At 40.2% G+C, this 60,948-nt stretch overlaps 2 protein-coding genes across 4 annotated transcripts; one reads left to right on the top strand and one right to left on the bottom strand.

Moving 5' to 3' along the window:
* Positions 1 to 653: 653 nt before the first annotated feature.
* MTRFR (mitochondrial translation release factor in rescue) lies at positions 654 to 9,890 on the top strand. Of its 2 annotated transcripts, none has more exons than XM_073676195.1 (3): positions 654 to 784; positions 5,470 to 5,752; positions 8,845 to 9,890. In XM_073676195.1, exons 1-3 carry the CDS (start codon positions 756 to 758, stop codon positions 9,058 to 9,060), a joined length of 528 nt encoding a protein of 175 aa, XP_073532296.1. In that variant the 5' UTR covers positions 654 to 755; the 3' UTR covers positions 9,061 to 9,890. The 2 variants fall into 2 exon arrangements, with proteins under 2 accessions (XP_073532296.1, XP_073532297.1); XM_073676196.1 differs by having other exon boundaries at positions 658 to 780.
* Positions 9,891 to 15,092: 5,202 nt separating this feature from the next.
* Positions 15,093 to 31,392, bottom strand: CDK2AP1 (cyclin dependent kinase 2 associated protein 1). 2 transcript variants are annotated; one of them, XM_073676193.1, is made up of 5 exons: positions 30,967 to 31,392; positions 22,798 to 22,898; positions 20,837 to 20,872; positions 20,037 to 20,163; positions 15,093 to 16,671 (listed from the first exon to the last, which is right to left on the bottom strand). In XM_073676193.1, the coding sequence occupies exons 1-5, from the start codon at positions 31,031 to 31,033 to the stop codon at positions 16,604 to 16,606; spliced, it is 399 nt and encodes a 132-aa protein (XP_073532294.1). In that variant the 5' UTR covers positions 31,034 to 31,392; the 3' UTR covers positions 15,093 to 16,603. The 2 variants fall into 2 exon arrangements, with proteins under 2 accessions (XP_073532294.1, XP_073532295.1); XM_073676194.1 differs by lacking the exon at positions 20,837 to 20,872 and having other exon boundaries at positions 30,967 to 31,377.
* Positions 31,393 to 60,948: the final 29,556 nt, after the last annotated feature.

Here is a 60,948-nt window from a genome sequence, read left to right as displayed (position 1 = left end):
GGAGGGCTATGGGGAGTGCATTATACTATATGGAGGACTATATGGAGTGCATTATACTATATGGAGGGCTATGGGGAGTGCATTATACTATATGGGGGAGGGCATTATACTATATGGAGGACTATGGGGATCCCCCCCCCCCCCCATTTCACCCCACATAGAAATTTTCTTTCATTTTTCAGTATATTATATGACAAACTGAATGGTGTTATTCAAAACAACTCAACCCGCAAGAACAAGCCCTGATACAGCTGTGTCAATGGAAACATGAGAAAGGCTACTCTTAAAACAGAGAAGGCAAAACTAAAAACGTGAAAACGAAAATTGGCTGCGGTATTATTTTACAAGTTCGCACTTCATCGCTTATGATAGAACAGAGCACTGGAAAAAGTCACTGAACCTCTCACAATAAAATGTTATTCTTTTGGTTTACAGTTTCTCTCAAGTGATTTATGTACTTAGGAGAAGACATAGCTGCACTCGGTCAGTCACTGGGTTTTTAATAATAAAGAGAAGTTACATTTTTATTTAATAATTCCGCAATAATTTATAACGCTTTGTTATAAGGGAAGCGTAACTGTGAGCACATGTATGTCGCCGCCGCAGGAGCCATTTTATGTAGTTACATTGCTTGGAACTCGTTGACGTTTGGTCTCCGGGAAAATGGCCGCCAGTAGTTGCGCCTACCCCTCTGATAGACACTCTGGTGTTTTTATTCCCGGAGACACAAAGAAGAGGATGACGGATCTTAGCGCATGCGCAGTGACGGTCACCTGAGTGGTATGTACGTGCACTATTTCTTGACAAATGTGTACTAGTCTGAAAGGTGACTTAGCTTGGTCGCTAATTGTCTCCGGTACTTTCTACACTTGCTATACTTCTCAGTTAAGCTGCATTCTTACGGCGGAGTAGAGGGGGGCGGAGACCCCAGAGTCCTCTATTACCAGCTCGTAGATAGAGAAGCTATATGTATAAAATGGGGTATATGTGCCAGCCAATCAGATTACAGCTTTCATTGTTTAAACTGAAACTTGTATTTCACAGTTCTGGCAGTTCTCCCTGCTGATCGTTACATGTGCTGGCTGCTGGGAAGGATATTCCTATTACAGGGGATTGCCTGAGCATAATAAATAAATATATATATAATTTTTTTTCCTTTTGTTAAAGACATCCACTTTAAACATGACTGCATATCATTACCATGTGAGGGCAATGTAGTGATACAGCAGAGAAGTCAGCGGACAGCTCCACTACATAACTGTCTCCCATTGATATCAATGGGAAATCTAATAAATAAAAGATTTTTATTTTTTTTAAATGAATTCTACGTGGCAACCTCTGCGGCTATCCACCCACAGATTACAGGAGGTGTCTGGTGAAGACAACTTATCAGCTATCTGCATTATAGGTGGGAACTTACTGATCGGAGAGGGGCGGGCGGTCCGACCGCTGGGACTTACTGGAAGAACGGAATTTTTATCCCTGTGACAAAAAAGGAGCGTCAGGTCAAATTCCGAACTTCTGATCTATTCATTCTCTATGGGGCTGCTGGAAAAAGCCAAGCAAAGCGTTCAGCAGCCCCATAGAGAATGAATGGAGCAGCTGTCTAGCATGTGCACTGCCGCTCCATTATAATTGGGATGACAGTGCCCTGTTTTGCCGATTGGTGCAGGTCTCAATGCTCAGACTCCCACCGATCAACAAATTGCCAGCTGATCACTTGTTTTCATGGGACAACACCTTTAGGCCTCCTTCACATGTTCGTGTTTCCAGTACGTTTTTGCACGGATGCCACATGTACCGATTAAAATATTCATATGTCCTTCTTTTCCCAGCAGCACGGATGACAAGGGCCCAGACTAGTCTATGGGACCGTGAAAAACACGCACAGCACACGGATGACATCCATGTGCGTGGGCTGTCCGTGTTTATCATTACAAAGTATAGGAGAAGCTTTGCAATTTAATTCTTTAACCATACCGGAAAAACACAAATGACACACTGATGGCACCAGTATCGGTTTTTCACGTACGTGTTTAAACACAGACGTGCGAAGGGGGCCTTCACATCTCCAAGATCCTATCCCAATATGTAGTAGGTGTAATAATAATTATATTAGCAAATGCCTCCAATTAGAAATGTGGTATAGTTCTTCTGATTCACTCTCTCTTACCCCATGTGCAGGGCATTGCAGTAGCCCAGATATTCATAGTTATGACCACTCATTTAGTGACACTTAGTTATCTTTTAGTCATCGTAACCATGGATACCTAAACTACTGCAATGCTCTACACATGGGGTAAGCAACATAGCGAATCAGAAGAACTACACTACATTTCTAATTGGAGGTATTTGCTAATATTATTATACCTACTACGTATTGGGATAGGATCTTGGAGATGGGTATAAACCTTTAAGAGCTAATCTCTATGCTATATGTTAGAATGCAAATCTGTGATGGATTTTTTTTCTATATAAAAATCTGTCATGAACACGCCCTTATGCAATGCAACTTTGACTAGAAAATAAATGGTTAAAAAGTTAAACTTGAATTAAAATAGGTCATGTGTACTGAATTGTGACATCATCTGGCTTTAACCTAAGCGTGCTTTCACATACACTACCACTGCATCTTTTTGTTATGAAGTCTTTAAATCCAATGTCAGAAGTTGATTGTAAAGCCCTGTTCACACTGCGTTTATGCCGTGTGTCTGGCGTTCATATTTTCAGATGTAGTAGACTACGCTCTTTTGCCCGTCAAGATATGACTGAAAGGGCATCACAGCAACAAAATATAGTACATTAGTAAACAGTAATATATATATATATATATATATATATATATATATATATATATATATATATATATATATATATATATATATATATATATATATATATATATATTATTGCTGCTCAAAAGAGAGGACTGATAATACAGCAGTCGTCATACATATTATATAGGGGGAAGTGGCCAAAGCCAAAATGGACGACAGAGATGGTGATGTCACTTTAAAAATGCTTTATTACACATGTATCGTATAAACAGGACATAATACAAAAATAGGATACATATTGTAAAAACAAATCTCAACAGCCATCAAGAGTGGTGGCACATAGTATTTCAGTTATTGTGCTCTATATATACTGTATATATTGGGAATAGATGCAAAATACTGAGTCTGAGTATAGTTCATATATAAACATGTATCACCATGCATCAAATAAGCCTGTTACATACCTCCCAGAGCGTCATATACCAGACCACCTTTTGCCCATCAGTAGAGACTGGCACTGTTGAAAAAGACCCCACTGAGTCCATTTGAACTGCAGTCTATGGCTCTATCATAGGTTTCATTTCACTCTTGCTTTTTACGGACCCATGGACAAACTGTATAAGGGTCTCGGGCAGTGATTCCCAAACTCCAGTCCTCACGGCCCCCAACAAATCACGTTTTAAGGATTCCTTAGTTATTGCACAGGTGGTGGAAGTATCATCAAGGCATCAGGAATTCTCTCACCTGTGCAAAACATCCTGAAAACATGACCTGTGGGGGGCCGTGAGGATGGGGTTTGGGAAACACTGGGCTAGGCATATATAAAAGTCTACTTGCCTATTCCTGAATCCACTTGTAATTTTAGTTGTTAAAAAAAAACCTGCATTAAAATGGTTCATGTGAAAGTAATCTTAGGCCATCTGTTCACATTGAGTATTTGGTGAGTTTTTTACATCAGTATTTGTAAGCCAAAACCAGGAGTGGGTGATAAATACCGAAGTGGTGACGTGTTTCTCTTATACTTTTCCTCCGATTGTTGCACTCCTGGTTGTGGCTTACAAATACTGAGGTAAGAAAAACTGACCGAATACTGAAAGTGTGAACGTGGCCTTAGATGTTACTGCTACCAATGGTATGGTACAGAATATGGGGTATTTCACAACACCCTGCATTAGCCCTTCTTCCTCATATGTATTATCACAAGTCACAGTGCAACTAGGGGTCTTTTGACCCAAAGTAACCGCACCATATATGCTTATGAAGCTGATAGATCCCACAGGCAACCCATGGCCAATATATCTACGAGTGTAAGGGCTCCTGCAGACGGACTGTATTTTCTGCCCGAGTGCGATCGGATTGCACTTAGACCAATGATATTCTATGGGGCTGTGAACATGTCTGACTGTTACCTCAGACCGAGTCTATCTGAGGTAAAAATCGCAGCATGCAGTATTTTTATCCGTAAATTGGTCTATGAGTCCGTGATAAACATCGGACTGCACTCGGTGTGGTCTGATTTTCACAGACTGACAGAATGGAGAAGACGGAGAATTTTTTTTTTCCCCTCAGCCGAGAAAAATTGGATCACACTGTGATCACTGATCAAATTCTAGTCAGTGTGATCAGCATAATGGACCCTATTCTCTTGCATGAGAGAAAATACGGTGGTGTGACCCCGGCCTAATACATCATTATTTTTGCATCCACTCTACAGCGAGACGTTTCAGCCTGACGGCACATACTTCCCAAATGACTTTCTTTCTTGATGATGGTTTTACACACAGAATTTATGGGAAAACTACACCTGCACTGCAGTTCTGGATGCAGCCAAAAACAAAGTATATTAAAATAATGGGAAATATGAATAAACCTTAAGCCTCATTCAGACATCTGTGTTTGTTCATGTGTGCAAAAAAAAAAAAATGAAATGTAATCAGTGTTCGGTCAGAAAGCTGAAGCAATGCGATTTTCACTTGTGTTGTTTTTTTTACCAGCATCACGTGATTTCTCCATGAATTTTGCAGCCCCATAGGCTATAAAGGGTACATGTTCTATCCGTGAAAATCAAAGCTAGAAATAAAACGGACATTAAAAACAAAAATACATCAATAAATGCTTTTTTTCATGTTCAAAAACACACCATGTGTATATTTTCACTTTAAAATCAATAAAAAGCTTATTCAAAACAATGTTGCTGTGGATTTGGTAGCAGACCTTGCATGCACAGCCACCGCTTCATTCTGACAATGCATTTCAGGAGCACCGCCATCAGGATAAGTGTTACAATTTAGGCAATGCTTGCTCTATCCCTAGTAATGTACCCCACTGTATGAGCCTTGCTGTATATGGCCAGGGTGCATTGAGTTATTTTTACAGTCTAAACGAAAGGGGCAAAACAGATCTTGGGATTTACCCCATTACAAAAGTCAGTGTGGTTTATCGGGTGCCCGTCTGCGACGGATCCAGCTGAGCATTGAGTAAAACAATTCTACCTTATTTTCTATTTTTTTTACATCTGCCTAAATCCCCCCTCCCCAAAAAATAGTAAATCAGAATGCAGGAAAAAATGTTGTGGTCTGGTGCTTAGGGCGTTAATAATGTACGCATGCTGATACTATAATTGGGCCAGTGAGCGATGTATAGCGTCAAAGAACATATCTATTATTAATAGTATTTGTCTTTTATTGTACAGATGTTCCCAATCCATGTCGTCTTCCGTCATCTTTTGTTTGTCTAAACTGCTGTCTTGGAAACCATGGATTCCTGCAAGGCAGCTCCATTTCTTAAAACCATGGACTGTGGGGATATTAACCCAAAGAGTGCTGACAAAAGATTCATTCTCTGGTTTACTAGAACTTGATGAAAAAGACTTGGAAGAACAGTTTGTCCGTGGACATGGCCCTGGAGGACAGGCTACGAACAAAACCAATAACTGTGTTGTATTAAAGCATATTCCTTCTGGTATTGTAGTTAAGGTATAACAACAGTAAATGGGAAAATGCAAGTTTACAGGACATTTTCTAGATGTCTAGATGTATACCGTACTTTGTTTTTTTTCTTTTTGTTTTTGCTTTTTAGAAACTGTAGCATCTTCTGAGTGTGATATATTATTTTTTTAATTGATTTCAGTGGACAAAAAGGTATTTATCCAATAAGAAGAACACGTTTAATTAAGGCTATGTTTACATTTCGTGTTCGGCCATTGTTTAGCATGTTTCAGACTGTTCATAGACATGAAACTTCAAGGCAGTCTGCACTTTACTCTGCACTGATGATCTAAAATGTCAATGCAAAGTAAGCTGCTTGCAGAAGTTTGTGCAGCTTCAGGAGCAAGTGGGAGCTGGCTGTCAGACACAGCCGGGACTCCCCAGAGAGAAGGCAGAGATGGTTCATTGCCATCTCTGCTTTTCTGATTGTGGTGTACACAGCTCTGAACAACCGTTGTATATACCGTAAATGAAGTGTTGTCAGCACTGTCTCCTCTAGAGATCATGTGATCGCTTGGTGTAGGGAGAGGGCAAGAGCTGCTGGATCCAAGAGACCCAAGTCATCTTTACCATACAGGCAGGTGGTTGAATTTCCCCTGTAACCTCTCTACCAGCCTCAGTTACAGGGAAAATCAGCAATAGAATGTATTAATATGTAAGATCTTTTAAGATCTTATGGGTAGGTGGGGGTCACAGTGTGTGAAATAAGTACAAAAAAAAAAAAGTAAATAAAAAGAAAAGGAAAAAAAAATGTAACAGCTAGTCTGATTTGCTAATCTTGCACCACCCCTGAAAAAAAAAAAAGTTCAATATATAAAAGTAATTTTTACGGAAAGCCAATCACAATTTAAATTTTTTTAAGCAGTCCCATTTCTCCCTGATATCTGCAAAAATATATATATAAAAATATTAAACCATGTGTATCGCAAAAAAAAAAGGCAAAAATTATTTGAATATACGAATGAGAATTTTTTTTTTAGAGCCGTTAAAAGCGTATGTACGAAGAAATACGAAAATGTGCCTGATCAGGAAAGAGGTAAATGCCTCGGTCCTGAATTGGTTAATATACTGTATAAGCTCTTGACATAAATGTGAAATCACGGCTGTGATGATGCCGAACATCTGCAGAAAGTTCAGTAAAGAACCGAGTTTATGGGTGAACTCTGTAGTGCTTGACAACGCAGCAGTCACCCATGAACCATATTCTTTTCTGAACTTCACTATGGACCCAGAGGGGAGGACGGCAGCAAAAGGCACAATATTTAGGCATTACTAGGTGGTTTTCTCTTAGCATAAGTTATGAAGGTGAGCACATTACAGACAGGGAGAAGACTTCTCCCTACCGCACCTTTATCTATTTTTCTATTTAATATACGTAGTTGCATCATGCAACACATTCCTACTTTTCTCTCAGTCAAGATACCATACAGTATAACGGTGGCATCCGTCACGCATAGGATATAGTGACTTCCGTTTATTAAAGGGAACCTGTCAAGTCCCCCATGCCCTCCAACCCAGCAGCATTATATATATATATATATATATATATATATTTATTACTAAATTCCCTGCCTGACCAGCCCTTTATAATGTTATTCACTTAAATCCATGTTTAAAAAAAGTATTTAGAAGCTCAGTTTTTCTTATGCTAATTAGTCCTTTGACTAGTTGATGGGACAGTTTCCCCAGACTAAGTCATGCCCCTATGGGCGTAATAACATGATTTGCAAGAGTCGGCGTCATCATCTCCCTGCAAACCTTGCGCATGCGCACTGCTTTCTTCAGGCATATCATTGCGCCTCTGTAGCCAGGTGTACGCTTCCCAGCTTCAGAGGCGCACTGTGCATGAGCGGAAGTGCTTAAGACAGCTCATGTACATCTGCATTTCTGGACATGCGCAGTGCTCCTCTGAAGCTAGGAAGCATACACCTGGCTTCAGAGGCACAACGATGCTGCCGAATAGAGCTACGCGCATGCGCGAAGTTTATAGAGAGCTGGCCCCAACTCTCGCTCTTGTAAATCATGTGGAGAGAGACTAGTCTGGGGAAAGAAACGCCCCATCTACTAGTCAAAGAACTAATTAGCATAAGAAAAACGAAGCTTATATATACTTTTTTTTAAACATAGATTTAAAGGGGTTTTCCCCACGAACAAAAGTTAATTTTAATCAATAGATCTGGGAATAATAATAACTTCCACAATTGGATGTGTTTAAATAAAATGATCCTGTGCTGAGATAATCTTATAAATGTGCCCCTGCTGTGTACTGTGTAATGGCTGTGTCTGACCGTACAGGGACATGGTCTGATCATACCACATCTCCTGGGCAGGGGAGGATATAAGACTATACAGAAATTACAGCCGGGGATCACATATGATTCTTTCTTTGAAATAAAACATGTAAAAACAGGGAAATGTTTTACCTCACAAAAAGCAGCAGCTGTGATCCAATACTGTAATGTCTGTATTGTCATTTGCTTCCTCCCCTGCCCAGGAGATGTGGTATGATCAGACACAGCCATTACACAGTACACAGCAGGGGCACATTTATTAGATTATCTCAGCACAGGAACATTTTTTTTTTTTTTTTAAAACATCCAATTGTGGAAGTTATAGTTATTACAAGATTTATTGATTAAAATGTACTTTTGTTCGTGGGAAAACCCCTTTAAGTCACTAACAGGATAAAGGGCTGGTTAGGCAGGGAATTTAGTAATGCATATACGAATGCTGCTGGGCTGGAGGGCGTGGGGACATGATAGGTTCCCTTTAAATACATCCTAAGCTTTTTAACATGACGTTCGTTAAATAGTTGCCACTGTTAGGCATCTATCATTTAAAAGCTATAAAGACAATCCTTTACTGGATGGCATTTGTTACCCATAGGGTCCTTGTAAAAAAGGATACCTTTTAATATAGGGCTCCACCAAATACAGTAGCATAGTACAATACACTATTCCATACCTTTTGTCCATGTGTTGATGGATTTACGGCCTTACCCACAGGCTTTCTAAATTTCTGTATGTAAGATCTTCACTGCAGAGAACTTTCAATGGATTCCTGTGTTTTGTTTTTTTTAGTGTCACCAAACCAGGTCCACGGAGGTTAATAGAATAAGAGCTCGAAGAATACTTCAAGAAAAAGTTGACTTTTTCTATAAACGAGAAAGCAGCGATATCTTCAAGCAAAAAGAAGAAGCCGAAAAGAAAAAACAAGAGAAAAGGAAAAAAGCCAAGGACAATTTAGAAAAGAAAAAAAATTTCAAAGAGCTGCAGAACTTAGAAATAAAGGAGTAGATTGTTGAACCGTAATAGCCATCGCCAGAGATAACTGATACTTTTTGTTGGGTGGGTATACGGTTACAAAGGAAAGTTTCTCAAGTTTCTTCTTCAGATTTTGTGGTTACAATTCTTGATGCAGAGACAAAAATCAATGAATAATAATAATGATAATGCCAGACTGATGGACTGGTTAGGGCTAAGTTCACATTTACACAATGTGTTCTGCTGGTTTATACACCTGAATTACAAAATACTGTGTTCAGACGCATACTAAAAGGAGTATGACAAAGTAAAAAAAAATGTCTTTTGACTACATTCTTTCAGGTTTATGTTATATTGTTGTTTTTTTTTACGTGCAAAAAAAACCTAAGTTGCCCACCACTCTTTTTGGTTCCAAAAAATGCATGGAAGACGTATGCGTTTTTTTATCCATTCTTCTCAATGAGACATATTGAAACATATAGTAGTATGTTTCAATATGTCTAAAATGTATATGTTTTCCTCCTATCTGTGCCATTACAAGCTAATTGAGAAAAGAATAAAAAAAAAAAGGTATACATTTAAAAAAATAAAAGGATATAGACGTAGATGACGAATACACCGAAATTCAGACATTTTTCACGTATATATCTGGCATATAAATTGTGAGCCTGGCCTAAAATGTAGATCTGTGGCAGAACAACATGTTGAGTTTGAAAAGCAATCAATATGTATGGATTCATCGATAATCTGGAAGCCATTAGTGCTGAAGTATTCTAATGACCGTCATATCGTCAACTTCACGAGCTTTTCTAAAATACAATTGGAGTTTTCATTAAATATTTAATAAAAATAAAAAAAATCAATGTGTTCTATTTCCTTTTCATGAGCTAAGTATGCATATGACTAAACAATATTGCTTTTTCATCCGGTGTTTGTCCTTTTACCCATTGCTGGGTGTGACTTAGATATACATAATGTCTAGTGAAGAATATCCAGTCAGCAATTGAAAATCTTGTGACACTCATATATAGGAATGTCGTCCCATGAACATGTAGAGAAAAGATGTCCGGCACCTACTTTTCACAAAGCTATGGTTTAAGTTTTATAAAGAAAGCATCATAGAACGTGACAAGTTTCAGCTCTACCTGAGCCCTACTCAAACATGTACTTGATTTCTAGTATTTCTATTTTTATGATTTGTCATATGGATTCTCAGGGTAAGGGCTCATACACATTTGACGGGTAGCACTCATACCCATGTTATTCCATGGGGCTGTGCACTGAGTGGTCCAAGGAGAAAAACTGCAGCCTGCATGATTAGCCTCTGATAATCAGGACGCACTCGGCCATTCAAGTCCACAGGTCCGTGAAAAAAATCGTACTGCACTCGGATGACATCCAAGTGCGGTTCGATTTTCACAGACTAAATGGAGAAACTTTTTTTTATTATTCTCCACATCCGAGAAAATTGGATCACTCTCTGATCAGAGTGTGATTTGCGTGACTGGATCAATTTTCTTGGATGAGAGACAAACAGTTGTGTGTTCCTAGCCGTAATGTAACATCGGCTTAAATCAGTTGTGCAAACTGTTTTGTACAAAGCCAAAACAGGGCTCCCAATCTAGGTCACTGATCACTTTTCTGTGCCTTCAAGGCACCGATTCATCATTGCCTTTGCTCCTGTTTTGTGCCTTTTTTTGTTTGCACCCAAGTCATTATTTTATTTGTACCTTTTTTAAGTCTATTTTACATGTGCTTGTCTGTTTTTGTTTTTTCATTCTGCTTTGTAGGTGGAGATTAGCGATTGTAGATATTTTCACCTGATTCATCAATTGCGACCTACATTTTCATATTTAGGACTGCAGATGTTTTTAAGGGAATAAAAAAATAGCATGCTCCATCAGTTGCTGTGCATTATTTCAGAGGGCATGTGTAGTCATCTCCATACACACTAAAATGGGTGTTGGGCTAGACATCAAGGCTTTTTAAAGCACACAAAAAAGGGGTCCGTGTGTTATCAGTGTTTTTCATCTGATTTTCAGCAGTGTTTGGTCAGTTTTTACCATCAGTGATTTTCACGTATGGAAAAATAAAAAGATTCTCTTATCCATTGAAATATTCATTTCGGACCGCAGACTGACTGCTCACTGATGTCATCCATCTGCTGCCTGTGATTTTCATGGACGCATAGACTTGTACTGGTAATTTTGATCTGTGATGGAGATCAAACATTGATGTTTCTGCAATTTTTTTCCCTGCATACATATATTCCATAAAAAAAAGACAGACATGTGAACATCTCCATAGATTATAATGGTTTCATGTTCTATCCGTAAAATCCTGTATGTGAAAAATGAACGTTGGAATGAGGCTTTCACATGTTCCTGCTAGTTAATGGGCTCTGTCCCTATACTCTTAACATTTTTAATTCAGTGCTGACACTGTCAGATTGTGATGGTACACCAGACTGAGGGCGCAGTCAGACGGCCGTATTACTCGCGAGATGATCACATCTCAATCCTCGGACTGGCCATCGGCTCTCCTGACCTGAGTGTGACAGCTGCATAGAAATACATGCTGCAACGCTCAGGTCAGGAGAGCCGACCGTCAGTCCGAGGATTGCGATGTGATCATCTCGCAAGTAATAAGACAGTCTGGCTGCACCCAGATGCTTTTTACTACTTCAAGTTGTGCAACGCTTTTGAGACGTTTCAAGCAGCTTTACTAAAGAAAACTGCTTGATGACCGTCTTGGAATTTCTAATTAATCTGATGTAATCTAATTTCAGCAATTTGCCATGTTGAAAGAAGTGCGCAGAATGCTTACTATGGGGGTATATTTTCATAGATGCTCTGGACGTAAAACACAGAAAATCCAGTGGGTATTACAGTAGCAGCATTGTGGGTGAGATTTTACTAAATCTCATTCACACACTGCAAAAAAAAATATGCAGCAGAAATGTATGCTGCGGATTTCACCTCTTGCAATGCAAAGATCGAAATGCACAGCAAAACTGGTGCATTTTCACAAATTTCAGTGTTTTGTTGTTTTTTTTTTACACTTTTCCACAGCAAAAGATTTGTGAACGGACCTTTACACTGTTCCCGTATGCATCTTATGGCCACGTTCAGTACATTACCTCAGTATTTGTAAGCCAAAACCAGGAGTGGAAAAATCAGAGGAAAAGTATAATAGAAACATGTCACCACTTCTGTATTTATCACCCACTCCTGGTTTTGGCTTACACATACTGATGTAAAATACTGACCAAATACTGAACGTGTGAACGTGGCCTATTGGTGTAAATGGAGCATGCAGAAAGTCATTAAATAAAGTAGCAATTTGCAATAGAATTTAACTTTTTTTTTTTTTAATTCCAGCTATCTATTGAGCATGTTTAATTTTTTGATGATTATTGTGTTCTTATGGATATACAGTATGTTAGTTAGTTGTAAAATAAGGGTACACCATACAGGTCCTTAGTGAAAATAAGCTTTATTACATCAAGTAATAAATACATACAAAGATGCAAATTATTAGACCTCATTGTTTTTTTTTCCTTTCATGGACACAGCCTAGTGTGAATATGTAGCAATAACTATAGACAGATTTTTAAATCTACCTATAGAAAAGTTTTTGTGCCCTCTTTCAGGTTAAAGCCGCATTCACATGTCCATGTGTCATAGTCCGAGTATGGACAAATGATTCTCTACACCTGAACTGGACAGCCTCACAGACGTATATATGGCTGATAAGTTGGGGTCAGGAGACTCGCAAACGCTCTATAAATTATGGTCTGACACGGCTGTGTGAATGTGGCCTAAGGAACACATGCATGTTGAATGGTTAGCAAAGCGTTTACATGCAGGTGCATAGGTCATTGGTAGAAACCTATTAAGAAAAAATAGAATCAACTGTATGTAATGCCATTAATAATTATAGACTAAGGAAAAAAATACAATGTATCAAATGAAAAGCAACATACTTATCCTCAGATTTATCTTGTAAAGGTTTAAAGCAGGGGTGGGGAACCTCAGGCCCGATGACCTTTTCTCCGACCCCCGGGCAGATTCCCGGGGACAGCCAAGCTGGGGCCGGTAGCTGTATTTTGCCTGCCGCTGGCCCTTTAATTTCTTCTTGCTCTGTGATCACGTGCACGCAGTGTTCACTATTGAATGATTAGGCATGTGCAATGAAAAATTATGTCCTGACACCAGTGCCAGCGTCATGATGTACTTTGTGGGCGGAATTAGTGCACAATTTGTACAGCCCCCGAAGTATAAATATTCAAAAGGCCCTTGGCAGAAAAAAGGTTCCCCACCTCTGGTTTAAAGGAAAGCCATAATCAGAAAATGAGCTATAGATTAAATAAGTGTTTGTGTCAAATGCATTTATTTTTTTGGGCAATTATTTTTTCTTTTCCATATCACAATCTCTATTATAAATAAAAAGAGAAATCTTGCAATTTTCACACTGGTAACTGGGAATATTGTAGGAAATAATACATGTACATTAGCTGCAATGAACAGACTCTGACCCTTTCTTTTGTATTGATGCATCCAATGAGTGTGTGCAAAGGTGATTGTGAAGGGAAGGAAGCAGGGTCAACTGTGACATTGCCTATTGTGAATGATGGATCCGGTGTGATCAGCTGTGTATAGGTGTTATCTGTCACTATAATCCTGCCTCTGATGATAAGGAAACCGCTGTAAACTATTCCTGAAAGGACAGGAAATACGAGTCTGAAAAAAGCCTTAGTGGCCAGTGTGAATGATTACCAATTTTGTTTTTTTAATAAAGATTGTGATTTGAGAAAAAAAAAACATTGCCAGAATTTGTTTAAAACACATGTAACAACACAAAAAAACTGATTTAAGCAATAGGGCATTTTCTGATTATAGCTTGCTTTTAAAGAAGCTCTATCACTATATTTTACTATGTAAACTTTATACACTAATAAATTGATCTCTTATACCTAATGAGGCTGGTATACTTCCTTTGAAAATTCATTTAAAAATGTCTGTATTTTCCTGCTATTAAATTAAGCATTTTTTATAATATTCACATCTTCATGTCAGAAGGTACAACTTTGAATAAAAATTATAGAATCATTCCAACCTTAATTTTATAAGGCAAGCACACCAGCCTCATCAAGTCTAAGAGGTCTATTTAATAATATATGCAGCTTGTATTGTGAAATGTGGTGACAGACCTGCTCTTACAGGAACCTATCAGGTGATTTATGCTGCCTAAACTAGGACAACATGAATCAAATACTGGCTCCATCATTCCAGATGTCTACGTGTCACTCATTGTTCATGTGGTATTATTAAGTGTAGATACTTCTACAGTAGTATACAAACATTTGACACCCCTTTGGAAATTTATTGGTCCGTTGATTTGCTCTTAATGTAAAAAAGCATTATTATAGTTAATTAACTGAATTTATCATGGTTGACTTGTTGATTGATTAAAGAGCTTATCCTCTTAACTTTTATTTCTCCAAAGGCTCAGAAGTATACAATAACAAACTGAGCTTGTCTGGGTCCAATGCTGTCTATCCAACACGGCTCTGGTCTTTGTTGATTGGCCGCAGCACTGTAAATAAGATGTCACTGCTGTATTCACTGAACCCATTGATTGGCTGCAGCAGTTACAAGCATGTCATTGCTGCAGCTGATCAATAAAGGCTAAAGTAATGGAAAAGAGGCAGTGTTGGACCTAGGGAGAGTGAGTAGTAGCTAGGGAGGGTGAGTAGTAGTTTATTAACAGATATCCTGTCCCTATATACATGCTGGGATGTGTACATGATCTGCAGGTATCGTTTACCTTTTCTATTCATTAGAATATGACATATGTATGACTGCATTTATTTTATTGTGTGGATCCCATGTCTGCTCCAAATCTCTCCCTGCCTGCATATGTTAACAAAATAATATCACTTTCAATCCGTGGTCATACGCTGTACTGGTAATGGGAGTAGTATAGCACATGACCACCAGAAGGTCAGAGCTGGATCTGCGAGGAAACCAAGACAGGGGAGTAGAGTTTTTTGCTTTCCAACATTTTCATCTGTTTTAAAAAATTTTAAAGTTGGATAACCCCTTCAGGGTTAGCCTCTAGAAAATACAAAGCTGGATAGATGGCTACAAGAAATGTTTAGAGTCAAGAATTTTGGTCTTACGTTGTTGACTGAGTGGATGGCATATTTTGTGTTTTCATTTTTCCCATTAAATTGAGCCAATAAACGATAATATTCCATTAAATTTTGAAGATGTGTTAAATTTGTTTCCTGCAAAGTCTGCCAACTTATTTTCAGTAGAAAATAAAAGAAAACAAGTAATTTGTCCAGGATGATGAAGAAAGTTTACTATTGCATACAACTCTATGTATCACTGTTAGGCTTTGTTTATGTGGTTGGGCTCAGTAGAGAAGTGCTAACGACTTATGCCCTAATGTGTCTACACACTAAGACCAGATTCACACATGCTTGTTTCACTATCCAAGTGCGGACCATGATGCACGGAGAGGCCACGGGTTTCCTGAACCTAACTTGACGGCCTGATAATATGCCTATGTGGCAGTTGAGTTTGGATCAGGAGATTCGCGATCGGTCCTTGCATTGTGATCTGTATTCGGACCACGAAACACGGTTGTGTGAACCCAGCCTAATAGTCAAACATACAGCTAAAGAATACTCTTAGAAAATACCTAAAGAAATTTGACTATGTTTTCTGACCATTTTGAAACCCAGTTTGTATCATCTTAATAAAGTTGCTTTGTCTTCAAAAAGTTGCCCCACAATCTCATATCTGAATTCTGATATGAAAATGATAGGTAATAAATGTCCTAACGCAGGGACCATTTAGTCCTATGTCCCTCATTTGAATGAAGTGGCAGCCACACTCACGTGCTGACTCTCCATTCACGGATTATGGGATTGAGGAAGATATTGGAGAGAAGTACTGAGCTATCTCAATCAGACCCATAGAGCGCGAATTGTGCTGCTGGGTATATGCGTGATCACCACTCCATTCAATAGGATGTTGGACACCCCTTCCCATGAACGGTGGGGGTCCTAGTGATGGGACTGCCACACATTTATCACATATCCTGAGCATAGGTGATAAGTTGTGAATGTGGAGTAACTTTTCTAACATGGTGATCAATACTGCAAACAAAAAAAAGTATCAACAGAGAAAAACATGCGTTGTTCTTGTACGACCAGCACAATGTAATAAGCATCAAATTAGAATGCAGAAAAACTTGTTAGAACCTGAATATTAATGTACAAGAAAGATAAACAAAATATATTGTAGCTTATGATGCAAGAAATCATGAATTTCCTTGGACTCTCAGAAAAAGAATCAGAGAGCCTTCAATACTTTACTACACGTGGAAATTCTATTTGCTAGTAAAAATTGCATCTTGTGTTTAGCAGCTTTACAGTACATTAGAGGGATACCAAGAGTTAGTGAATCCCACTGGTTAAATATTCAGAAAGACTGCCCTGAAGTTTAAAAAAAAAAATCCGGATTTAGCTTTGTATGCCTCAGAGAGGGTTCACTTGGCATGGCTAGGATCTGGCATTTCGCTCTGTCTCAGCCAAACATTCTCGTACTAAACCCCTTGCATGAATAATTCCTGAAGAAGAAGAAGAAAAGTGTACCATTATTATACAATGTATAGAGAAATCAGATTAGTGTTACACTACACATATCTGTATAACATCTACAAACTAGGTACAGGTTTTGCATTGTAAGTATTCCTTTCATATTTTCAATCTATGAATGCAAATACTAAATGCACCAAAAATGTATTTGAACAAGTCTTGATATAAGCATCTTATAAATGTCTTCAGTGAATTGCCAACAATGTAATGATTATTGGGCAGCCAAACTGAGGTGTCTAGCAGCTCCCATAACAATGAACCTGTTCAGCAGACAGCCCATATATATTGCCAGCACTACAAATAGCGGCTTTTGCTCTGGTGGAAACAGGATGTCCATGTATTACCTTTATCTTATAGATTGATGAGAAATAGTAGATAGATGCTATGGTGGACCGCGCTGCTGTGAAAAAGGAGTAGTTCCAGTTGTGGTAAAGCTTTTATTAACGCGTTTCATGTTCATAGCCATGTAGTTCAGATTTGAGAAAAGGAAACGTGTTAAAAAAAAGCTACTTGGAGTATTCCCACACGTCTACCAGAAAGTCTATCTCCTATTTCTCCTCAATCTACACGCAGAAGATCCTCTTATGTGCAGATGTGACTGCAGCAGCTGAATAATCTACGGGCATTTATTGGAGTTACAACACAACCCAATCAGGTGACCAAACCCCTCACTCATTTCAATTTTAAAATACATTATTACCCTATGTGCGCTTGTCTCCCTTTTTCTTTTTTACATTTATCTTGTAGTGGCTTTAACAGCTTTTTTTTTTGTTTTGTTTTTTTTTTACAGGGAAGGCAGTAATTAGCCATTTGCTGTCCAGGTTAAGGCCAATTTGACACATCTGTCATTCACTGTTTCCAAAAATGGACAGCAATGCCAGGACCAGTTGCTTGCCTTATGCCTCATAAGCATAAATGTGACTGACCTCAGGTCTGGAGACCCACATCCAGTCTAGACATCGTGGTCTGAACTTGGACCATCAAAGTCAGATTTGTTAATCCGGCCTTAGAATAAAAAGGGGTTGTCATATTGAGACAACACCCCTATTCAAGCTATGCCTGCAGACTCACATTGTGCATCTCCTTCTGGGGACAATGAGCTTGTACAAAAACAGCAGTTTGCTGAAGAAATGTTACTATTATCCTATTTTTGTTTGTTTTATTATACAATACTTTTTATTGTGGTTTAGTATTTGTATAATTTGTGTAATAAAAATGTATTTTTTAATAATAAACTACTGTATCTAGAAACAAAATAAATCATCACAAGGCTAGCCCAAGATTGCGAAGCAACACAGGGTGCTAGGAGAGTATGCTTTACTTATTTTTGGGAAAGAGAATCAGGATGCTCTATGTCATACATGTCAAACTTGGGCCCATGGGCCAAATCTGTCCCGCAGGGTGGTTATATTTGGCCCGCGACACCAGAACCACCACCCCTATGTGGGGCCATTATTCTGTATGGAGGACCATGTGAGGCCTATTATAATGTATGGAGGACTATGTGGGGCCCATTATACTGTATGGAGGACTATGTGGGGCCCATTATACTGTATAGAGGATTATGTGGGGCACATTATACTGTATGGAGCACTATGTGGGGCCCATTATATTGCATACTTGTCGGCCTGCAACTTTGTCCAAGATTTTCATTTGGGCCCTTTGTGTTTTGAGTTTGACATCCCTGCTCTATGTGAAGAAGGCAAGCCATAGGAGGCAGGGTAATACTCTTCTTGGCTTGTTCTAGAAACCTAGGCTTCTGGCATTGTTGAGGACCTAGTAGACCCTTCATAGCGATGGTATTCCCTATTGACAGTGAGCTTTTCAGCAAGATAATGCAAAAATGATTTAAAGATGGTTTGAGGAGTATATAATCTGATCAAGTATTAGTAAGATGTGTGGAAAATACAAGTCCCATTAAATGAAACCGCCCCTCAGAACAGAGAACTTCCATAAAGAAAATCGCCATTATATCTTGTGACCCTCACTCAGACTTGCTGAATCATCTGATGTGTGGTACAGAAAGTCTATGCATTCCTATGAGAGCCTAAATTTAAGACTCAGAATTGTCCAGGAACACAAGACCTGTGTGTTGGTGTGTATGAGGTGTGAAGAGCAGAGAGACGCAGAGTCACAAGAGGAATATCTGGAAACCTGCCCAATCTGGTGCGTTGACCAAAACAGTTATGTACTCAGAAATTATACTAATTGGATGTCTTTTTTTGGGTAGAGGGCAGATGATCTGAGAATGGAAATTCTGCAGGAGATTTTGAAGGTGAAGACGAGTGATGGAAGTGTAAGATGTCAAAGCAGTGTATGTCATTATTTCTCTAGAAAGCCTACTAGTGATGTCTTTCAAGACCTTAGTCAATTCTTTTAGCAGTGGTCTAGCATGTGAGAGAGGAGTGTGTCCGAATATGAGGACAAGATAACCTCAGGGGAGAGATGATTCACTGGAATTGAGGCTGAAGGTGTCTCTAGATCCTACAAGGAGAAGTGTGAGCAGGCTTTGCAAAGGCTTTGGAAGTGGCCTGGTGCTCATGGCCCTGATTCCTTGACTTATTTTGTTAGGAGCTCATTGCTGAAGTGTGTTGGCAGACTGGGAGATACTTTACAGTTTGCTACTGCACTAACAAAAGGTTTTTTTGGCCATTATTTTGCTGAAAAAAAATCACAGTGTGAGCGGAGTTGAACCAGTGTTGAGCCAATTTCAAAGGATCACATCTTGCAGCTTATTGTTATTTATACATTGTACATATTTGTTTGCCACTGCCAATAACTGTGTGAGAATATAAGACAGGTAGTAGAGTTATGGGCTAAAAATTGTATTAAAGGGAATCTGTCACCAGGTTTTTTCTACCCCATCTGAAGACAGCATAATGTAGGGGCAGATACCTTGGTTCCAGTGATGTGTCACTTAGTGGGCTTTTTGCTGCAGTTTTGATAAAATTGCTGTTTTATCTGCTGCAGATCTCTCAGTTGTCTAAACACTGAGCTGTGTATAATCTCGCCCAAGCCACTGATTGGCAGCTTTCTGCCTATGCACAGTGTAGACTGAAAGCTGCCAATCAGTGGTGGTGGGTGTGGTTGGACTTTATGGCAGCAGGTTTACTAGTTCTCTAATGATAATCTCCTGCGTGATTTTATAAAAACTACAGCAAGCATCTCAGTAAGTGGCACACCGCTGCAATCAGGGTCTCTGTCTCTACAGATTAAGCTGCTCTTAGATTAGGTAGCAAAAACCTTTTGACAGATTCCCTTTAACATTTTCTTCCAGTAATACAACAAGCAGACAAGTAACTGCTTACACCCACTATAAGGTGAAACACATTCTTACCTCGTTTTAGTCTCTCCATTGCACTTTTACTGCCAGCATAGGTTGGTCTAATTTCTTTACCTAGTTCTTCTATGATGATGAGGAGTTCTGCATACTTGCTTTGAGGTACCTGATTACTAGAAGTGCCCTGCAATAATATAGGAAAGGTGAACAAAATTCAGAATGATTTGAACACAAAAACAGGTTATTGCATCAAACAAAGTTACAATAAAACAGTTTGTATGTTATTTTTTACAGCAGACATATACATTTTGAATAATGGATTACATGCAAATATGTTGGATCAATCATTATTAACAGAGGATGCAGTAAATGGGAGACACCAATGGATCCACATTTTGCATAGTGGCTGCTGTTTTTTTTTAAGTCTACCATAATGTATTAACACTATTAGGCCCCAGTTCATAAAAATATTTTTGCCAAAATTCTAGGGTAAAACAATTTGAAATGTTGCAATTTTTTTTTGCACATCTCATAGTTGCACAAAATGTTTGCAACATTTGGGAACTATACAGGAAATATGTTAAAATGTGAATTGATCAGTTGATTGGACCTATATTACAACTACAGGAATAGTGAGAACAGGGGCGGACATATCATTGGTGCAAATAGTGCAGCCGCACAGGAGCCCAAGAGGTAAGAAAGGGCACACTTTCATCTCCAATGCAGCTGGAACTGTGCATTATAATGAGATATTGCACTGCAAAGGGCTTATATATTGTTCTGACACAGGGGCCCTCTTCTGTCTGTCGGCCGCTGAGTAAGAACGGATTTTAAGATATAGATATGTAATTACTCACAGCATGTAAACCAACTAGATTACGGTACATGTCCACCTAAAAAAGACATGACATTGGAAAAAGCAATAGTCGGTCACGTTTGATTATAACATACCATATATTAGCCAGTAAACAAGTGCTGCCATAGGTGTTTAAAATGGCTTATTTCCTTTTCCCCATTGAAATAACTAAACACATGCAGCCAATCCAACTGATTAGGAATATGGATGACATAGATTTCAGGATATTAAATGTTTGCCAACATTTTTCTCATGTCTATGGTCAGTGCTGGAAAGGAGCATTTATCATACAACTTTCATATGATTTTTGTCCATGTAAGTCAAGTTTCTATATAAACCCTTATCTCCTTTAAAGCATGTTCCCAAGTAGCATAAATGTTGCGTTTTTATCCACTGCTGTTCTTTTTGTACTGATCTGCTGCGTTTAACAGTCCAAGTAAAGTGGATGTAATGTCAAGCTCACTGCATGTTTAAAGAAGCATTCCTCCAATCACCATGTTATATAGCACTGTGTACTTACAATTGCTCATTTTGCCTTTCTACCCAGTTAATTCTTCTGTTTTCCTTTAGGTCTATGACATCAAGTGATGGAAAACTGACTAGCTGAATCCTTCTAAGCTCTATGTAGAAACAGGAGGTCAATTTTCACTGCATGACTCATGAGTAACTTCAAAAGTCCCAGACTGGAGGGAGGAGGGGCGGAGCAGCTGGGTCAGGAGTTGAAGAGGGGAATGATTTTTGCAGGGACAAGAGACTTCCTGTTTCTACATAGCGCAGACAAAATAGAGGAATTATCTGGGTAGAAGGGCAAAATAAGCAATTGTAAGTACACAGTGCTATATATTGACAGGATAAAAACTTTGATGGGAGTGCTTCTTTAAAGATACTGTTGAGCTGTACGTTTTTTGGCGTTCTTTTCTGTCACAGGTTTCTATGGGAAACCTGAAAAAACACATGTAAAAAAAACACTGTTGAAGTGCAGAATCTAAACAAGTGGTTCTGCACAAAAACAAAAAGGCATTAAAAATCCTGCTTCAAATCGGCACTGTAAACGTATTAAAAAAGGGGGAATACGTATTTAAAAAAAGGCGATTGCATAAAACAGAGCAGGAGAAAAAAAGCTGCGTTTTTGGATGTGGGAACATGGTGTTAGTGCTGAGTAATTCAGAAGGCAGATCTTCCCTGTAATTGTGAAACATTGCTGAATTACCTGAAATAGAAATCCTTTGGGAGGAAATAGTCAAGAATAAGGAGCGGTTGAAAAATTAGTCAGGAAGGTGGGAAAACTCTTTACAATGTAACTTTCCATTCCTGATTTACACTCCACACTTGGGTGCTAAATTATTGCGTATTGTGAAGGCATGCTCTATTATGTACAAATACAGAGAGAGCCGTGGTCTACACGCAAAGGTCCTTTGATTGAAGCAGATCTCCAGTTCAAGCAAAAAGGAAACTGATGTCTAATCTATTGTTTTATTACAAAAAAATAGGAGTTACCTTGCGATTATGCAATAGGAAAAAAATGAATATGAACTAAAAGGGTTGTCTCCTCTAAATAATTCCTTTGTCCAAGAAAGGTCCCTGAATATAAATGGTCCCACTGCTGTAACCCGGAGGGAGATTGGATGATGAGCCCAGATGGAAACAGAGGCTGATGAAAGAGTTTTTTGTTTTTTTCTAAAGCTGACAGTACATATTAGTTATCTCTTCCAACCCTTCATAATCACAGCCATGAGATTTTTGTTGGCAGACCCTAACAATTTCATGTCTATAATGACCAACAAAATTCCCCCAGTTTCTGCCATTGAGGAAAGAGCAATGTGATGTTCAGGATTTAATTTTGTCTGATCTTACTGTTTTTTTTTTAATTACGATGGATGGTGCCAAGAGTTGAACAATATAGTGGATAAATAGAAATATACCGTGTGCATTTTGTCAAATAGTCAATGTTTTCCATTTTACCTGTGTATATCCTAGGGATGGAGGTCCATAATCATTCACCAGCTGTCTGTATTGTGCAGAAGATGCCATGCTAGTAGAAGGCGAATGTGCACTTACAGTTACTGTAAAACATACAGAACACAGTGACATGTGAGCAAACACCTAACAATCGGAATAAAGCACACCTGGCAAAAAATAAATAACTGTTATACCTGAGCATACTAAAGTCTGATAAACTATATCTGCTCAAGATCGGAAATTCCTGTAGTCATTGAGGAATTGTCCCCTTCACAAAAGAAAGCTCTCTCATCCGCAGACAGTGGGTTCTGAGATCCTTAGCAGCGCTCCACATGATCAGATGTAGGGGTTGTCGGTTGCTGACATACAGGCGCAATCTGGACTTTTCATGAAATTTGTAGCAGCTTTCAACTTGATTATTAAAAATTCCATGTACATCTATCTCCTATTGTTAATGGTCATATAGAAGGATTTTTTTAATATTAGTTACCTGTCCCCCCCCCCCCCCTTCTTTAATGTTAATTAACCCCTTCATGACCAGGCAATTTTGTTTCATTTCTGAACTTGAATTTTTTTCTCCCCCTTCTTTTTAAACTTTTTTTTTTCCTCTCGACGTAGTTGTGTGAGGCCTTATCTTCAGATTAGAGGATACTAAGCAAAAGTGGTTCAGTTCCTACATGTCCACATGGGAATCCCCATCACAGATGACCCTAAGACGTGTCTACTATTTGTTGACTCTGAACAATACCAAAGAACTGTAGATAGATTATTCCTGACTAGTGTTGAGCCACCCCCGTAGTGTTCGGGTTTGGTTCGGTTCGTCGAACACCGGGATGTTCGAGGAACTGTTCGTCGAACTGTTCGTCGAACACCTTAGAACACCGTCGAACACCGTTAAAACCAATGGCAGGCAAACAAAAACACATAGGAACACATAGAAAACACCTTCAAAGGTGTCCAAAAGCTGACAAACTGCTCAGAAGACGCTTTCTTTAAAAAAGCCGGCCGGCAATTCAGCAGCGGCATACACCGGTACCCGACAATTTAGACATGAAGGAATAGAGCATCACACATAGATTAGATAGATAGAAACAGGTCAGTCACATATATACGAAGTACAGTGACAGTGTTGCTTACTGTACTTGTCATTTAGTGTAAAGGATTTATTAAAAAATATAATAGTGTTTTCGTGCACCGTCTCTTTAAAAAAGCCGGCCGGCAATTCAGCAGCGGTACCCGACAATTTATAACAGACAGAATAGAGCTTCACACATAGATTAGATAGATAGAAACATGTCAGTCACATATATATGAAGTACTGTGACAGTGTTGCTTACTGTACTTGTCATTTACTGCAAAGGATTTATTAAAAAAAATAATAGTGTTTTCATGCACCGTCTCTTTAAAAAAGCCGGCCGGCAATTCAGCATCTGTACCCGACAATTTATAACAGACAGAATAGAGCTTCACACATAGATTAGATAGATAGAAACATGTCAGTCACATATATAATAAGTACAGTGACAGTGTTGGTTACTGTACTTGTCATTTAGTATTAAAATAAAGGATTTATTATTAAAAAAAATTGGCGTGGGGTTCCCCGTAATTTTAGTCTCTAGCGGAGGTTAAGCAGACAGCTGGGGCAGATGTTTGAAGCCTGGGAAGGGGGTAATACCCACGGAGCTTCCCAGGCTACTAATATCAGCCCCCAGCTGAATACCTAGCCTTTAAAATGGAGGACCCCCCCCAAAAAAATGACGTGGGGTCCCCCCTAATTTAATAGCTAGCAAAGGCTAGGCAGACAGCTGGGGGCTGATATTAATAGCCCAGGAAGGGAGCCATGAATATTGTCGGCTCATCTGCATGCCGTCACAGTCAGACACTGCAGAGCGCAAGCATGCCTGCGCTTCTCAGTGTCTGCGGGATGACAGGCTGGATGGCAGCGTTCTGCTGCGGTCCAGCCTGTTATCTCGATGTAGCAGAGCTGAAGCTGTCGTGGGAACCATGGAAAGGTAAGGATGAGGTTGCTTTATTATTTTTCTTTTATTGCAGGAGATCGTTGCTTCAGCTGGAATGGGCGTGACGGTAAGTATGGTTTAATTTAGAACAATAAAGGAATGTGTCTTTATTTCAATTAAAGGACTTTATTCTGGGTGTTTGTGTTTTCTTTTAACTTTGACTATGGGGTTAGTAATGGGGGTGTCTTATAGACGCCTCTCCATTACTAACCTGGGCTTGATGTCAGCTGGCATTATAAGCTGACATCAACCCCAACCCTATTACCCCCTGCCACCGCACCAGGGCAGCGTGGAAGAGCGAGGCTAAGTGCCAGAATTGGCGCATCCTATGGATGCGCCATTTCTGGGGCGGCTGACGGCTGGTGTTTCTAGCCTGGGAGGGGGCCAATATTCATGGCTCCCTTCCTGGGCTATTAATATCAGCCCCCAGCTGTCTGCCTAGCCTTTGCTAGCTATTAAATTAGGGGGGACCCCACGTCATTTTTTTTGGGGGGGGTCCTCCATTTTAATAGCTAGTAAAGGCTAGGTATTCAGCTGGGGGCTGATATTAGTAGCCTGGGAAGCTCCGTGGGTATTACCCCCTTCCCAGGCTTCAAACATCTGCCCCAGCTGTCTGCTTAACCTCCGCTAGAGACTAAAATTACGGGGAACCCCACGCCAATTTTTTTTAATAATAAATCCTTTATTTTAATACTAAATGACAAGTACAGTAACCAACACTGTCACTGTACTTATTATATATGTGACTGACATGTTTCTATCTATCTAATCTATGTGTGAAGCTCTATTCTGTCTGTTATAAATTGTCGGGTACAGATGCTGAATTGCCGGCCGGCTTTTTTAAAGAGACGGTGCATGAAAACACTATTATTTTTTTTAATAAATCCTTTGCAGTAAATGACAAGTACAGTAAGCAACACTGTCACAGTACTTCATATATATGTGACTGACATGTTTCTATCTATCTAATCTATGTGTGAAGCTCTATTCTGTCTGTTATAAATTGTCGGGTACAGATGCTGAATTGCCGGCCGGCTTTTTTAAAGAGACGGTGCATGAAAACACTATTATTTTTTTTAATAAATCCTTTGCAGTAAATGACAAGTACAGTAAGCAACACTGTCACAGTACTTCATATATATGTGACTGACATGTTTCTATCTATCTAATCTATGTGTGAAGCTCTATTCTGTCTGTTATAAATTGTCGGGTACCGCTGCTGAATTGCCGGCCGGCTTTTTTAAAGAGACGGTGCACGAAAACACTATTATATTTTTTAATAAATCCTTTACACTAAATGACAAGTACAGTAAGCAACACTGTCACTGTACTTCGTATATATGTGGCTGACATGTTTCTATCTATCTAATCTATGTGTGATTCTCTATTCCTTCTATTCTAAATTGTCGGGTACAGATGCTGAATTGCCAGCCGGCTTTTTTAAAGAGACGGTGCATGAAAACACTATTATTTTTTTTGATAAATCCTTTACACTAAATGACAAGTACAGTAAGCAACACTGTCACTGTGCTTCTTGTATGTGTGACTGACATGTTTCTATCTATCTAATCTATGTGTGATTCTCTATTCTTTTTGTTCTAAATTGTCGGGTACTGGTGTATGCCGCTGCTGAATTGCCGGCTTTTCATGTTTCACTGTGAGCACTGTTCCCATCGATTTGGGCAATCACTGTAATGCCACAACCACCATGGCTGTGGCATTACAGTGAGTGGCAGACAATCCCTGCATGATTGGTGCTCTAAATAGCGCCAGACATGCAGGACACGCTTTTGGTGCACGAACAGTTATCGAACATAACCTCGAACAGCCGAATTTTTTGCAAATCGTTCGGGTTCGTCGAACAACTCGAACACCACCCAAAACAGCTCGAATTTGAGATTGGCGAACAGTTCTAGTCGAACACCGCTCATCTCTATTCCTGACTGAGGTTCTACTTATAGCCTGGAAATGTGTGGCCAGACATAGGATGTCATCAAGAGTACCTACCATCCCACAATGGAAATCAGTGGTAAACTTCTCCCTCACTTTTAAAAAAAGATGATCTATATATGCCGGAGCTGCCCTGGAAAATTCCAAAAAATCTGGGGTACATGGATTGATTTCCCTGTGACTGTCTGTGGGTAGGTGCTGAGTGGGGGGAAGAGAGGGAGAAGGGCTTCTAGGGCCTCACTTTCTTTTATGTGGTCTTTGAACCCACCCTTTTATCAACCTGTCTCACTAAACAGAAATAGGCCACAGCCCCACTATCAGTATTTGGTCAGTATTTTTTCTCAGGAGTGGGAGACAAAACCAGGTGAGGAACAATCAGAGAAAAGGTATCATAGAAACAAGTCACCAATTCTGCATTTATCACCCACTCCTGGTTTTGTCTCCCACTCCTGAGAAAAAATACTAACTGAATACTAACCAAATACTGATAGCGGGGTTGTGGCCATAGACAATCAGCCATAACTATTGTGTAACTGAGTTTATTTTGTATGATTTTCCGTTTGTGGTTGGAACCCACTGAGATATGTTTTGGAATATTCTATTCAAGTTCTCTATATCTGTTCTACAATACTGTTACTGCTATGTACAAAATATGTTTACATTCGTTCCTGGTAATGATTTATTGGACATCAAAACGTGTTTATTTGATGCATCCGTAATGTATCTGATCTTTTATATCTCCTCAAACTTTATTTGCTTTAAAAAGAAGATTGTAATGAAGTACAGAAAACAGATTACATACAATGAATTTTTGGCTTGTGACCTTTTTTTACCCATAGAATTCCCTATAGGGCTTGATTAAAGCATACAGTATATTACATGAGTTTTCCAGTTCTGTCATACTGATGGCTTATTATTATCTGGCGCTGATCATCTGCTTGAAGGACAGCACTCTACCTTTAGGCCTCATTCAGACTTCTGTTTTTCACGTAGTTGCTCTAGCCATATTTTTCCATGCATACAATGTACCCATTATAGTCTATGGGGCTGTTCACATGTCTGTATTTTTTCGCGGTCCGTGTGTCCACAAAAAAATGATGGAAACATGTCCGATTTTGGTCAGAGTCACGGATAAAAATCACCCATAAAAATTACAAACAGCACTCGGATGCCATCAGTTTGCTGTTCGTCTTTAACATTGCAATGGGCATGAGAAGCTTAGCAATTTTTTTTGCATACAAGAAAATCACTGATAAAACAAACTAAAGCACTGACCAAACACTGATGAAAAACAGAACAATTTTTGGGTATGAAAAAATTAATTGACGTCTGAATGAAACCTAAGTAGTGGCTGTGCCTGGCATTACTCAGGGGCGGACAGATCATTGGTGCAACCTGTGCGGCTGCACAGGGACCCAAGAGGTAAGGAGGCCCATTTCTACCTCCAAAGTAGGTGCAATTTTGCATTTTTAGGAGCTCTTGAGCTGCAAAGGGCCCATATATTGTTCTTACACAGCGGCCCTTTTCTGTCTGTGTCTGCCAGTGTATTACACCTTATGTAAATGGGACTAAGATGCAAGACCAGGTACAGCTGCTACTAAAAAAAGGAGCTGTACCTGCCGGGAAGAAGGTTCTTGGTGGGGGTGCTGAGAGTGGAAACCCCAACAATAGCTAAAGATAGGCCATCAACTTGAAAAAAATGATAACCCCTTTAAATGTTACAAGAATAAAAGATTGCACCAAAAATTCTTCAAAAGCATCACGTTGTTCTAAAGCACTTAAAATTGACATGTCTGGTCAAAACTGTGCATTAAAAAAACTGAACTTTGTGGACATGACCGTACACACATATACAACAGTTCAATGAGGATGGATAGAGCTGAAGGTTTTTTTCATGTCACATTTAAGCTGTAGGATCATCGTACCAGGTAACAAAAATTGATTTGTCAAAAGGGTATAAAGCCAGAATAACAAGAAAAACCCTATTAAAATATAACCTTTATTAGGTAAGTCCTAAAATTGTTCAATCAGAACCAGACATAAAAGTAGTAACAAAGTAAATAAAATGCATATGCAGAAGGGAACCAGTGCACAATGTATTCAGATAATTGTATATACAGTAAAATATAGAAAGATAAGAATAAACCGAGTGGGGGTGCCATTATCACATATCTCCATAGGGTGACAACCTCCGCAGATAGGAAGGGGTGCTTTAGGTTACAGTAAGGACAGAGTACCCTTCTATCACTTTAGATATTTAGCTTTATACTTATGCACTGGTTCACTTCTACATATGCACTTTTTTTTTGTCTGGTTCTGATTGAACAATTTTAGGATTTACCTAATAAAGGTTATATTTTAATAGGGTTTTTCTTGTTAATAGGGCCATCGTACCCATCAGGAAGAGCTCCTGCCCTATACATTCTGTGTGCCTATTGTGCTCTAATGGCTCAGACTGTCCTAAGGAAGTGGTGTGATCACCACGAAACGCGTAGAAATAAAGTCTATTTTATCATTACATCGACTTGGATTCCTCTGGTACATAATTCTGACAGGCGAGCAGCGCAGTCTGATGCCCCATTCTCTTCACCCAACAAAAGAAAAAGTGTACTTCTGGCATATATTTGGCTAGGAGTGGACACAGGCGCCCAAGAGGTAAGGGGGCACTTCTAGCTCCAAAGCAGGTGGAATTGTGCATTATGACGATCTATTGGACTACAGAAGGTCCATATAATGTTGTTGCAAAGGGGCCCTTCTGTTCGTATTCACTCATGTGTTTGGCTATTATACGTCTGTATAACATTTTTCAACTGTAGTCAAGAGCATTGCCCTTTATGCTTTTCAATGCAAGGCACAAAAAATTATATTGTGTATTTTTCCCATTGGGAGGTAATGGCAGATACATGCTACTGTAACTGCGGCCCTGTGCAAACATTACATCGAATCTAGACCCCAAATTGGAGCTGTACAGGGCCAATAATAGATAGCGATTGGTTTCTGTGAGACCCCCTTCTTTCTTTTTTTTTTTGCCAATAAAAAATACAACCTGTGATGGTGCAGATTTAACATCCTGCCCAAACAGTAATGGATTCTCCGAAAGTTACTAAAAGTCTGTATTACGGCCTGTATCTAGCGACTACTGGAGTCAAGAGTAACTACAATTTCAGGAAGTTTTTTCTTATTTTGCAGACACTTTAATTGGCTGCTGACTGTTGGTGGTCCGGACCCCCACTGGTCATTCAATAGACCCCTGAACAGGCTCAGCAGACATAAGCTGCCTAAAAAACCCAACCTTATACAAGTCTGGTATTGCCGCAATCGTACTGACCTGCAGAATCATAACACCTGGTCATTGTTACCTAAACAATCAACGCCGTAATAACAGATTCTAAGATATGACGGCGGTATTGCATTTTTATTTTTCACCTTTTCCCCACTTTTCAATACTGTAAAGTGAATTGTATCATTTGACATGACCATTTGTCCTGCAAAAAAATATATATTAATAATAAAAATAATAAGTTATGGCTAAATTAGAAAAAATGTACAATTGGGGGAGGAAGGTTGAACTTGATGGACCTAGGTCTTTATTCAATCTATGTAACTATGTTCTTGAAAGAAAGGTAGGAAAAAAATGAAATTCTAAAGGTTAACAATGCTTCCCTGATGACTTGGCTTTGTGATAAATACACATATAATGTGGAAATAAATACTACAAATCATGTGAGGTGTCCAGAGCCAGAATGATGGGGCTGCAGGTAGAGCAGTGTGAGGGCAGGACTGGCTCCTCTCCCCCCCTCCATTGCATTAGCTGCAATACCAAGAGCGGCCAGCAGAGGTCTCAGCGGCGCTCGCTTGTTTCAGATCAATCAGCAGCCCTGGGGAGCCGATCATGGAGACGCTGAAACGGACTTGATCAAAGGGCTCCTGCTGATCCGTGTATGCCGCGCCTGTCACCGGGGCCACGGACCGGCCGTCTGCCCTCCCCGCAGCCGCTCCGGGACTCCCGCGCTCTCCGGCCTGTGCTCCAGCCGGCGAGGAAGCACACCAGTGACAGGATGTGACCTTATTCCACCGGCCAGCACATCAACTCCAGGCTGGGGCTCTCCCCAGGTATCTCCATCCACCTCCCTCCTCCTCAGCCGCCCGGGCCCGAGCCCCTGTCTCCCCGTCACTAACTTGCCCAGTGTGTACGGTCACTTACCCGGAGCCCCGTGGTTGCCGTGGAGCTGTGCGTTCAGGTTGGGCTTGTAAGACATTCCCAGAGACATGAGTGCGGAGAGCGATCACCCACCACAACAAATAAAATGTCCTGAAATCCTGCGAAGCGTCTCCTGTCTGTCTCCCTCAGACACTTTTTGTTGTTTACAGCGGCGGCACCGGCAAATATGGCGTCACTTGTACTGACACCCACAATGCAAGGAAGCCTCCAGACACCATGTCCCTGCACAGACCCCCAGTCCCCTCACCCTGGGGGGCTCCAGCCCAAAATGCAATACAGAGATGTGGCTTTTCGCCTGTTTTTCTTCTTTTCTTTTCTCTCCAGACATTTTCTCCTTGCAAGGCTAATAATGCTGCCAGCTTGTTCTCCACCAGCCATCCCCCCTGATTGTGCCCAAACTTACACATCCTGTCACCGCATCACATTTGTTTGTTTTTTTTGTTCCATTTTTCTTCCAACTTTTCACAACTTTTTTTTTATTTTTTTCTCACAGCAGAATTTTTCTTTCATGACGTTAAGTAAAAAGGTTAGGAAAAAAAACTTGCAAAAGTTGAGTTTTTTTTTTTTTTTATACTACTTTAAATCTCACAGTTGGGATTTTTTTTTAATTTTGCCCTTTTTATTATTTAGGTGTAGGCTTTGTTTGTTCAGTTTGAAAGATATTTTTAGTTTGGCAAAAAAACAAGTGTTTTATTGTTTACAAATATTGGTAAATATTTACATTTTCTTTCTTTTGTGTCTTGTTTATTATGTGTGGATGGAGCGTGGCAATTACCGATATTTTATTGCGTTTTGTGAACAGAGAATGCAGGAAAATTTTGTTCCAGAAAGTATCAAATTATTTCATAGTTGTAGATTTTTATTTTTTTTTTTTTGAAAATTGTTATAATACACAATTTTTTTTATGATATATTTTTTGTCATTTTAGTTTTTCTCTCATTTATTTCCTGAAAGTGTAAATAAGGTGGTAACCATTCTCTGTGACCTGGAAGACCCCACGTCTGTACGTGTCTCTGGGGATCGTCGGATATAATCGGTGCATGCGAATTGCTGAATCTACCATGTGTAAATCTTTATTTCCCATGGTCTTATGTCATTCATTGTGGTGAAATTGCACATTATTGCAAGGCAGTAAAATGCCTGTTCCTTTATGCTGGAGGTGCTTTGTATACAGTGTGAACTAGGTTTATGTCTCGGATGAATGATTTTGTCAGTATTAACAGCCATTTTGTGACGTATGGGCTCAGAGCAGCTAATGTGACTGGAAGAGAATAAAAGAGAGCAGAAGATGGATGTCAGCAAAGAGCAATCACTGCATAATCTTCTCTTTATGTAACCTGTATGGTGGGGCATTCACATGCATCACATTCAGCTGCTCGGCTGACTTCTATAGCAGCAAATAGGTCAATGCTAATCACAGAATTTCCTTCACATTTTCACCCATGTTAGATCAGGAAGTGGAAATTGATATTTACATCGAGAAATCTATATATAATTGTAAAAAAAAAAATCTCATTGTTTTCAGTGTCACATTATCTGTGCAGTTCTACCAACACCACAGTATAACAAGTAACATTTTACTTTGCTATATTCTGTGCAAATGTTTGTCCATCAGTATATTATAAGATATTCAGATTTTTATAGATTTTTTTTTTTTTGGGTGGTCACTTAAATGCTTAATGTGGACCATTGAAATTCAAGATACTTTGTTATTAAGTTGCCCTACCTTGGACACTTATGGCATAACCATGATGATAGATGCAGGGCACACTACTGGCCATAAGGCCACATTTGGATGTTCGTGAGTCACCTACGTATTCTGTCTGTGATTTTCACTGATATTCTATGGGGCTCTTCACGTGTCTGTCTTTTTTTTGTTTGAGGTCTGCAAAAAATCACAGAGACATTTCTGTTTTTGATCTGAGTCACAGGTCAAAATTACCTATACAAGTCTATGGGCTGAGAAAATCATGGATGGCATCAGTGTGCTGTCCATTTTTAAAGGGGTTGTCCAGTGTTGGAATACAAGTCTGCAGTCACAGAGATCGCCGATTCTCTTCTGCCGGCGCAGGGAGCAGCAGGCACGTGACCGCAAGTAGCGATTTGCATACATGCAGTCACGTGCCACGCTCAATTGAAGTGCACTGAGTGAGGCCTGACATGTCTAATTGGAATGTGGCCGGAAATATTAAAATCACATTTGTGGTCATATGAGCTCCCGCTCCCGGCAGACAATCCTCACAGTGTGCGTGCTGCGAGGTTTCACAAGTCTGCAGTCACATGGAGTGAGTGCAGACTTGTACCCTAAGACCGCACAACCCCTTTAATATTGTCATGAATAAGAGAAGCTTTGTAAAAAAAAAAAAAAAAGTTTTTTTTTTAATGAAAATGACTGTTAAGCAAAGGTTAGTCTTTTTATGTACAAGAAAAATCACAGATGTCTGAATAATTTTTCAACTTTATTTCTATTATATAGGTGACCTCTGAAATTCATTTTTGAAGTCATCGAAGTATATGAGGGCTTAGACCAAGGCCACACATTGCATATTTGGTGTAGGTTTTTCTTCCGTTTATTGACAGCAAAATCTTTGTGTGGATTTGGTGCAGATTTAACCATTTTTATTCCAAAGGGTGAAATCTCCTCGGAATCATCCCAATGTATTCACATTCTTTGGCTTTCAAAGCTTGTGCTGCCTGTCCGTTTAAGAGCATAGATCTGCTGGTATTGTACTGCTGTACAGATTTTCTGGTCACCAACCTCTACCAAATACAGTCTTATGCCGCATTCACAAATCCCAGTGTCACGGTCCGAGGCATATATGAGGCTGTCAAATTTGGGTTGGGAGACCCCAGGCCAGGTCATACTCGGACCATGACACACGGATGTGTGACTGTTGCATCACGCTGCTTATACACCCCCCAACAGGTGTCGTCTGGTCATTCGGTCAACAGGCATTCTTTCTGACCCCCCCCCCCTCCTCCGTGCATGCTCTTTTTGACCAATTGTATAACTCTTTTTCCAAAGGGGTGGAGGAAGTAAACAAACGCCAGTTTCCTCTGGTAGCGACTTATCTCCCATGAAAACTGAAAGATCAAGCATTGAAATTGAACATTTTTACTTTCCCCTTATTTTTCTGTTGGGGCTATTCAGAAAGTCCCCCGTACACTTAAACAGCCAGTCCCAGTGATTGTTGGTGTGTTCTGCTGACTTTGCTCTAATGTGAATAGGCACATATTCGGTATGGTTCCATGTGGGAAAAACCGCAGCACAATTGTTGCTCACTTTGTTGCTAAGAAGTTGTGGTGTGTTGCAAAGTGTGAAATGTATGCTGACATTCACAGAATAAATTGACATGTTGATATTTGGATAGTGGAAACATGCCCTTAGACCTAGTGATTTTAGTGACGCCCCTGATTTGTTCTTATTTGGGGTCCATACAGCAACCTAGAGGTACAGATGGTTCACATTGTAGTAATAATAGCCTCACATACTTGCCCGTACCACTGTGCCTATAATTTTATATATTTGTATGGAATTGCACTATATATATTGGTTTCCATACACTAATCATGTTACAGTGCCCACAGAATAGTTACATTAGGGCAGTGTTGATACAAATGTGCAAGAGACTGTCCTTGTAACAAAATATATACTTTGCTTGGTTCTGCATTGGGCCCATCAGAGAAAAATACCTCTGCAGGAAGTACAGGTACTGGACTGCAGGGCACTTAGGTAAAGTATTTTCTCTGATGAAGCCCCTTCTGACATGTCATCCGTGTGCCGTACATGGTTTTCTCTGACCCATAGACTTGTACTGGCCCTTGTCATCCGTGCTGCCAGAAAAAAAAATGGACATGTTTTGCATGGACACACGGTCAAGGTAAAAACACGAACATGTGTATAGCACCATAGGTTATAATGGGTACATGAAAAAAACTGATACAACACATACTGGAAACACAGACGTGTGATGGAGGCCTAATGCATCCTTAGACCTTATTGTGTGGAACTGCTTTTCACCCTAGAAGACGGCCATGAGTAAAGAACGGGATCTAAACTTCTTTCTAGAGAAACTTCTCTAGGAGCAATTTGGTGACGCACAATGCTTTTTCCAGCATGATGGAGACCATAGCACAAAAGTGATAACTAAGTGGCTCTGTGAACAAAATCAAGACATTTTGGATCCATTGCCAGGAAACTCCCCAGATCTCAATCCTACTGAGAAACTGTGGTTAAATGTCAAAAAACGGGTGAACAAACAAAAACAGAGAATGAGTCTTTAGATAAACCTGATGTGCTTTTTAATAGAAGTTGAGAAACTTGTGAAACGCTGATAATTGTACTTCAGTATCCATGGAAACATCTGACTAAAATATCTAAAAACACTGAAGCAGCAAACTGAAAACTAAAATTTGAGTTGGTATCAAAATTTGTGGCCACAAGTGTGTGTATAATATATACTGTTGTTTTCTTTTAAGGCTGTTTCATGTCTTCACTCATATCTTTAGAAGCAATGGAGGATGCACAAGGGAAGGATTCTGAGTGCTGCCAGGAGACATTATATAGTTGTGCTCCTATATGGAGTTCACAGGAAGTCTGATTCACTTCCTGTCCACACATTGGTGCACGAGCTGGTGATCTGCCCTAAAATGAAGGGGAGAAAGGTATAGATATAACAGAGTTGGGATGAATAAATTAGACAATTAGAATATTGAGGGTAAGTAAGCAATACATGTGCAGAATAATGCTGGATCGCTTCAAACTTCTTTTTGCTAAGGCAGAATTCACATGTGTAGTTTTTATTCCAAAACTTTTCACCATGTGTTCCTTTAAGAAATAAAAATATGCAACTCGTACGTACTGTAACTCTCAACTCGTACATTTTCTGTTACAGAAACAACTTTTGCCTTATAAAATTTGATGTGGAATTTATTTAAAATTCTGCACTGAAATTTTCAGCAATTTTTGCTTTTTCGTCATTACGTTTTGAAAACCATGACTTATTTTTCAGTCAACGTAGTGATATGAAGGCTTATTTTGTGCTGGACAAGTTGTAATTTTGAATGCCACTCTTCTGGGGTACATATTGGTTATTTTTTTCTTGATAAGGAGAACCTAGCAATTTGTCCATGGTCTTATTTTATGTTTTAAATTTAATGATTGAGAGACAGATGGAGCCCCATCCCTCATTATGTTGGCTTGGATGACCCAGTCAGTAGTTAATGACCAATGCTTATATTGGGGTCAGACTCTGATCCTGGTTGTTACAACTGACACCTGCTGCTGATGGTGCAGGCTCAGCTCTTGAGCCCTCGGCATCACTGTGGTGTAATCACACAACAATTTAAGTTAAAGCCCACTTTTCCACAACAAAAATATGTTATGGAGGGGGAAGTGGTTAAAGGGTTTTTCTGGCCTTAGACTATATGTGACTGCAGACTTCTGTGAGGATTTTCCGGAAGCAGTGGGAGGAAACCCACGCAAACACGGGGAGACCATACAAACTCCTTGTAGATGTTGTCCTTGATGGGATTTGAAACCAGGACCCCAGCGCTATAGTGCTAACCACTGAGCCACCATGCTGCCATATTAACGCAAGTTTGATTTGCATATTTTCGACCACATTCCGACTAGACGTGTCCAGCCTGCGCCAATGCCCTTGAATTGAGCAAGGCTGTGCATGTGACTGCATGTATGCAAATCCTTGTAGTGAGCGCTGTGAGGTTTCACAGTCTGCAGTTGCATAGTGACTGCAGACTTGTATCCTAAGGCAGAGAACCCCTTTTAAATTTTTATACAACTGTATGTTGTATCCAAGCTGCTGATATTGATTTAGTTACCAAATAAGATTAGGCCATTGGTTTCATGCATAAGTGGTATAACTATACCTTTCACAAAGGCATGATATAAGTCCATGTGCATGAGCTCTAGCTATTGAGTTCAGAACTACTGTGGTGAGAAGCAACAGAAATTGTTGTTAGTCAACTTAGCTTTCTGAGTCCTTTTTAACAGAACCAATAACACTTTTTACTGGCCTGTCCCACAATTAAATATTACATTTTCATGTTAGATCCTGCAATAAATAATTTTTCAATTGAAATAATTTTAACAAAATGCTCCTTTTGTCTAAATATTGCTGTTTCTTGTTACAGTGCTCCCTGCTCTGCTTTCTCTCAACGTCCTCGAATGTGGCTAATACTGGTGGGAAGTGAAATGTAATATTTAGAGGAATATTTCGGGGCAAAAATGAAAAAAAACATTTTCTGAGGTTTATATATTGTGTGTCAGCACACTGCAATTAATGAATATGATTTCCTTATTGCTATACACGTAAGAAATGTTAGGTACATACTTTTTTTTAAATACAAAAAGCTTAAAAACTACATAACCACGACAAGTATAAACCAATAGAGAAACCCGAACAAAAAAGAGGTCAGAATATACAATATGGTAAGATTAAAAAACTTTTAATAGTAATATGGTTGGGTCAATAGGTGGCACTGTAGAAACAGACGCGCTCACATTAAAAATGTACACAATATAAACCAAAAAATTCTGATAACAATGCAAATCTCATGGACATGAAATGAAATACAGATGGTAAGAGATCAATGTACAGTGGGTACGGAAAGTATTCTGACCCCTTTAAATTTTTCACTCCTTGTTTCATTGGAGCCATTTGGTAAATTCTGAAAGGTTCATTTTTTTTTCTCATTTAAGTACACTCTGCACCCCATCTTGACAGAAAAAAAAACAGAAATGTAGAAATTTTTACAAATTTATTGAAGAAAAACTGAAATATCACATGGTCATAAGTATTCAGACCCTTTGCTCAGTATTGAGAAGAAGCCCCCTTTTGAGCTAGTACAGCCATGAGTCTTCTTGGGAATGATGCAACAAGTTTTTCACACCTGGATTTGGGGATCTTCTGCCATTCTTCCTTGCAGATCCTCTCCAGTTCCGTCAGGTTAGATGGTGAATGTTGGTGGACAGCTATTTTCAGGTCTCTCCAGAGATGCTCAATTGGATTTAGGTCAGGGCTCTGGCTGGGCCAGTCAAGAATGGTCACAGAGTTGTTCTGAAGCCACTCCTTTGTTATTTTAGCCGTGTGCTTAGGGTCATTGTCTTGTTGGAAGGTGAACCTTCGGCCAAGTCTGAGGTGCAGAGCACTCTGGAAGAAGTTTTTATCCAGGATATCTCTGTCCTTGGCTGCATTCATGTTTCCTTCAAATGCAACCAGTCGTCCTGTACCTGCAGCTGAAAAACACCCCCATAGCATGATGCTGCCACCACCATGTTTTACTGTTGGGATTGTATTGGGCAGGTGCTGAGCAGTGCCTGGTTTTCTCTACACGTATCGCTATAGAATTATCACCAAAAAGTTCTATCTTCGTCTCATCAGACCAGAGAATCTTATTTCTCATAGTCTGGGAGTCCTTCATGTGTTTTTGAGCAAACTCTATGCGGGCTTTCATATGTCTTGCACTGAAAAGAGGCTTGTTGCATCATTCCCAAGAAGACTCATGGCTGTACTAGCTCAAAAGGGGGCTTCAGAACAAAGGAGTGGCTTCAGAACAACTCTGTGACCATTCTTGACTGGCCCAGCCAGAGCCCTGACCTAAACCCAATTGAGCATCTCTGGAGAGACCTGAAAATGGCTGTCCACCAACGTTCACCATCCAACCTGATGGAACTGGAGAGGATCTGCAAGGAAGAATGGCAGAGGATTCCCAAATCCAGGTGTGAAAAACTTGTTGCATTATTCCTAAGAAGACTCATGGTTGTACTAGCTCAAAAGGGTGCTTCTACTCAATATTGGCCAAAGGGTCTGAATACTTATGACCATGTGATATTTCAGTTTTTCTTTGTAAATAAATTTGCAAAAATTTCTACATTTCTGTTTTTTTTTCCAGTCAAGATGGGGTGTAGAGTGTACAATTAATGAGAAAAAAATTAACTTTTTAGAATTTACCAAATGGCTGCAATGAAACAGAGTGAAAAATTTAAAGGGGTCTGAATACTTTCCGTACCCACTGTATATAGGACTCAATGGTCCAATGTGAATCAACATTGTACAACTGTGTCTGTACCGATAAGGGGATTTGAAGCTGGGAGGATCAGCGATGCACCCCACTAATTATCTGATCCAGTGAAGAAATCACGTCACATATACAGTGCCTACAAGTAGTATTCAACCCCCTGCAGATTTAGCTGGTTGACACATGTGGAATTAACTTGGCATTGTGACATTTGTACTGTAGATCAGCCTGGAAGTGGGAAATGCACTGCAGCAAATTTTGTTTTTGTTTTTTTTTAATACGTAAAAAGTTAATTCAGAGTGTCATTTATTATTCAACCCCTCAAACCACAAAAATTCTGTTTGGTCCCCCTAAAGTATTAAGAAGTAGTTCAGGCACCAAGAATAATGAGCTTCACATGTGTGGATTAAAGATCTCTTTTGCCAGCCTTTTCTGACTATTTAAGACCCTCCCCAAACTTGTGAACAGCACTCAGACATGGTCAACATGGGAAAGACAAAGGAGCATTCCAAGGCCATCAGAGACAAGATCGTGGAGGGTCACAAGGCTGGCAAGGGGTACAAAACCCTTTCCAAGGAGTTGGGCCTACCTGTCTCCACTGTTGGGAGCATCATCCGTAAGTGGAAGGCTTATGGAACTACTGTTAGCCTTCCACGGCCAGGACAGCCTTTGAAAGTGTCCTCCCGTGCCGAGGCCAGGCTTGTCCGAAGAGTCAAGGCTAACCAAAGGACAACAAGGAAGGAGCTCCGGGAAGATCTCATGGCAGTGGGGACATTGGTTTCAGTCAATACCATAAGTAACGTACTCCACCGCAATGGTCTCCGTTCCAGACGAGCCCGTAAGGTACCTTTACTTTCAAAGCGTCATGTCAAGGCTCGTCTACAGTTTGCTCATGATCACTTGGAGGACTCTGAGACAGACTGGTTCAAGGTTCTATGGTCTGATGAGACCAAGATCGAGATCTTTGGTGCCAACCACACACGTGACGTTTGGAGACTGGATGGCACTGCATACGACCCCAAGAATACCATCCCTACAGTCAAGCATGGTGGTGGCAGCATCATGCTGTGGGGCTGTTTCTCTGCCAAGGGGCCTGGCCATCTGGTCCGCATCCATGGGAAGATGGATAGCACGGCCTACCTGGAGATTTTGGCCAAGAACCTCCGCTCCTCCATCAAGGATCTTAAGATGGGTCGTAATTTCATCTTCCAACAAGACAACGACCCAAAGCACACAGCCAAGAAAACCAAGGCCTGGTTCAATAGGGAAAAAGTCAAGGTGTTGGAGTGGCCTAGTCAGTCTCCTGACCTTAACCCAATTGAAAACTTGTGGAAGGAGCTCAAGAATAAAGTCCACATGAGACACCCAAAGAACCTAGATAACTTGGAGAAGATCTGCATGGAGGAGTGGGCCAAGATAACTCCACAGACCTGTGCCGGCCTGATCAGGTCTTATAAAAGACGATTATTAGTTGTAATTGCAAACAAGGGTTATTCCACAAAATATTAAACATAGGGGTTGTATAATAATTGACCCACACTTTTATGTTTAAAATTTAATAAAATTCAACTGAGCAACATAACTTTTTGGTTTGTAAGATTTATGCTTCTGTTCATAAAACCTACTCTCGTTTGCAGTTTGAAGGCTCTAACTTATTTGCATCTTATCAAACCAGCTAAATCTGCAGGGGGTTGAATACTACTTGTAGGCACTGTATAAGGAGCTAGTGCAATAAATAAATGCAGAAAAAACGGGGCAGGCGCCATACATGTCTCCTGTGAACATTTAGATATGATATGAGATCTCTGACCGCTACCTTTGTTTTTGCATTTATTTATTGCACTAGCATCTTATATATGTGACGTGATTTCTTCATTGGATCAGATAATTAGTGGGGTGCATCGCTGATCCTCCCAGCTTCAAATCCCCATTGAGTCCTATATAATTATCCCAGCAGTTACAGATGTGTGGTATAACTGGCATACGTCATACTCTAATATTGTAGATGTTTTCTTACAGTTATGCATTATATACATTGATCTCTTACCATCTGTATTTCATTCCATGTCCATGAGACTTGTATTATCAGAATTTTTTGCTTTATATTGTGTACATTTTTAATGTGTGAGTGCCTGTTTCTACAGTGCCACCTATTGACCCAACCATGTTACTATTAAAGGTTTTTTAATCTTACCATATTGTATATTCTGACTTCTTTTTGTTCGGTTTTCTCTATTGGTTTATACGACAGCGTTTCCAAATAGGTCTCTTCTTGCCTAACATATGCTTATATGATAAGTTTTAAATATTGTTTCATATTTGTCCAGGTATCTTCTCTCATAACCACGACAAGGTGTACTTCATATGGATGGTCTCAAATTAAATGGGGAAGATATATGAACCAGGCTTAGCTCTTATTGAAATCTTTTTCTGAAAGATGGCTGGACAAGCAGGCACAGCCCGAGAGGGCATCACACAGCCCAATAGAAAGTACAAAAAAAGGCCCACATATGTACCTTTAGTATTAATCCATATGGGGTACACTTTGGATGGCTTTTAAACATTTTGTATGAAAAATGCTCCAGACGAGTGGTGTGTGCCTCGCCACAAATCCTACTCCAGCAGTAAGGTTTATGCTGTTGCAAACGCTGCCAGTCATGATGAATTGACGAGTGCCAATTGTTATGTCATGTCCCAGCTCCACCTATTTTGGCGGAGGTGTGAGAAATTGTGAAGATGCGAGAAGTCACAAAAAATAGGATCAGCTCTGAGTTGCGCCTACATGTTGTGACTTTTAAAAGCTTTTATGCCAGAGTTCTAGCTTCAAAGTTTTGATGAACCGGGTGCATAGTGTACATATATGTTTGTATGCTGGATGCAATGTATTTGTGGAACTCTAGATTAATTTAATACTAAAATGCATGGGCCCTTTTTTTGTTTTCCTTTTGCCGTTCATAATTTAACATTGACGAGCCTTTGTGCTCCCCGTTTTTCCACTTACTAAACTAACAAGTGGTTGCCAACTCCATCACTGCAAGGGCAAATCATTGAGTTAGCTGCACATTAACACTTTACCAGCATTGGATGTACCAGTACATCATATTTTCCAAGTAGTTTACACATTGGTTACACTGGTACCTCCATGTGATTGTGCAGATCACAGCAGGATCTCGGCTTAACTGACAGCCAACACTGCACCTGGCTGTTTACCCCTCTAAATATTGTGGTCAATAGGGAATTCTGCATTTAGAAGACTGTGAGAGGGAGGGGTTCCCTCTCTCACCACCCCAGTTGGAGCTCTGCTAATGTGACATGGCACTTACAAACCATTCCAGTAAAATTTGCACTCAAAAATTGAACTCCTTTCGTATTGAATTTTGCAATTTTGTGTCCAAACAGTTTCAACGACATGTGGAAGTATTGGTCTGTTTTTTTTCTGAATATGTCAGTACCTAATATGTGGTCAGAAACTACTGTTCCCGTACACTGCAAAGATCAGAACAGAATGAGAGACTTTTAGGAGTGCAGATTTTGCTGTAAAGGTTTCCAAGTGCCGAGCTCTTCATTTTCATAAGGTCAACAGGAGAAAATGGATAGTCTTCAACTCAGAAAATGGATAGATATGGCACTCTACAACTGGATCTTTAATCAGTAGAAGGCTCTTTATTCAATGTTTGTGCAAGAACAGGTGATAGGAAGTAAAGAGCAGATAGTTTACGGCCTTTTGACGTAGTCAGCGCTTTCTCAAGGCTCCTTCCTTCTGAGCCCTGCCATATGCCCAAACCGTAGTTTTGGACTGCACATGTTGTATGGGCATTCTCGGGAGACATTGCACAACAAATTGTGGAGTCTATTTTCTTCAGTTCCCTTGTTAAAATATAATATTTGGGGCTAAAGCAACATTTTAGTTAAAATTATTTTTCATTTTTTCCTTCCATTTTGCATTAATTATTGTGAAGCACCTGAAGGGTTAACAAACTTTCAGAATGCAGTTTTGAATACCTTGGGGGTGCAGTTTTTAAAATGGGTTCTTGTTTGATGTTTTCTGTCATAGACCCATTAAAATGACTTCTTAGGAATAGTTCTTCCTGAGCATATTTTTTACATTTTATTAAAAATATTAAAAATTATCGCAAAACCTTTAGCCCTTCTAGCATACTAACAAAAAAGCAGTTTCCAAAATTATGCTGATGTACAGTAGACACATGGTAAATGTTATTTATTAACTATTTTGTGCAGTATGACTATTTTAACCCCTTTACCCTCGAGAGTGGTTTGCACGTTAATGACCGGGCCAATTTTTACAATTCTGACCACTGTCACTTTATGAGGTAATTACTCTGGAACGCTTCAATGGATCCCCCTGATTCTGAGAATGTTTGTTTTTTCGTGACATATTGTACTTCATGATTGTGGTAAAATTTCTTCGATATCACTTGCCTTTATTTGTGAAAAAAATGGAAATTTGGCGAAAATGTTGAAAATTTAGCAATTTTCAAAATTTCAATTTTTATGCCCTTAAATCAGAGAGATATGTCACACAAAATAGTTAATACATAACATTTCCCACATGTCTACTTTACATCAGCACAATTTTGGAACCAATTTTTTTTTTATTAGGGAGCTATAAGGGTTAAATGATGACCAGCGATTTCTCATTTTTCCAACAAAATTTACAAAACCATTTTTTTGGGACCACATCACATTTGAAGTCACTTTGAGGGGTCTTTATGACAGAAAATATCCAAAAGTGACACCATTCTAAAAACTGCACCCCTCAAGGTGCTCAAAACCACATTCAAGAACTTTATTAACCCTTCAGGTGCTTCACAGGAATTTTTGCAATGTGGAAGAAAAAAAATTAACATTTAACTTTTTTCACCAGAATGTTACTTTAGACCCAAGTTTTTTTATTTTCGCAGGGGTAACAGGAAAAAATGGACCCCAAAATTTGTTGTGCAATTTCCCCTGAGCACACAGATACCCCATACGTGGGGAAAAAACACTCTTTGGGCGCACGGCAGGGTTCGGAAGGGAAAGTGCGCCTTTTTGATTGTAAAATTTGCTTGAATAATTAGCGGACGCCATGTTGAGTTTGGGGAGCCCCTGATGTACCTAAACAGTGGAAACCCCCCACAAGTGACACCATTTTGGAAACTAGACCCCTGAGGGAACTTATCTAGATGTGTGGTGAGTGCCTTGAACCCCCAGGTGCTTCACAGAAATTTAGAACATTGAGCCGTATAAAAATAAAATATTCACATTTTTGCAACAAAATTTTTTTTCAGCCTCCAATTTTGCATTTTCATGAGGGTAACAGGAGAAATTGCACAAAGCAATTTGTTGTGCAATTCCTCCTGAGCACGACGATACCCCATATGTGGGGGAAAAACACTGTTTGGGCGCACGGCATATACTTAGCGGATATGCTCCTGATGTGCCTAAACAGTGGAAAAAACCCACAAGTGACACCATTTTGAACACTAGACCCCTCAGGGAACTTATCTAGATGTGTGGTGAGCACCCTGAACCCCCAAGTGCTTTACAGAAGTTTATAACGTGGAGCCGTGAAAATAAAAAAAATCTAACTTTTTCCTCAAAAATGATGTTTTAGCCCCAATTTTTTTATTTTCACAAAGGTAAGAGGAGAAAATGAACCCCAAAAACTATTGTGCAATTTCTCCTGAGTATGCCAATACCCCATATGTGGGGAAAATACAGTGTTTGGGCGCACGGCATAGTTCAGAAGGGAAGGAGCACTGTGTGACTTTTTGAACGCAAAATTGGCTGGAATCGAGAGCGGACGCCATGTTGCGTTTGGAGAGCCCCTGATGTGCCTAAATAGTGGAAACCCCCCACAAGTGACCCCATTTTGGAAGCTACACCCCTCAAGGATTTTATCAAGGTGTATAGTGAACATTTTGAACCCAGAGGTACGACACAGAATTTGATAACATTAGGTCATCATATTGAATAAGTTGTCATTAGTCTTGAGTGCAAGTGCTCGCTACTTGAGTTTGCATCAGGTACACGGGTATGCACCATGTATCGCGCGTTCTCGAGTGACATGCTCGAGCCCCCGCTCACATGTTTCATGGTTATTAAGACACCCAAAAAAAACCATGCGGGGATCACTCGTGCATGGCAGGCAATCCCCGCGAGGTTTTTTTGGCCACGAAACATATGGGGCGGAGACTCGAGCATGTCACTTGAGCACCTGCGATACTTAGTGCATACCCGAGCACCCGATGAAAACTCAAGTAGCGAGCACTTGCGCTCAACACTAGTCGCCATATCGTCATCTTTTTTCTTTTTTTTTTTACTTTTGAAAAAAATCCCTAGCCCAATCCTAATCCCAGCCTTAACTCTAACCCTAGCCCAACCCTAACACAACCCTAACCCTAGCACAACCCTAACCCTAGAGTTTATTTTTTAACGCTGTTCCTCGTGCAGTATAAGTGATTAGACGACTTTATTCTTTGGGTCGGTGCGATTACAGTGATACCAGAATCATATCGGGTTTTTATGATTGACAACTGTCACACACTAAAAGACGCATTTTTTTTGTAAAATCTAGTTTTTGCATCGCCATATTTTGAGAGCTATAATTTTTCCATATTTTGGCTGACAGTGTCATGTGACGGCTTTTTTTTTGCGGAATTGTACATGCGTTTTTCCTGCCAGGGACATGCGGATGTGAAGTGTTCTTCACATGCATTTCCGCATGCGGGTTGACAAGCGCTTTCCAAGCAATTTTAGCATCACTTGGAAAGTGCTTGTCAACTTGGTCACACTATATAAATCCATGCAAACGGCATGGATTTATATAGTGTGACCCCAATGAATGGTTAAAAATAAAAAAATAAATCTATGCTTACCTTCCGATGGCCCCCACAGTCTTGCTTCTCTCCGTCCTGGCTGCCGGCAGATCGCGGTACACTGAAGGACCTGCCGACGTCGGCATCACGTGACCCGTCACATGACTATGACATCAGCGCAGGTCCTTCAGTCCATCGCGATCTGCCGGCATGGGAGGACGAGCGCACCACGGGCCGCCAGAAGGTAAATATAACATATATTTTTTATTTTATTCTTTTTTCTTTTTTTTTACAGTTTCTATGGTACCTGGGTCTGGATGAGAGTCTCCTCTCCTCCACACCCGGGTACCATCCGCACATTGGAACGCATGGAATGCGCATCTACATATACAGTGATGCGGAATCCATGCGTTCCAATGCAAGTCAATGGCGGCGAAAACGCAGCGCTTCCGCAAAATAATTGGTAGTGCTGCGTTTTTTTTCGCAATGATAATCCGCAGCGGAAATTTCCGCAGCATGTGCACAGCACATGCGGATTATGATTGGGGAACATGGCAGGCCTTCTACCATGCGTTTTTGCCGCTGCGGAAACGCTTAGAAAACGCATCGTGGGCACACAGCCTAAAAGGTCCTCACTCTCGGATCCCTGGTTTTAACAGATGTGTGAATACATCCATTCTACTCTATGGGTCCATGTGATATCCGAGAAACAAATTGGGCAGCACTTAGATGTGTCACACAGATGTGTGAATGTAGCCTAAGACTTATGTTTACATGCACATATTTTCATAAAGTTACCAGGAATGGAGAGGCAAGACAATAAGTTTAAAGCTAGACATTTTTAATAGGTAACTACCTATAAAACACAGGGATTAAAAACATTAATAAAAATGTACCTCTACATCCTATATATTTTCTGAAGTCAAATAGCTTATTAAATATTGTTTTAACCTAAATTGACAGCCATGCCCACCTTCATGTAAAAAAAAAGAAAAATATTTATTTTAAATATACATTTGTGCCAAAATCTCACATAAAATAAAGGGTTTACTTTAAAAAAAAAAAAAAATAGACCAAGGGTTATACAGTATTTGGCAGTCATCAACAATTGTGTCTAAAATATATACTGCACACTGGAAACGGCTGTTGTTTCTACCTAGCTCTACACTCTCATGAGAGCGCTCAGCATAACATATATACATACACAACTTAAAATGTAATTATTTTTGGTGATTGTTTCAGAATAGACTGTCATGTGCGTGTACATGAGGAATTATTCTATTTCTGGCCATTATATGACTTGTAGTCTGCATTTTTAATACTTTCTCCACATTTGGAGCCTTAGAGCATTTTCTCTTTGTGTGTCTGCTTTTTCTTCTCCGTTCAGCTTCTTCCCCCTCCCCTCTGAATAGGCTTTTCAAGGCTCCACATACAGGTTTGTTAACAGATTTAGGCCTCATTCTTATGTCAGTGATTCTTCACGTATGCAAAACCCACCCAAAAATACAGTGCAAGTGTCATAAGACTTTTTCATTTCCATTTCATTAGTATTTGGTCAGTGCTGCATTTGTGATTTTCATTTATGAAAAAATAAAACAATTGCAAAGCTTCTCCTATCCATGGCAATGTTAATCACAGATGGCACACTGATGTCATCCATCTGCTGTCTTTAATTTTTGCTGACCTATAGACTTGTATAGGTAATTTTGATCTGAAATGATTAAAAACTGGATTTTTTTTATGGTCTGCAAAAAATAGGAACATGTGAATAGCTCCATAGATAATAATGGGTAGGTGTTCGATCTGTGACAATCACTGATAGAACTTGTACATGAAAAACGTATGAAGGAGACCTTAAACTATGTGCACACAATGTCATTTAAGGTGGATACTGCTTTGAAAACCTCCTGAAAAACCTACCAAAAAATGTTCAAAACAATTAACATAAGCAATTCTTTGTAAAAATCACTTGCTGTGCCTATGTTCAGGCTTTTGAACTTTTTTTTTAACCACTTCAGGTTTCTAAAAACGCCTATTGGTTAAAAGAAACAACATGTCGATTCTTTTGGCGTTTTCCGCTCGGGAATGGGAAAGCTCAAAAAATGTCCAGATGATGCCATTACTTTAGGAGCATTTTGCCATTGTTTTTTCCTAAAAAAAAACCTAGTGGTTTCTTCATTATTCATTGGAGTGAAAAAAGCGACCTGAAAATTACAGCAAAAAAGACTTCACAAGAACATTGGGAAAACTCTCCAAATATCAGTCGGCGGCCAAAACCATAGGAAAAACACAAAAATGTTTCAGAGACAAAAACTCCAGAGTTTCTGGCAGCGTATTTCTTCTGCTTGAAAAACTCGTTGGGTTCACCTGAGTTTAAAAGACGTGTGCACATATTCTTAGCTAGTTTTTGAAAGCTGACTGATCATTGCAGGATACAAAAAAAGACGGCTTAATGGAGAAGAAGCATAATTCTCTGATAAGATATATTACAAAGTTTCTTATCTTCACTTGTGCTATTTACTTACAAAAAGAAGTGTAGTTGTTGCTTTGCTACTTAAACATTTTTTCACACAATCAGCTTCATGTAAGTTTGCATCATTAAGTGATTATAAATAAATATTGTCCAAAAATGTAAATCTGTGGCTAAAATGGGTACACTGCAAAGATTGTAACATGAGTTTACTAGAATTGAGCAAAAAGATTTGAAGGGCCCTGTTCAAACAGGTGGGAGGAGGTTTGCAAAGCTCTAGTTAAGTGGCCACGGGATACCAAAGTGGCTCCAGGAATAGGCTCTTGCAAATCTTTTTACACGTTCCACCCATGTCTAAATTTACAAATGCCCGTGTTAAGCTGTGTGCCCACTATGCGTTTTTTAAGCGTTTCCGCAGCGGCAATTCCGCTGCAGAAAAGCTTAAAAAAACGCTTGGTAGAAAGTCTGCCATGTTCCCCAATTTCCGCTGCGGATTATCATTGCGGAAAAATCCGCAGCACTACCAATTATTTTGCGGAATTACGGCGATTTCGTTGCCATTGACTTGCATTGAGTCGCGTAATATCCGCATCACTACATGTGCACATGCGGATATTAAGCGATTCAATGTGCGGATGGTACCCGGGTTTGGCGAAGAGGAGACTCTCCTCCAGTCCCAGGTACCATAGTACCTGTAAAAAAAAAAAATAATTAAAATAAAAAAATACATTACACTTACCTTCTGATGGCCCCCGGTCTCCTCAGCGATCCGTCCTGGCTTCCCAGCAGCTCGCGATGGTCTAAAAGGACCTTCCATGACGTCATTTAGTCATGTCAGCAGTCGCGTGACCTGTTACGTTGGCAGTTGCGTGACCCGTCACATGACTAAATGAGGTCATGGCAGGTCCTTTTACACAAACGCGAGACACCGGGGAGACCAGACGCATCGGATAAGGACACCGAGGGCCATCAGAAGGTAAGTATATTATTTATTTTTTACCATTCTTTTATGGTCACACTATATAAATTTATATAGTGTGACCAAGTTGTCAAGCACTTTCCAAGTGATGCTAAAATCGCTTGGAAAGCACTTGATAGCCCGCATGCGAAATCGCATGTGCAAAACACTTCAATTACGCTTGTCCCTGGCAGGAAAAACGCATGTACAATCCGCATGTACAATCCGCATGCGTTTTTTCTGCCAGGGAGATGCAGAAACGCTCAGGAATTTCTGCATCGTGGGCACTTAGAAAATCCAAAAATATTTGAATGCGAATACATTTTTAAACCTCCCAATACAAACTGAAATCTTAATCAATGATCATAAATCTCAAAACCTTACAATGCAATTACAGCGTTAGACTGGGGTGTCTGGGGCCCACAGGGGGAATTGACCCTAGGGGCCCACCTTACAGCTATATGTAAATACCTGTTAGCCGTTCTACCTGTTATAGAGGAGCGTCGGCTGTAAAACACAGGCGGCTCCTGCACATCTACTGTGCGACACCATAACTGGGATGTACAATTCCGGTAATTAGCATTAAAGGGTTATTTGGTTAAAACAAGTTATCACTGATCCATGGGCTCCACAGGATAGGTGATAACATTGATTGTTTGGTTCCGACCATTGGAAAACGCACTGATCGGAAGATTGCGGAAGTTTTATCCCTGACAGGACACATCCCCATTTGAAAATGCAGCAGCAGGTGGGACATCTGACAGCAGCCTCATTCATTCTCTTGGGGGCTTCCAAAAGAAAAAAGAGCAGCGCTCGCAGCCAATGAGGGAATGAATGTATCCGTGGTCGAGTTGCACATGCCGCTCCAGTAAAATGGGGACAAAAGCTCCACATTCTGACCATTGAGTCCCAGCAGTCAGACCCACACCAATCAATAAGTTATCACTGATCCTGTGGTGAGGTGATTACTTGTTTTCACCAAGAACCCCTGTAAGTGCATCTCTGCTGCTATGTTCCAAGTATTTAATCTCTAAGGCCACGGCCCCACTATCATTATTTGGTCAGTATTCGGTCAGTATTTTTTCTCAGGAGTGGGAGCCAAAACCAGGTGAGGAAAAAGAAAATGTATAATAGAAACAAGTAACCAATTCTGCATTTATCACCCACTCCTAGTTTTGGCTGCCACTCCTGAGAAAAAATACTGACCAAATACTGATAGTGGGAAAGGAAAGGAAATAATCTTCTCCTAGTTAATATCAGAGAGAACAAATGACCGCCATACACAACACAATCCACTATACCAACACCAATAATACCACATACAAAAGGGACTAATACCGCCACACCATGACCAGATCACATATTACCACCACATAGTGACCAAATAATACCACATACAAGGAACAAATACCGCCACACCATGACCAGATTACATATTACCACCACATAGTGACCAAATACTACAATACTGAATACATGAATACAAACCACAATACTAACAACACTGTTATTACCACCAGTGACATTATACACTGGAGCTCTGTATACAGTGTCAGCGTTCAGGTAATACAGGGATCACCAGTGACATTATACACAGGATCTCTGTATACAGTGTCAGCGTTCAGGTAATACAAGGATTACCAGTGACATACACAGGAGCTCGGTATATAGTGCATAGGTAATACAGTGGTCACCAGTGACATACACAGGGGCTCTGTATATACTATTTAGTGTATAGCGTAAGTGTACATGTAATACACTGACTCACCAGTCTTCGCTTTTGGTCTTCATCTGGCACAGACCGCCATCACTTCTTCCAGCCAGGACTCATCTCTGCAGATAACAACACAGTTATCAATAACTGATCTCTTCTAGAGCACATTCCACACTTTTTCCCAGACTTCTACAATATGCCAGATGAAGAAAAAAGCGCAACATAATGCCACCCTGCACAGTAACAGGACTCCCCACCCCCCATGGAAAACAGTTTCCTAAAAAGTAAATTATATTACAAAAGTAATAATGTCCCTAAATTGGACCCTAAAGTGATAATGTTCCCACTTGCCACCATGAGCTAATAAAGTAATTAAGTTCCTTGTCCAGCCTGGCCCCCCCCCCATGTGTCCAGTCTGGCCCCACCCCATATATCCATCCTGGCCCCCAAGTGTCTAGCCTGCCCCCCCATATATCCATCCTGGCCACCAACTGTCCAGCCTGCTCCCCCCCGTCATATATCCAGCCTGTTCCCCCCATGATATGTCCAGCCTGCTCCCCCCCATCATATGTCCAGCCTGCCCCCCCATATATCCAGACTGGCCCCCAAGTGTCCAGCCTGTCCCCCCATCATATGTCCGGCCTGCTCCCCCATCATATGTCTAGCCTTCTCCCCCCCATGATATGTCCAGTCTGATCCCCCCCATCATATGTCCAGCCTGCTCCCCCCCATCATATGTACAGCCTGCTCCCCCCCATCATATGTCCAGCCTGCTCTCCCCCATCATATGTCCAGCCTGCTCTCCCCCATATGTTCAACCTGCTCCCCCCATCATATGTCCTGCCTGCTCCCCCCATCATGTGTCCAGCCTGACACCCTTCACGTGTCCAGCCTGCTCCCCCCCTTCACGTGTCCAGCCGGCTCCACCTTCACGTGTCCAGCCGGCTCCACCTTCACGTGTCCAGTCTGCTCTCCCTTCACGTATCCAGCCTGTACCCCACATATCCATCCTGGCCCCCATATGTCCTGTCTGCCCCCCCCAAATATCCATCCAGGCCCCCATGTGTCCAGTCTGCCCCCCAAATATGCATCCAGGCCCCCATGTGTCCCGCCTGCCCCCCCCAAATATCCAGTCAGGCCCCATTGTGTCCAGTCTGCCCCCCATACATCCATATAGGCTCCCCATATGTCCATCCAGCCCCCCATCCTATTCTGCATCCACACAAAGAAAAAAAAGATACCCCTTACCTTCCTGTGCTCCCGGCGCCATGAGGTGTCCTCCTCTGCTTAGATCCGGCGTGATCGTATAGGAGGCTGGCGGCTGATGCGCGTGCACCCGTCGCAGCAGGAGCATGACAATGATGTCATACTCCGGCGACTTCAGACGCACAGCTTCAGCTGCTTCATCAGGACGTGTGTCGGGGCGGTTCAGATAATGAACACTCCATGTGCTCGTCCCTGCATGTACTCTGCCTGTGCTTTTAAAGGGCCCGTGCCCCTAAAAACCGCAGGCTTTTTTTTTTTTTTAAATCCTCTTCTTCCTCCTCTCATCTGCAGGAAGGGCCCTCCGGTAAAATCACCGGTACCCCGCCAGGCCAGTCCGACCCTGAATAACTATGACCAGTTTCAGATAGGTATATAGCAGGTGCATTTTTGGTCTCATAATATGGTCCTCTTTGGGTTTTTTGTCTACATCTCCATGATCTGATGAACTGCGAAAGTTCCAGATTTGTGGCTATAATATAAGCGAATAAATATCACACCTGATATGCCCATGTGATTATGCATTTTTGTGGAGTTGGTTTAAAGTGTTTTATTCAGAGAGACAGTCGTTTCTGCCTCATGGGGATCTGTCCCATCTATTAGAAATGTATTAAGTCATTCTTCTCTAGTGATCATTCTGGTTACAAAGGTATTGTTTGATTGATGACCGCCTGCAATCCTCTGGAGCATGGATCAACGCCACTGACAGAGATGGGAGATACATGTGAAGAAAAGAAGGCTGGAAGCAGCTACACGGAATAACATCACCATGTCACCATGATTAAAGAGGTCGTCCACTACTTTTACATTGATGACCTATCCTAAGGGTACTACACATCCGCCCCTATTGATTTGAGTAGGACGCAGATTTGCAGTACCCAGCCGTGGCCACTACAAGTAGACGGAGCAGCTCGGCAATTGAGTACTTACAGCCGGCGGCCACCTATACCGATAACAGCTGATCGGCGGAGGTGCTTTGTGTGGGACCCCCGCAGATCAGAAATTCATGACCTATCCTAAGGATAGGTCATCAATGTAAAAGTAGTGGACAACCTCTTTAACACCTTTCTGATGTGAGGCGTAAGGCTATGTTCACACACTTTGGGTTTTGCTGTGTATTTTGCATCAGATTTTTATACAAATTTTCAGCTGCGTCTAGTAGTACCAGCAAAGTCTATGAGAAGTCAGAATTCTCTGTTCACAAATGTTGCTTTTTGTTTGTTGCATATTTTCTGCCTTGCTTGCGTATTTGGAAAATAGAGCATGTCACTTCTTTCAGCGTTTCTGCAGCAGAAAACGCACCTGCATTTTTGCTACATATTTGCTGCGTTTGTTTCACCCATAGGAAGTAATGGGTGGTCAAGAAAACGCAGCAAAAACGCAACAAAACCTGCGTTTTTTACGCAGCTGTTTTCCTGCCACAGAAAAGTTAGCAGCAGATTTGCAGCAGATCTGCAGCAGAAAAAAAACATAACGTGTGTGAACATAGCCTAATGATATGTCCCTGTGCCCTGGGCCTTAATGACCATGTATGTATTATTACGTCTCAGAGGCTGTGCGGGTGCGATCGCCGCCGGTAGTCAGTTGATTCTGATAGCTGACACCCGACACTCGGTGCCAAGAGCGGTGCCCGCACCACTCCCGACACTTTAACCCCATAAATGCTGCAGCATTTAGCGAGCGAGCAGAGGGACAAAAGCCCCTCTGCTCTTGGATCGGAGACCCCGCGACATCATCGCGAGGTCCCGATCGTTGCCATGGTGACCTGGTGTCGTCATGACGACATCCGAGTCACCAGGCATTAGCAAAGTAGTTTGATCATGCACAGTGTATGATCAAACTGTCTTGTTTCTACAGGGCTAACAGCTATAAGGTATTGCAGTGATCTTGCACTGCTATACCTTATATTTGTGATCAGACAGCAGAAAGTGAAAGTCCCACAGTGGGACTTAGTAAAAAAAAGTGAAAAAAAAGTTGTAAAAATATTTAAAAAAATAACCAAAAAATAATTTTAAAAAATCTATATATACTGTATATTGTACCCATAAATAAATAATATTCTGAAAAAACAAAACAAAAAAAATAATAAAAGTACACATATTTGGTATCGCCGCGTCCAAAACTACCTGACCTATAAAACTGTCCCATTAGTTAACCCCTTTAATGAACTCGGTAAAAATAAAAAAGCAACAAAAAACAATGCTTTATCATCATACCACTGAGCAAAAAGTGGAATAAAACTCGATCAAAAAGACGAATATAAATAAAAATGGTACCACTGAAAACGTCATCCCGCAAAAAACAAGCCACCATACAGCTCCATCAGCCAAAAAATAAAAAAGCAAGCAATGTGAACTGAGGTCTAAGATGGTAGACATGCAAGAATTAGGAGCATGTTCACACTAGCAAAAAGAAGCAAAACCTACAAAAGACAAAAGACAAAAATATATCTCATACCCTACCATCATTATATATAAATGTAAAGCAAAGTTGCATAATAAATATAGGGTACTTAGTGAACTATTTTTGATCAAAAAAAGTATACAAGCCGTCCCACCAGCGGCAAGGTGACCCTAAATTGGGACGGTACCTATACTGCCTATATTAAAAACCTTACTGTATATCAAAGTTGAAGTAATGCATATAAAAGGGTAGACAAATAGGACCGGGTCCCAACTCCAGACCACCCAGGCCCGTGGTAAGCTACATATATACCAGTCAGCTCAACAAAGGGGATGCCACACCCTTAAATTGCACAGAATGCAAACAAGATAAAAAACCAAGCAATGTGAACTGAGGTCTAATATGGTAGACATGCAAGAATTAGGAGCATGTTCACACTAGCAAAAAGAAGCAAAACCTACAAAAGACAAAAATATATCTCATACCCTACCATCATTATATATAAATGTAAAGCAAAGTTGCATAATAAATATAGGGTACTTAGTGAACTATTTTTGATCAAAAAAAGTATACAAGCCGTCCCACCAGCGGCAAGGTGACCCTAAATTGGGACGGTACCTATACTGCCTATATTAAAAACCTTACTGTATATCAAAGTTGAAGTAATGCATATAAAAGGGTAGACAAATAGGACCGGGTCCCAACTCCAGACCACCCAGGCCCGTGGTAAGCTACATATATACCAGTCAGCTCAACAAAGGGGATGCCACACCCTTAAATTGCACAGAATGCAAACAAGATAAAAAACCAAGCAATGTGAACTGAGGTCTAAGATGGTAGACATGCAAGAATTAGGAGCATGTTCACACTAGCAAAAAGAAGCAAAACCTACAAAAGACAAAAATATATCTCATACCCTACCATCATTATATATAAATGTAAAGCAAAGATGCATAATAAATATAGGGTACTTAGTGAACTATTTTTGATCAAAAAAAGTATACAAGCCGTCCCACCAGCGGCAAGGTGACCCTAAATTGGGACGGTACCTATACTGCCTATATTAAAAACCTTACTGTATATCAAAGTTGAAGTAATGCATATAAAAGGGTAGACAAATAGGACCGGGTCCCAACTCCAGACCACCCAGGCCCGTGGTAAGCTACATATATACCAGTCAGCTCAACAAAGGGGATGCCACACCCTTAAATTGCACAGAATGCAAACAAGATAAAAAACCAAGCAATGTGAACTGAGGTCTAAGATGGTAGACATGCAAGAATTAGGAGCATGTTCACACTAGCAAAAAAGAAGCAAAACCTACAAAAGACAAAAATATATCTCATACCCTACCATCATTATATATAAATGTAAATCAAAGTTGCATAATAAATATAGGGTACTTAGTGAACTATTTTTGATCAAAAAAAGTATACAAGCCGTCCCACCAGCGGCAAGGTGACCCTAAATTGGGACGGTACCTATACTGCCTATATTAAAAACCTTACTGTATATCAAAGTTGAAGTAATGCATATAAAAGGGTAGACAAATAGGACCGGGTCCCAACTCCAGACCACTCAGGCCCGTGGTAAGCTACATATATACCAGTCAGCTCAACAAAGGGGATGCCACACCCTTAAATTGCACAGAATGCAAACAAGATAAAAAACCAAGCAATGTGAACTGAGGTCTAAGATGGTAGACATGCAAGAATTAGGAGCATGTTCACACTAGCAAAAAGAAGCAAAACCTACAAAAGACAAAAGACAAAAATATATCTCATACCCTACCATCATTATATATAAATGTAAAGCAAAGTTGCATAATAAATATAGGGTACTTAGTGAACTATTTTTGATCAAAAAAAGTATACAAGCCGTCCCACCAGCGGCAAGGTGACCCTAAATTGGGACGGTACCTATACTGCCTATATTAAAAACCTTACTGTATATCAAAGTTGAAGTAATGCATATAAAAGGGTAGACAAATAGGACCGGGTCCCAACTCCAGACCACCCAGGCCCGTGGTAAGCTACATATATACCAGTCAGCTCAACAAAAAATAAAAAAGGTATAGCTCTCAGAATAAAGCGATGCAAAAAATTTTTTGGTTTTTATTATGTAAAAGCGCCAAAGCATAAAAACTATATAAATGTAGCATCGCTGTAAACGTACTGACCAGAAGGATAAAGCTGCATTATCAATTTTACCACACGCCGAACGGCATAAAAAAAACAACAATTGAATTGTTGTTTTTTGTTTATTCTGCTTCCCAAAAATCGGAATAGAAAGCGATCAAAAAATGTCACTTCCATGACTTTGTCGGCCGAAATATGGAAAAATTATAGCTCTCAAAATATGGAGATACAATAACTAGTCTTTGCAAAAAAAACAACTGTGTGTGACAGTTGCCAAACATAAAAACCCGATATAAATCTGGTATCGCTGTAATCGCACCAACCCGAAGAATAAAAGTCTTATAATCACTTATACTGAATGAGGAACAGCATAAAAAATAAATAAAATCAATTCTTCACCTGCTGCTGATTTGTTCATTCTGCCTCTCACAGAACGCAGTATGGCTCGGCTCACACTTGTCCTGCGCTCTGCGCTGAGCGATTACACTGGGGTTTCCATGTAAATCTCTGAAATACGTGATTCAGACGGAACCCCCGGCAGAAGATTCCCTATAACGAGGCAGATGGAGGCACCGTGGATGCCGTCTGGCCTGTGATCCCTCTTTTTATTAGGCGTGCATTAAAAGTGCCATCGGCCACAGTTTTGTGAACCTCTGAAAATAAGGAGACTGCTAAACAGAGGCCAGACAGAGTCCAAAGTAACTCTGCTGCCTCATTATAGTGAATGGATCCCTCGGGGGTTTCATCTGACTTACGTCACTCTGAGATTTAAATGGAAACCCTGATGGTACTCAGTGTAGAGCACAGGATAAATAAGAACATTTTACATAGCATTTTGGATCACAATAAAAGCTTCCACTCAATCCACAAAAAAAAAACAAGTTCCCACTCAGGTCCGTCATCTGTTAACGGAAATATAGGGGGCTTCCACGGTACTAGTAGCACAAAGGCTCTGGAAAAGCTAAATGTCCCTTGCTCCCCCCAAAAAATTCAGCACATTTTGTGCTCCCAAATACAAATGCCCTCCTCCCTTTTAAGCCCCACAGTGTGCCTAAACCGCAGTTAGCCTCCACATGTTTCACATTTCTGTAGCGATGAGAACCGACCTAATTTACGGGTGCATGTCTCCAGAAGCACGAGCTGGGCATAACATACTGGTCACTACAACGGCAGTTTGCAATTTTCACTCAGCAGCATCCACTGCTGCTTGTTTCTGGAAAACAACCATGTAGTTAAAATCATTACCACACCTGTAGATAAATTCCGAAAGGCGTATAATTTCCAAAATGGGGTCACTTTAGGGAAGATTCTGCTCTTCTAGCACTTAGGAGCTGTGTATATGGAGTTTGCATACTATTCTAGGAAAATCTGCACTCCAGGAGGCAATTAGCGCTCCGTCCCTCCCGAGTCTCGCCGTGTGGCTAAACAGTACTGTACAGCCACATATGGGGTATTTCTACATTCAGCAAATATTGTGTGACAAATTTTAGTGCCATTTTTACCCATTTCACAGTGTTAAAATGTAAAATTTGGGGCTAAAACAAAGCTTTGGTGGTAAAAATGTAATTATTCTTTCTTCACCTCTCAATGGTGTAAAATTCTGTGAGGCACATGTGGTGTCAACATGCTCACTGCAACCCTAGATCTATTCATTGAGGGGTCTAGTTGCCAAAATTGGGTCACTTGTCGGGAGTTTCCACAATTTAGGCTTATTAGGGGCTCTCCAAATGCAATATGAAACTCGCAGACCATTCCTTCAAAGTCTGCATTCCAAAATGTCACTCCTTCCTTTCTGAGCCCTGCTGTGCACCCAAACAATAGTTTTCCCCTGCATATGGGGTATCAGCAAGCTCAGAAGAAATTGCACAACAGATTTTGGGGTACATTTTCTCCTGTTACCCTTGTGAAAATAAAAAATTGGTACTAAAAGATAATTTTTGTGGAAAAAAAGTGATTTTTTTTTTATTTTCATGGCTCTACGTTATAAACTTTTGTGAAACACTTGAGGGCTCAAAGTGCTGACCACACATCTAGATAAGTTCCTTAAGGGGTCTAGTTTCCAAAATGGGGTCACTTTTGGGGGGTTTCCACTGTTTAGACACATCAGGGGCTCTCCAAACGCAACATGGCATCCTCTAATTATTCAAGCAAATTTCACATTCAAAAAGTCAAATGGCGCTCCTTCTCTTCTGAGCCCTGCCGAGCGGCCAAACAGTGGTTTTCCCCCACATATGGGGTATCGGCTTACTCAAGAGAAATTGCGCAACAAATGGTATAGTGCAATTTCTCCTGTTACCCTAATGAAAATGCAAACTTTTGGGTTGAAAAACATTTTTGTGCTAAAAATGGGAACATTTTATTTTTATGGCTCAATGTTGTAAACTTGTGTGAAGCACCTGGGGGTTCTAGGTGCTCACCACACATCTAGATAAGTTCCCTGAGGGGTCTAGTTTCCAAAATAGTGTCACTTGTGGGGGGTTTCCACTGTTTAGGCACATCAGTGCCTCTGCAAATGCTACATGGCGCCGCTCTCAATTTCAGCCAGTTTTGCATTGAAAAAGTCAAATGGTGCTCCTTTCCTTCCAAGCCCTGCCGTGCGCCCAAACAATGGTTTTCCCCCACATATGGGGTATCATCATACTCAGGAGAAATTGCACAGCAAGTTTTGGGATCACATTTCTCCTGTTACCCTTGCAAAAATAAAAAAATTGGGGCTAAAAGATCCTTTTTGTGGAAAAAAGTGAGTTTTTTATTCTCATGGCTCTATGATTTAAACTTTTGTGAAAAACTTGGGGGTTCAAAGTACTCACCACACATCTAGATAAGTTCCTTAAAGGGTCTAGTTTTCAAAATGGTGTCACTTGTGGGGGGTTTCCACTGTTTAAGCACATCAGGGGTTCCCCAAACGTGACATGGCATCCGCTAATTATTCAAGCAAATTTTACATTCAAAAAGTCAAATGCCACAGAAGGGTTAATAAACTTCTTGAATGTGATTTTGAGCACCTTGAGGGGTGCAGTTTTTAGAATGGTTGTCACTTTTGGCTATTTTCTGTCATAAAGACCCCTCAAAGTCACTTCAAATGTGATGTGGTCCCTAAAAAAATGGTTTGGTAAATTTTGTTGGAAAAATTAGAAATCGCTGGTCGACTTTTAACCCTTATAACTTCCTAACAAAAAAAAAAATTGTTTCAAAATTATGCTGATGTAAACTAGACATGTTGGAATTGTTATTTATTAACTATTTTGAGTGACATATCTCTCTGATTTAAGGGCATGAAAATTCAAAGTTTGAAAATTGTGAAATTTTCAAAATTGTCGCCAAATTTACGATTTTTTTTTACTAATAAATGCCAGTCATATCAAATAAATTTTACCATTATCATGAAGTACAATATGTCTTGAAAAAAACATTCTCAGAATCAGTGGGATCCGTTGAAGCGTTCCAGAGTAATTACCTCATAAAGTGGCACTGGTCAGAATTGTAAAAATTGGCCTGGTCATTAACGTGCAAACAGCCTTCGGGGATAAAAGGGTTAAGGGTGCTACATGTGCCAGAAACATGTTGGCGTTTTGTCTACTGACATTATTTAGATGTACTTTCAAGATTTTATTCTATGTAGCTGGATCCACCCATTTTTTTTTGGTGCATTGCCTCTCCAAACATCTGAAACATGAAAGCAATTTTGCCTCATCCAAATCAGGGAAAAAAGAGTAGACTGATTCTTCTGGCATGGACCACTGAGGCTACCTGGAATCAACGATTCGCACAGAAGGAAGCAAAATGGATCTGCAAATTGGAAACACAATGCCCACTTGGCCTCAATGAGCACACTACTTTTGTTCCCTTTCTATGAACTGCTAATTACAATCTAGCTGTATTTATATCTTTCTGTTGAGTCCTTTCTCTTTTGTGACCGTCCTGTTGGTTTGTTTTATTTATTTATTTTTTTCATTTTTGTGTTTATTCATAGTTGTTCTTTCTGTCCCTGATTTTAGATCCATTCTTCATAGTTGTGTTGTCCTTGGCAGCACATCATCCAGTGTAAAGGAGATGTGCTGTCAATAACATTAAAATTCCATACACAATCCTTCTTGGCACATAGACAGGCCATTAAATGACTGCTGATTGGCTTGCGTTTAGGTTTAGGTGATCAATGG

This window comes from Phyllobates terribilis, unplaced genomic scaffold, assembly GCF_046119375.1.
Source record: "Phyllobates terribilis strain yellow unplaced genomic scaffold, ASM4611937v1 Scaffold_1__5_contigs__length_1240528914, whole genome shotgun sequence".
Lineage (NCBI taxonomy): Eukaryota > Metazoa > Chordata > Amphibia > Anura > Dendrobatidae > Phyllobates > Phyllobates terribilis.
Note: the sequence above shows the minus strand (reverse complement) of the source record. Positions and strands in the feature narration are given on the sequence as shown.

Excerpts from the sequence above, each read along its gene's own strand:
- MTRFR (XM_073676195.1), top strand. The coding sequence starts at position 756 with ATGCGCAGTGACGGTCACCTGAGTGGTAT. Across the intron at positions 785-5,469 it reads GACGGTCACCTGAGTGGTAT|ATGTTCCCAATCCATGTCGT; the intron begins GTACGTGCACTA and ends TTTATTGTACAG. Across the intron at positions 5,753-8,844 it reads CTTCTGGTATTGTAGTTAAG|TGTCACCAAACCAGGTCCAC; the intron begins GTATAACAACAG and ends TGTTTTTTTTAG.
- CDK2AP1 (XM_073676193.1), bottom strand. The coding sequence starts at position 31,033 with ATGTCTCTGGGAATGTCTTACAAGCCCAACCTGAACGCACAGCTCCAC. Across the intron at positions 20,873-22,797 it reads CATCCCTAGGATATACACAG|GTGGACATGTACCGTAATCT; the intron begins GTAAAATGGAAA and ends TGTCTTTTTTAG. Across the intron at positions 16,672-20,036 it reads AATGGAGAGACTAAAACGAG|GAATTATTCATGCAAGGGGT; the intron begins GTAAGAATGTGT and ends CTTCTTCTTCAG.